The sequence below is a fragment of the Balaenoptera acutorostrata genome, chromosome 20 (genome assembly GCF_949987535.1).
Source record: "Balaenoptera acutorostrata chromosome 20, mBalAcu1.1, whole genome shotgun sequence".
Classification (NCBI taxonomy): domain Eukaryota; kingdom Metazoa; phylum Chordata; class Mammalia; order Artiodactyla; family Balaenopteridae; genus Balaenoptera; species Balaenoptera acutorostrata.
Window position 1 is genome coordinate 28,921,005 of NC_080083.1, and position 72,089 is coordinate 28,993,093.

General features: G+C 39.8%; 1 protein-coding gene across 1 annotated transcript; it reads right to left on the reverse strand.

Annotated features, from left to right (window-relative positions):
* Nucleotides 1–29,492: 29,492 nt before the first annotated feature.
* LOC103012678 (phosphatidylcholine transfer protein) lies at nt 29,493–56,859 on the reverse strand. The gene is given in 6 exon segments (XM_007176166.2): nt 29,493–30,733; nt 31,865–31,932; nt 32,801–32,972; nt 35,919–35,998; nt 43,679–43,796; nt 56,672–56,859. Coding segments are annotated over 6 exon segments (645 nt in total). The 5' UTR covers nt 56,813–56,859; the 3' UTR covers nt 29,493–30,667.
* Between the last annotated feature and the right edge of the window lie 15,230 nt (nt 56,860–72,089).

Genomic DNA, 72,089 nt, shown 5'->3' on the forward strand with positions numbered 1-72,089 from the left:
AATTATGGTTTTCTCAGGGTATATGTCCAGTAGTGGGATTGCTGGGTTGTACGGTTGTTCTATTTTTAGTTTTTTAAGGAACCTCCATACTGTTCTCCATAGTCGCTGTATCAATTTACATTCCCATCAACAGTGCAAGAGGGTTCCCTTTCCTCCACACCCTCTCCAGCATTTATTGTTTGTAGATTTTTTTGATGATGGCCATTCTGACTAGTGTGAGCGGATACCTCATTGTAGTTTTGTTTTGAATTTCTCTAATGATTAGTGATGTTGAGCATTCTTTCATGTGTTTGTTGGCAAACTGTATATCTTCTTTGGAGAAATGTCTTTTTAGGTCTTCTGCCCATTTTTGGATTGGGTTGTTTGTTTTTTTGATATTGAGCTGCATGAGCTGCTTGTAAATTTTGGAGATTAATCCTTTGTCAGTTGCTTCATTTGAAAATAATTTCTCCCATTCTGAGGGCTGTCTTTTCATCTTGTTTATGTTTTCCTTTGCTGTGCAAAAGCTTTTAAGTTTCATTAGGTCCCATTTTTTTATTTTGTTTTTATTTCCATTCCTCTAGGAGCTGGGTCAAAAAGGACGTTGCTGTGATTTATGCCATAGAGTGTTCTGCCTATGTTTTCCTCTAAGAGTTTTCTAATGTCTGGCCTTACATTTAGGTCTTTAATCCATTTTGAGTTTATTTTTGTGTATGGTGTTAGGGAGTGTTCTAATTTCATTCTTTTACATGTAGCTGTCCAGTTTTCCCAGAACAATTTATTGAAGAGGCTGTCTTTTCTCCATTGCATATTCTCGCCTCCTTTATCAAAGATAAGGTGACCATATGTGCTTGGATTTATCTCTGGGCTTTCTATCCTGTTCCATTGATCTATATTTCTGTTTTTGTGCCAGTACCATACTGTCTTGATTACTGTAGTTTTTTCATATAGTCTGAAGTCCAGGAGCCTGATTCCTCCAGCTCCGTTTTTCTTTCTCAAGATTGCTTTAGCTATTTGGGGTCTTTTGTGTTTCCATACAAATTGTGAAATTTTTTGTTCTAGTTCTGTGAAAAATGCCATTGGAATTTTGATAGGGATGGCATTGAATCTGTAGATTTCTTTGGGTAGTATAGTCATTTGAACAATGTTGATTCTTCCAATCCAAGAACATGGTATATCTCTACATCTGTTAATTTCTTTCACTAGTGTCTTATAGTTTTCTGCATACAGGTCTTTTATCTCGTTAGGTAGGTTTATTCCGAGGTATTTTATTCTTTTTGTTGTAATGGTAAATGGGAGTGTTCCCTTAATTTCTCTTTCAGAAATTTCATCATTAGTGTATAGGACTGCAAGAGATTTCTGTGCATTAATTTTGTATCCTGCTACTTTATCAAATTCATTGATTAGATCTAGTAGTTTTCTGGTAGCATCTGTAGGATTCCCTATGTATAATATCATGTCATCTGAAAACAGTGACAACTTTATTTCTTCTTTTCCGATTTGGATTCCTTTTCTTTCTTTTTCTTCTCTGACTACTGTGGCTAAAACTTCCAAAACTATGTTGAATAACAGTGGTGAGAGTGGGCAACCTTGTCTTTTTCCTGATCTTAGTGGAAATAGTTTCAGTTTTTCACCATTGAGGATGATGTTGGCTGTGGGTGTGTAATATATGGTCTTTATTATGTTGAGGTAAGTTCCCTCTATGCCTACTTTCTGGAGGGTTTTTATCATAAATGGGTGTTGAATTTTGTCGATAGTTTTTTCTGCATCTATTGAGATGAAAATATGGTTTTTTTCCTTCAATTTGTTAACATGGTATATCACATTGATTGATGTACATATGTTGAGGAATCCTTGCATTCCTGGGATAAACCCCACTTGATCATGGTGTATGATCCTTTTAATGTGCTGTTGAATTCTGTTTGCTAGTATTTTGTTGAGGATTTTTGCATCGATATTCATCAGTGATATTGGTCTGTAGTATTCTTTCTTTGTGATATCTTCGCCTGGTTTTGGTATCAGGGTGATGGTGGCCTCATAGAATGAGTTTGGGAGTGTTCCTCCCCCCGATATATTTTGGAAAGTTTGAGAAGGATAGGTGTTATCTCTTCTCTAAATGTTTGATAGAATTCTCATGTGAAGCCATCTGGTCCTGGGTTTTTGTTTGTTGGAAGATTATTAATCACAGTCTCAATTTCAGTGCTTGTGATTTGTCTGTTTATATTTTGTATTTCTTCCTGGTTCAGTCTTGGAACGTTGTGCTTTTCTAAGAATTTGTCCATTTCTTCAAGGTTGTCCATTTTATTGACATATAGCTGCTTGTAGTAATCCCTCATGATCCTTTGTATTTCTGCAGTGTCAGTTGTTACTTATCTTTTTTCATTTCTAATTCTATTGATTTGAGTCTTCTCCCTTTTTTTCTTGATTAGTCTGGCTAGTGGTTTATCAATTTTGTTTATCTTCTCAAAGAACTAGCTTTTAGTTTTATTGATCTTTGCTATTGTTTTCTTCATTTCTTTTTCATTTATTTCTGATCTGATCTTTATGTTTTCTTTCCTTCTGCTAACTTTGGGGGTCTTTTGTTCTTCTTTCTCTAAGTGCTTTAGGAGTAAGGTTAGGTTGTTTATTTGAGATGTTTCTGGTTTCTTGAGGTAGGACTGTATTACTCTAAACTTCCCTCTTAGAACTGCTTTTGTTGCATCCCATCAGTTTTTGGCTATCGTGTTTTCATTGTCATGTGTTTCTAGGTATTTTTTGATTTCCTCTTTGATTTCTTCAGTGATCTCTTGGTTATTTAGTGGCGTATTGTTTAGCCTCCATGTCTTTGTATTTTTTACAGATTTTTCCCATTATTTATATCTAGTCTCATAGTGTTGAGGTTGGAAAAAGATACTTGATATGATTTCAATTTTCTTAACTTTACCAAGGCTTGATTTGTGACCTAAGATATGATCTATCCTGGAGAATGTTCCATGAGCACTTGAGAAGAAAGTGTACTCTATGCTTTTGGATGGAATGTCCCATAAAGATGAATAGAGTCCTTCCTGTTAAATGTGTTATTTAAAGCTTGTGTTCCCTTATTTATTTTCATTTTGGATGATCTGTCCATTGGTGAAAGTGGGGTGTTAATGTCCCCTACTCTTATTGTGTTACTGTCGATTTCCCCTTTTATGGCTGTTAGCATTTTCCTTATATATTGAGGTGCTCCTATATTGGGTGCATAAATATTTACTGTTCTTATATCTTCTTCTTGGATTGATCCCTTCATCATTATGTAGGGTCTTTATTTGTCTCTTGTAATAGTCTTTATTTTAAAGTCTATTTTGTCTGATATGAGAATTGCTACTCCAGCTTTCTTCTGATTTCCATTTGCATGGAATATCTTTTTCCATCCCCTCACTGTCAGTATGTATGTCTCCCTAGGTCTGAAGTGGGTCTCTTGTAGACAGCATATATACAGGTTTTGTTTTTGTATCCATTCAGCAAGCCTGTGTCTTTTGGTTGGAGCATTTAATCCATTTACAATTAAGGTAGTTATTGACATGTATGTCCCTATTACCATTTTCTTAATTGTTTTGGGTTTGTTATTGTAGGTCTTTTCCTTCTCTGATGTTTCCTGCCTAGAAAAGTTCCTTTAGCATTTGTTGTAAAGCTGGTTTAGTGGTGCTGAATTCTCTTATCTTTGGTTTGCCTGTAAAGGTTTGAATTTCTCTGTCGAATCTGAATGAGATCCTTGCTGGGTAGGGTAATCTTGGTTGTAGGTTTTTCCCTTTCATCACTTTAAATATGTCCTGCCACTCCCTTCTGGCTTGCAGAGTTTCTGCTGAAAGATCAGCTTTTAACCTTATGGGGTTTCCCTTGTATGTTATTTGTTGTTTTTCCCTTGCTGCTTTTAATATTTTTTCTTTGTATTTAATTTTTGATAGTTTGATTAATATATGTCTTGGCATGTTTCTCCTTGGATTTATCTTGTATGGGAATCTGTGCTTCCTGGACTTGATTATTTTCTTTCTCATATTAGGGAAGTTTTCAACTATAATTTCTTCAAATATTTTGTCAGTCCCTTTCTTTTTATCTTCCTCTTCTGGGACCCCTATATTTCGAATGTTGGTGTGTTTAATGTTGTCCCAGTGGTCTCTGAGACTGTCCTCACATCTTTTCATTCTTTTTTCTTTATTCTGCTCTGTGGTAGTTATTTCCACTGTTTTTATCTTCTAGGTCACTTATCCGTTTTTCTGCCTCAGTTATTCTTCTTTTGATTCCTTCTACAGAATTTTTAATTTCATTTATTGTGTTGTTCATCATTGTTTGTTTCTCTTTAGTTCTTCTAGGTCCTTGTTAAATGTTTCTTATATTTTCTCCATTCTATTTCCAAGATTTTGGATCACGTTTACTATCATTACTCTGAATTGTTTTTCAGGTAGACTGCCTATTTCCTCTTCATTTGTTTGGTCTGGTGGGTTTTTACCTTGCTCCTTCAACTGCTGTGTGTTTCTCTGTCTTCTCATTTTGCTTAACTTACTGTGTTTGGGGTCTCCTTTTCGCAGCCTGCGCGTTCGTAGTTCGTGTTGTTTTTGGTGTCTGCCCCCAGTAGCTAAGGTTGGTTCAGTGGGTTGTGTAGGCTTCCTGGTGGAGGGAACTAGTGCCTGTATTCTGGAGGATGAGGCGGGATCTTGTCTTTCTGGTGGGCAGGACCACATCTGGTGCTGTGTTTTGGGGTTTCTGTGACCTTATTATGATTTTACGCAGCCTCTGTGCTAATGGGTGGGTTTGTGTTCCTTCTTGCTAGTTGTTTGGCATAGGATGTCCAGCACTCTAGCTTGCTGGTTGTTGAGTGGAGCTGGGTCTTAGCATTGAGATGGAGATCTCTGGGAGAGCTTTTGCCATTTGATATTACATGGAGCTGGGAGGTGTCTGGTAGACCAATGTCCTGAAGTCAGCTCTCCCACTTCAGAGGCACAGGTCTGACACCCGGCCAGAGCACCAAGAGCCTTTCAGCCACATGGAGCATACCCCAAGTCTACAGTTGCTCCCAAAGTCCATTGCCTCAATTTTGGGATGATTCGTTTCCTATTCCATTATTCCACAGATGCAGGGTACATCAAGTTGATTGTGGAGATTTAATCCACTGCTGCTGAGGCTGCTGGGAGAAATTTCCCTTTCTCTTCTTTGTTTGCACAGCTCCTAGGGTTCAGCTTTGGATTGACCACACCTCTGCATGTAGGTCACCTGAGGGCATCTGTTCCCACCCAGACAGGATGGGGTTAAAGGAGCAGCTGATTAGGGGGCTCTGGTTCACTCAAGCTAGGTGGAGGGAGGGGTGCGGAATGCTGGGCGAGCCTGTGGCGGCAGAGGTCGGTGTGACGTTGCAACAGCATGAGGCGCGCCATGTGTTCTCCCAGGGAAGTTGTCCCTGGATCACAGGACCCTGGCTCCCGGGAGGGGAGGTGTGGATGGTGACCTGTGCTTGCACACAGTCTTCTTGGTGGCTGCAGCAGCAGCCATAGCATTTCATGCCCGTCTCTGGTGTCTGCGCTGATAGCCGCAGCTCGCGCCCATCTCTGGAGCTCGTTTAGGCAGTGCTCTGAATCCCTTCTCCTCGTGCACCCCGAAACTATGGTCTCTTGCCTCAGGCAGTTCCAGACTTTTTCCTGGACTCCCTCCCGGCTAGTTTTGGCGCACTAGCCCCCTTCAGGCTGTGTTCATGCAGCCAACCTCAGTCGTCTCCCTGGGATCTGACCTCCGAAGCCAGAGCCTCAGCTCCCAGACACCACCCACCCCACCAGGTGAGCAGACAAGCCTCTCAGGCTGGTGAGTGCTGGTTGGCACCACTCTCTGTGCGGGAATCTCTCCACTTTGCCCTCTACACCCTTGTTGCTGCTCTCTCCTCCGTGGCTCTGAAACTTCACCCCCACCACCCCTTGTCTCCACCAGTGAAGGGGTTTCCTAGTGTGTGGAAACTTTTCCTCCTCCACAGCTCCCTCCCAGAGGCGCAGGTCCTGTCCCTATTCTTTTGTCTCTGTTTTTTCTTTTTTCTTTTGCCCCACCAGGGTACGTGGGAGTTTCTTGCCTTTTGGGAAGTCTGAGGTCTTCTGCCAGAGTTCAGTAGGTGTTCTGCAGGAGTTGTTCCGCATGTAGATGTATTTCTGATGTATTTGTGGGGAGGAAGGTGATCTCACATCTTACTCCTCTGCCATCTTGAAGGTCTGTCCCAAGTCTACATCTTATAAATCAAGATCTGAATTTCCTATGGGTCTGTCACTTCTGCCTGTTTTTATTTTTGTTTCTTAAGCATTGCATTTTATATCCTTATATATCTAGTAAATTTCTTGAAAGGCATCTTGTCAGAAAAAAGTATAGTTTAATATGAGTTTTCAGATGATATTCTTTTCCTACAGAGAGGATAAAATTTTACCTCTATCAGGCAACTATAGTAGAGGCAGGTCATGGTACAATTTTGGATTGATCTCTTTTAGAACTGGCCTTTGTAAAGGACGATCTAACTCCAGATTTTGTTTACTACTTGTAGATAACACTTCAAGTGTCCTCAAAGAGTCAGGATGTGGTGAGGCACGCAGGGTACAGGATTTAACAAGTGAGTTCTCCTAAAACTTTGTACCATACACACTTAATTTTCTTCACTCTAGTCCTGGCCCTGGTACCGTCTGAAAATCTGTGGTATTTACAAAGCATCTGTTCCTTGGAAGGTTCTGAATTCTATATTTTTCTTCACAGCCTCCATAAGACTGCCTGAACTCTGCTTAGCTCCTCAGCTTCTTTGCTTTGACTTATAAGTTAGCAAAAACCTCAAGAGGAAATGTAAAGCCTTAATATCAAGCTCATCTATTTGCACTTATCCCTGGATTTTTTAGCCCCTAAATCACCACTTTCTCTGTAGGTTTCCCATGTTTTCAACAAGACTGTAAAAAATTTAATCTACCTTTTCCAGTTATTCTCTGCAGGATAGTTCGTCTGAAACAAGATAGTCCTTCAGGGTCAAAAATAAAAATCCCTTTTGTTTCTCCATGTGTGTACTAATGAAAGGTTGAGAGACAATTACATATTTTTGTCAAGTTGTAAATACTATTTGTGGATGTTTTAAATCATCCACATGGATCTGCCTTGTCTTCTGTCCATTATTTAAATGTTGGTGTTCATCAGGATTTCTTGAGAGATAATATCCATGCAGTGCATGAAATGCTGCCCATATTCTGAAGAATCCCAAGATTCTATAAATAGAATGATATCTCTATTCCAGAACATTCATCTGGGCTTCAACCCCAGACTTCAAACACTTTACTGAGTACCTCTCTCTGGATATCCTCTGTGCACCTAGAAATTATTATGCCCAATAATGAAGTCATCACCTTCCTTTTCACCTCCTTACCACTCTCAACTTACTTTCCTGCTCGTATTTCCTTTCTAATTAATGATGGTTGCTTTACCCAGGATCCTGTCTTAAACTACAAACTTTATAAAGTTATCCTCTATCCTTTTATCTTAAAACTCACATGATTCATGAAGTCCTCTATATGCAAGAGTATATATATATATATATATATATATATATATATATATATACATATATATACATATATATACACATATATATGTGTGTATATATATATATAATGTTTATTAGCATGTTTAATATATTTAGTATATATATAGTATAAAATATTTAAATATGCTCCTGTCATCTCCCACTTACACACTGAGATTGCCATAAATTAGGATTTATGATTTCTCACCTAGACTTTCCCAACATCCTGCAAATGCTGGGATGGCAAATGCTTAGGTTATGCCTGCTGCCACTTTCTCTTCTTTTCCTTCTTACACTAATGAGAAGCATTACTTCTTTATTACTAGAGACTTTCCTGCTGAGTCTAGATGCAGTTCTGAAGTCCTTCTCAAAGCAGCATTCCATAGAGACACTAGTAGACTTGAGAAGCAAGTGGAATCCCATTTGTCACTTCCTCTCTATCCTTCTCCACCAGATGGTATGTAGATAGTATAGATTATGCCACCAGAGATATATCACTACAGGAAATCTGATTATGTCACTTCCATGTTTAAAAATCTATTAGTCTTATCTTGCTTACAGAACAAGGTAACAGCTCACTGGTTGAGTGTGTAAGGCCTTTTACAATCCAATTCTAATGGAAAAGTTCAGACTTGTCATTATTGACACAAGTACTCTAATCGCTCATGGCAACACATCCCATTTCTGCAATCTGAAGGTCTTTTATGTTTCTTTCGTTCATGCCATTACTTCCTCCTAAAATTCCCTTCCCCATTCACCACAAGCCTGTTTAACTCCTACAGACTCTTAATCTTTCCTAAACTTCTCTGAGCAGAATTAGTTGATCCTTCCTCTGGATCTCCAGAACACATTTTTAATCTTTAGTAGAGAATATAGCATTTTTCATTATTATGTTTTTAATTATTAACACATATGACTAGAATATCATTCCAAGTAACAACTGTGTCCTCATTCAATGCAAAATGCCTAGCAGGTGCTCAGTTAAGATGTATTAAAATAATACATTCAGTGGGCAACCCTCTTTTCCCTTTGTGAGCAGTGACAACAATGTTTGCTTATTTCTCTTTACTCATTTATTCAACAAATACATTTTTGAATACCTACTATGTGTTAGTCATAAGCAACATCCATGACAGAAATCTGCAGTTTCAGCCAAAGCATCACATTGTATCTAAAGCAGCAGAAACCATGTGAGAACAACTTTAAGTAGGTTTTGTGCAAACATTTCAATTTGTCGTGCTCCCTTCTATGGGTAAAGGAACTATAAAGGTAGTATTTAGAACTCAGAGAGTATGGCACAATTCTTGGCTCACTTTGATAAATATTGATCTTGTATAAATTACTCAGGAGAGGCAGTTGATGGTTCTCTGAGCAACACACACACACACACACAGCCCCCACTCCCTTTTATGCAAAGACATAAATCATTTATGAATAGAGCCCCACATGCTCTATGAATAAGTCCCTTGGATTCAAAGATGACTGATATTCAAGGAGTTTTCTCATTTGAGTGCAGACATAAATTTAAGCAAGCAGTTAGACTACATGAAATTACAATGTCCGTTTGTTCACTGTAAGGTGAAAGATGCATAATACGTTTCCAAGTGTAAACATCGCATGCTTCCAAGTAAACACCATTAAATGCAACTGCACGTTTGTGCCTTTAATAAAACTGAAGGCAAGGGAGTAGCTCTTTGGAAACATCACATGCCATGATCGTTCGATTTTAAGTTTCAGTTGCTGGTGGAAAGTGGAGTGTTAGTGTGTGTATGTTTGTGGAATTGTGCAGAATTCTTTTTCTTTGACTACAGTTGAATCAAGCTTTTGGTTTCATCTGGAAATTGTGAATAGCACAATGAGGGGTCTGTGTGTGGTGAGGAGTCATTAAGAAAATAGTTGGCTGGTGGGAAGCAGCAGCATAGCACAGGGAGATCAGCTCAGTGCTTTGTGATGACCTAGAGGGGTGGGATAGGGAAGATGGGAGGGCTGCTCAAGAGGGAGGGGATATGGGGACACGTGTATGCATATGGCTGATTCGCTTTGCTGTGCAACAGAAACTAACATGGTATTGTGAAGCGATTATACTCCAGTAAAGATCTATTAAAAAAAAAAAAAAAAACCAAAGGGCAGCAAACTTTGGTTCTCAGGGAGTCTAGTGGTAAGATTGCTAAAGAGAATGTTTAATCTCTAGGGAGTTCATCACTGAAAGGACAGGAGGAGGATAAAAAGAGACTGACAAATAGCTTGTGGTCACTTGGCAAGAGTTGGAATTTGTCATTCGAGCTCACACAAAGGGTCAAAATGCTGAAACTTCTTGGGAGAAATAAAGGATTGTGATTTATGCTTCTCAGTACCTTTGTTTATGTGACTTTCCCCACCTTGAATGTTTTTTGCCCTCCCATTTCCAACTTTTCACATTCTGTGTATTTTTGTCAGTTTTGTTCACAATTTAAAAGGCATATAACCCATGACACAAGAAATCCTATTTTTAGGAATTGATGGACAGAAAATCTTTAATGAAAGCTAGGAGATATATATACTAGAGAATTATTGTAGAAATATTTATAGAAGAGAAAACAAAAAGCCACTTAAATGCCTACAACAGGGGATTGGTTAAACAAATTATAGATCATTCCTAGAAAGAAATGAAACGCAGCAGTTAAAAGTACAGTAGGTAAGTATAAATATACCAGATGGAAGTTTGTCCAAGTGGTACTGAAGTTAAAAAGAAAGAGGCTGCAGAACAGTATTTATAGTGTGATTCCTTTTAAAACAAATAAAACAAAACCACCATATCATGTCTTTATACACAGATATGGTTTATGATGGCTATAGCTTGGAATGTAGTTAAAGCAAGAGTGAGGTGAACTTTGACTTTTGCATTAAATATGTCTGTATTAGTTGAATTTATTATAACACATAAGGGTTGTTTGATTATGTTTTTGTAATTGAAAATAATTCTTTTTAAAAAACTGATTCATCTTTCAGATTCAAGCTCAAATGTCATCTTATCTAGGAATGAATTCTCCCGTTTATGAAATGAAGTAAAATTTTGTAACACTTTCTTCATATTGTTGCAACATTATGTAGGGAGCACTTAATTGGCTATCAGAAGACTAGAGTTTAAATCCATTTCTGCCACTTTCTACCTGTAGAGTCATCTTGGGAAGTTATATAACTTCTAAGTCTAAATTTTCCTTTCTGTAAAAAGGGAAAAACAATGCTAACTCCACAGATTCCTTGGGAATTGTAAAGAAGAGGCATGAATATACTGGTTATTTGTGTGCTTATCTTGTGTATCCTATAACATTTCAATCCCCATGACAGCAGGGACTCCTACATTCATTAATTCATACAGTAGATACAGGAGCAACTACTATATGTCAGGCACTGTACTAAGCTTTAGGGATACAACAATAAACAAGAAAGATGGCATCTTCTTCCATATGAATCTTACAGGTAAGTGAAGAGAACACACAATAATCAGACAATTGCCAAACAGTGTAGTAAGCGTTATAATAGGAGAATCAGGAGACTCCTGTAGGAGGGGATATTTTCAACTGAGACTCAGAGGATGAATAAGCTTTAGCAGACAAAGAAGGTAGAGAGGATTTGAAGAGTGTGTGAAGTACAGGGAAAGTATTGAATGACAGTGTAGAGAATTGAGCATATTAAATACGTTCAGCATGGCTGGAACTTAAAGGGTGAGGAGTGAAGGGTGAAATATGAGGTTTTGCACTTTCCTGACATGCTTCCTCATCCTCCCTGAGTGTTGCTGATTCTCCCCAATAATTGGTGGAAGCTCACAATATTATAGGGTAGAATTTCAATGTCTTCCAAGCAACTGGACGCAGCCGCCGCTGGAGGATTAAAGCGTCTGAAAGTCTGAAAGCCAGCATCATCTTAACACTTATGCAGAGACCCAGCAGCCTCCAGGATACATGAATCCACTCAAACTTCTTCAGAGTCAAGACAGGAGGGGTGTTCTAAGCCAGGTAATCTGGGATATGGAAGTGAAAGAGATGAAGAGAAGAATTTTTGTTTGTTTAGAGTGGGGGATACATCAGGAATGATAGATACATCAATTCAGCCATATCCGTGGTGCAATTACAGGCAAAGAGTCAGAGAAAGGGGCTGTATAAGCATCCAAATCCCAGTTGCTTAAGAAATCAAGAAGCTTCTGACCATACAGAAAGCTCTGGCATTAAGATTAATACTTGGAATAATTTTTTAAAAAGTCTACTGCATTTGAGTAGCATAATACAACATCTAAGAATCATAGCATTTTAGTGCTCAAATACACTTTTTAAGGCACCTGGCTATCTCTCTCATTTCTTAGAGGATGAACTCTGATGCCCAAGGACAATGAACTCTAGTCATTTATCCACACAGCATTCATGAATTATCTCTAACAAGTGCCTACAGCCTGTTCCCAGTCCTGTACGCTGGGAATAGAAAGATAGAAGAGTGCTTTCCTCTGGCTGCATCGTGCTTACCATCTAGTAGTAAATGATGTAAAATATTTTGAGATATGACACAATACAGAGGAAATATCATGAGTAAAATCTGGAGGAAGGGATTCAGGAAGATGTTACTGGAGGACATAGCATTGAACTTGTTCTGAAGAAGTGCAAGGCTTCTGCAGTTTCGTAAAGAAAAGATAACACTGTAGACAGAGGAATTAGGACATGCAGACAATAGTATAAACATGCTAAATCAAGGCAGCCACTGGCAATAAAGCAATTTCAGACCCCTTGGTCTGGATATGAATGGCATTTCCTTAACATCAATCCCATACCTGAACAAAAAGTAATTTGATGGTGATGGATGAATTCACTTCTTCTGACACCATTATTTGCTAGACAAAAACATCTAATAATATGTTATGGATGTGACAGAATTTTATTCTTCAAAAGTTAAAGAAAGAAAAAAAGATGAACGGGTATTAATCACTTAATTCAGATTTTTAAGGAAGGAAATAATGGTTATGTGCAAGGTGGCTAAGTGAAGAAAGTAGTGGAAGAGGGGCAGATGCATTTTAAATATACTAAGTGATTATGTATATAATTTTATTTACTTTTCACAACAACTTAGGGTGTGAATATTATCCCATTTAAGGGATGAGAAAAATTGAGGCTCAGAGACATTAAGTGACTTGTCAGGAGGCACAGAGCCAGCAGGTGCTGGGCTTCGAGTTTGAGTCCTAGTCCTTCTTCACTGTGTGTATTCTTTCTATTATGTTACTGTTTCTCCCAGGAACCCTGTGCAATCAAGGCTGTGATATCTGGATGTTCATAAAAGCAAGTAAAGCTATCTATAGCTATATTTCTATAAAAGAAATATAGATTGTGAAGGATAGGCAAAATTTATCCCAAAACTTTATTATGAAATATTTCAAATATACGGACAAGTAGAAAGAAATATACAGTGAACACCCATCTATCCACCACCTAGATTCTACAGTTAACATTGTGCTGTTTTTCCTTTGTCAAGATTGGTACTTTAAAAAGAAATAAACTTCTGACTATATAAAAACTAGCAATTATAATATTAAGTCTACAAACAATTATACAACTGTGAATATTATACCATAAGTTCCATGAAGTCAAGAACCATGTTTGTTTCTCTCTGTGTAGCCAATGCCCAGTGTGACTCTTGGCACAGAGTTGGCCCTTGATAAATCTTTTTTGAATAAATGGATGACACAATCCCAGTGAGTAAAAATGGGATTCAGCTAAAGAAGATAATATAGTATGCTCTCTGAAAAGTTAATAAGAGAGGAAAAAATGTTCCATAGATGGAAGGAAACAATTCTCCAGGGATCAATATATCAGAGGATAGTCAATTTAGTAAAGTAAGAGTAAACTGAAGCTACTCTTTCTGCATAGCCTGACACACTTCAAGAGGGTGTGGAGAACTTAAAATTAACATGGTAAAACTCAGTAGAGACTAATGTGAAGTCTTTCATATTAGTTAGTGATCAATTACACAAGTAGAGGAGGGGCAGCTGTTGCTTGGCAGAGTTTATGTATTTAAAATGTGGAAGAGGAATGGAAAGGAAATGGATTATGAGGAGCCAGTAGTATAAATATGTGGTTAAAAAGATAAACCAGACTTAGCAGTAGAGAAAAAATATATGCATTACAAGAAGTAATAGTTCCATTGTACTCTGAGTATTCCTCTCACACTGGGATCCACATAGTGCTACTGAATGAATCTTACATGTCTACTGGAATAGAGAAAGGAGTTTATGGTGATAAAAAGTCAGAAAATTATTGGAGATTAGAATTAGAGAAACATGATACTTTTAGACTAAGGAGGAGAGAATAAGGGAGAGTGTGATAATGATCTTCAAATATTTGAAGGGCTGAAAGAAAGGAAGTAGAGATACTGGTTTCAAAATGGCAGCTAAGCTGACTACATATACATATACATATGTATACATACTAATATAAATACATCATATTTTATATTTTAAATATGTAAAATATATGAACCTAAGCACATACATAAGAATTAAAGCATAAGGATTTCCACATAAGAATTGTTATACTTTGTGGCCCAGAAACAGACAGCAAACAGATGAGATAAACTTCAGAGAAAGCTAGAGGTCAGGACTCCTGTGGAAGAACGCAGTTGTAAAGATGGGAAACAGTACAGATAATCCACGCTCAGAGGTTATCTATCTCTGGCATCTCTCATGAGAGGAGGAAAGTAGTCGGGCCAATTAGCCAACGTAGACCACACACACACATACACCAACGGTAGAGGAATCTGCATTGAGATTAGAAGAGTGACTGTGGGAGCTTCAGGAAGATACACAAGGCAGTTCCTAGGTCAGGTGATGCAGGAGACGGTCCCTGGAGGCCTGGCTAATGTCACCATGGCCCCACCCGCTCTCACTGGAAACCGGGAACAGTGAACCTCAGCAGTAGCTCCCACACCTCCTCTAAGGAAGCATAAAGTTGAATTGGAATCTCAACGGCAAAGGTGAACACCAAATGAGGAAACACCAAACATGCAAGAAAAGTCTACAGTGTAAAAAAGACAATAAATTCAACAAGCAGAACTTACATCCAAAGAAACAGAGTTAATGGAATGATTAGAACTGGGCTGGTGGAAACAGAATAGTTATGTTATTTATTAATTCTGAAAGCAAAGCTAAGGCCAATAGAGGAAAGTACCAGGAAGTTAGACTTCAGCAGAGTGTGAAATAAGAACTTTTCAAATAATTATGATCATCCTACGCTGGACTTCAATCAAGCATGTACAAGCTCTGGCCTTGACAAAATATTGGCATTTTAATTAAATACTCAGTTAAAGGCATAGAAAGGTGCATTATCAAAACAGAGCAATTTAATAACAATAACAAGAAAAAAATAATTAGCCAAGAGACTAAATTAATTGGCCAAGATACCAGGGAACAGCGATAAATAACCTACGTCACTGGACCTGGTATACAGTAGCCCTGCAATAAGTATTTTTCAAATAAACCTGAGCACCACCAGTGCAAATATATAATCATTTTTTTCACCAGCAAAATGACACACATGGTGTTCATTGAATATTCACTCTAGTAGGGAAGCCAGCTAATAAATAAATATATAATATAAATGTAAGTGGTGAAAATTTCCAGAATGAAAAATTCAGATGGGTAAGGGGAGAGAGGATAATGTGTGATCAGTTTTGTGGGATTGGTTGGTTTTGAAGGTGAGTTAGGAGACATTTGAGCAGAGACCTGAGTGAAGTGAGGTAGAGGATTAGTCAACTATCACTCCTGTACCAAATGTACCAACACTTATTATCTCTGGGTTTCAGTGTGTCTGGGCCCTAGGTGTGGCTGAGCTGGTCCCAGTGTGTGGCTCAGCGTCTCTCATGAGGCTGCAGTCAAGGTGACTTCTGGGACTGCAGTTCTTGCAAAGCCAGACAGGACAGGGAAGGATCCTCTGCAGTCTTACTCAAGAGGTTGTTGGCAGGACTTAATTCCTCCCAACCTGTTGGATGGAGGGTGTCAGCTCCTAACTGGCTGCTGGTCAAGCGACCACCCTCTGTTCTTTGTCACATCAGTCTCTGCAGAGAGCAGCTCACAAATGGCAACTCGCTTCATCAAGGCAAGTGAGAAGAGCCACAGAGAGAGAGTGAGTAAGAAGGACGTCAGAGTCCTTCATAACCTAATCTCTGGGTGACATCCCATTGCTTTTGCTCTTCTTTACAGCAGGTCTATTCTTGTCTGTTCTTTAGAAGCAAGTCACTAGGTCCAGCCCACACACAAAGGAGGGGATCACACAGACAAGAATCCCAGGAGGTAGGTCCCTGGGAGTCCAGTCAGAAGGCTGCCCAACACAGGAGGCCACTGTCCACAGATCTGGGGGAAGAGCACTGCAGATGTTGGGAACAGCAAATGCAAAGACCAGGGCTTGTTTGAGGGACAGAGAAAAGGCTGGAGAGGAATAAGAGGAGGAAGTGGAGCTTATAAAGTAGGCAGGGGTCAGATCCTAGATCACATGGCACTTTTTAGGTCTAGGTAATTTGGATTCGATTATGAGTGTGAAGAAAATTTCTTGGAGGGATTTGAGTCAAGGAAGTTGAATTAACCTTTCATTTATGAGATCATAGTGACAGCAAATGGTACATGCATTCTACTTGTTTATTTGTTTGTTATGATTTACTCTTAATGACCTTTCTAAGGGGAAGCTGGCAATTCCATACCTATATTCCCTATATTAAAAAATTATGTTATTTTATTGGTTCTTAACACCCTGAATCTGACAAGCCAGTGATCTATAGGGAGATGATTTGAAATCAGATTTTTTAGGATTTGATCTCCCCTATGTTTTGGGGGAAGAAGAATTAGTTGATTTATTATGAATAATTATTACTATTTCATTGCTGTTCTTTGCAATCAGTTGAGCTTGTCCCACATCAACCTCAGGCAAATTCAGGAAAACAAGAGGCTGGGATGAGAAGCAACATGGTGAACGTGATCCTGACTGGGCATGGGGAGCCATGAGGGAGGGTCTCCTAGCACCCATGGATAATCAGGGAGTGCAGGGTCTAATTCCTCCCGGAGAATAAACACACTTAATTGCTGATTCCTTCTCCCTAGTTATCTGGGTCAGTTAATGCCAGCACAGAGCTGCCAGCTGAGCTCTTCCCTGGCCAAGCTGCTCTGCTTTGAAATTCTGCCGCAGGCTACCTCGCCCAGTGACGTCAGAGGGGGGTGAATGCCCGCCAGCCCTCCCCTCTCACGAGATGCTGTGTGTGCTGTCTTTGCTCAGGAAACATCTGGTTGATCTGCTAGTCCTCCAGCGGGTCGCTGGGTGTTTCATAAGTTAGTGGAGCAGAATAGGATGGGAAGACATGGAGCTTCAGCGATTACTCAACCCCGCCAGCAAGTTACAAACTAAAATGAGATGTGAGGAAACGGACTCCCTGGCAGGCCCTCTCCAGGGACCTGGCACCTTGGCTGCACAGTCACATTTCCTCACTTGTGATGGAAAATGAATGCTGTTTACACGAGCTTGAAGTGGCTGGAAGGGGACAGGAGCCAAGCAGTGTAGTGCAAGGAGAGCTCCTACTTGGACACTTTCAGCAATCCAGCAATTATTCAACACCGGCCTGAAATAAGGCTCCTAATGAAGAGTATTATTGACTGTCCCTGGGAAAATGAAACTCCACATTATTTGGTAAACAGAATCCACGACCACTTAGAAACAGACCCAGCCCTTCCTAAGCTGTTTGACATAGAACAAAAGTTTCTGTGTGTCTTTCACTGAGCTCTAAGTACCCTTTTCGTCCTGCTTGGTTTCCATTGACTTTTTTCTCAGTTTATGAACCACTAGAGAGGAATCGAATAAAATAGATAAGAGAAAATGGGTTTGGGGTGCTACCCTCACCCCCACCAACCTCCATATCTGTCCCTGGGGGAATCAGGTTTTCTTAACTTCCAGGTTCTTGGCCTGCAAATGAAAAGCACTTCTCTTCTTATCCTGCTTTGCCCCCTGCCTCTCTCCCCTCCAGCAGCTACATCAATAATTCTTTCCTACTGTGTGGACTTCTAGACAGCCTGTATAAGTCCTCCAAAGGTGTTCAAACAGAATGGAGAAGCAAAAAACATTTTTTAAAATTTTTAAGCAATAAGATTAAGCAAAAATATAACTGAAAGACAAAACAATTCTAGCTGTTAAAAATTCTAAAAATTCATTTGTCCAAAAGCTCACTCTTTTGTTAAGAAATAGGTGGAACACAAGATAAAGCATAAATTTTTATATCCATCTTTTTGGCATAGGTTCAAATTGAGATCCTGGAGCTTTAGGATTGCTGCTCCACCATTGATTCATTCATTCCTTTAGCAGAGAGTTTGAATATTGTGTGTGTTCGCTATATTGAGTGTATAGTGTATAGCTGGGAACAAGACAAAGTTCCATTTCCTCTTGGAGTCTTTGTATGTATAGAAGTGTGAGGATGAATCAATCTAATGTGTGTGAAGTGCTCAGACTGTGCCTGGCATTTAGAAAGTGGTCAATAAATCTTTGCTATTATTAGCTATTACCTCCCTTGTGCTTTGACTCAAGCTGTTCCATTTACCTCCCCAAGTTTCAAAGGAAATCCTCCACCCGTTTTGTCAAATTTCTGTCCAAATTCAACATTTAGCACAAGGAATTGGCTCACATGATTATGTAGACTGAGAAGTCCCAAAAAGATTTTGGAAACTATTTTTAAGTAGACATAGCACTGAACATAACTGTTGTTGAAAACTTTATTTATATACTTTTATCTTATTTACATCTATGTAATTTCCTTTTTCATAACAATTATGTTTAGATCACTCATGAAAATTTCAAGAGCTATTAAACAGCTAACCATCAGCTTGCTATCTTTCTTGCTGACAAATTCTGTAATAGAAATAACATGAACTTATTTGACTTTTATCAAACACAGGATAAAAGTATTTAATGTTGAAAACTCTAAAGATATGCCTGTTTTAATTAAACTGACTAAATTAAAACTAGCTTTTCTTCTTTTGATAAGTGGGCACAAACCTTTACTGTGAATCTTGTTTTTCTTTTAGTGCTAGAGCACAATGCAGCACACCATGGCTTACACAAAGTCACACTCCTTTACATGTGTTTTTCAAAATGATCCTCCATTGAAAGGAGAATCGTAGGAATGCAGAAAATCTTGGAGTTTTCTTTGGCCCAACTCTCATGAGACCTTAGATGCAATGGCTGCATTGAATGACGTAGGATATCAGAGACTGTTGGTAGAGCTGCTTATCAAAAATGAAGACATTTTATTTCAAATTTTTAGTTTGAAGGTGTCGACTGAAAAACAATGCACAATGTGAGAGTTGTGAGTTAAATTTTCTTTGGGGCAAAATGAGGACTATAGCCCAGGAGAAGCCTCTCAGCTATCTCTGAGGAACTGCTCTAAAGAGGTGGAGGGAGGTCAGTATATATGTGATTTTAGTGAAGGGGGATACATGCAATCAAGTACACATTTTGGCAGAGGGTTGCTGCCAGTCACAAGAAGGTTGCTGCTAGTCATGAGGAGCAGATGTCTCCGTTAATGATTTTAGTGATTTTCTAGATATAAGAAGAAGCAAGAAATTGGGTTCATAAAATCTTCTCCTGAAAATATCTAACTATCTGAAGACCTGTTCTGCCAGATCTTTCCAGAGCACTGAGTACCTCATTCCTGATCTCCACCATAAACTCTTTTCAGGGTGTGTCAAAAGTCAGAGACTGGGGCTTCCCTGGTGGCGCAGTGGTTGAGAATCTGCCTGCCGATGCAGGGGACACGGGTTCGAGCCCTGGTCTGGGAAGATCCCACGTGCCGCGGAGCGACTAGGCCCGTGAGCCACAACTACTGAGCCTGCGCGTCTGGAGCCTGTGCTCTGCAACGAGAGAGGCCACGATAGTGAGAGGCCCGCGCACCGCGATGAAGAGTGGTCCCCGCTTGTCGCAACTAGAGAAAGCCCTCTCACAGAAACGAAGATCCAACACAGCCAAAAATAAATAAATTAATTAATTAATTTAAAAAAAAAAAAGTCAGTGACTGCATTGGCTAGTGATATCATACTTGTAGTGACAGATGGCAAGTGACAATTTTTAGTTGGCAGTGCCCTCTCATGGTCATAAATTCGACCATGGTTTGGGAGGCATTTCATGATCATTTTGTCCCAGGCAAAGATCTCATTGATAGGCCACTCAGTGTGCTATTACTTGACTAGGCCCTATTAACTATAGCCAAAAGTCTCTGGACCAATGACTTACTAGTCTGTTATGGTCCAAGAAATGATTCCCTCTTGATGCTTCTTTCCATATCTAAAGTTACACTATTACCATCATTGATCTTGTATAGAACTATATATCTGGTCAACAGCCTTAACTCACCTTCTTATTATTTTATCAGAGGCTCAGTCACATATTTGGTAAGGAAAGAAACAACAATCTTATAAAATAGGTAGAATACAAGTAATATAGTTAGTAGTATTTGTAAGGTTACAAGTAAGAATTTAAGCCAAGAACTTCCATTAGGTTCCACGCAGTATATCCCTGGGTCATCTGACTTAATCTGTTCTGTACCAATCCTTACGTTTAAAGGAAATGAGATACTGGCATTGTTCATAAGGCACCCAGACACATTTCCTTGTATTATTTAGCCTGGCTACCCTTAGTATGGTTTAATTGTTCCCAACATAAGGGGGGTCTTTTATATTTATGGCAATGGTCAAAGCAACTATGATTGATTGGCCAAGTGAGGGAGTCCCATCCAGTAATATCAATAGTGGCCCAAACAGAACTATAACTTCTTTCTTCTAGAATAATTTCCTAAGGGCCATCCAATTAGAGCCTTGGAGTGGAGAAATCCACCAAGGTAACCAGAAGTACTGGATATAAGTAATTGACCATAAACTCAACAATTCAATTAACTTTAACTCTGCTTAAGATTGTAAAATACATTTAGTTCATAAACAAGTATAAGCAATTATCAAAGTAACTGGTATACAGGCCGGGTTTGGCATCTTGGATAAGCTGTCTACTTTAGATGTCTTCTTCTTACCATCCTGGCCCGGTAGTTTCTCCTCTGTTTGACCATTGTTTTAAGGTGATTTTGAGGTCAGCAGTGCTCTGTATAGGCCCGTCTGTTTCAGGGGCCCTTTCTAAGTGGAAACATTAATCCAAGAGTCAATTCCCTTCAGGTTCACTGTACATGAGCTAGTGAAGAGGACCTGATAAGGGTCCTACCATCTAGGTTGGAGACAGTCCTTTAAATGATGTCTTTTCCAGTATGCATAATCCCCTGGTTGCAGGTCATGGGGCATATGATCTTCATCCAAAGATAGATTAATGAGAAAAACTTCAGAAACAAACTAGAGTGTCCTTTTAATGATTCAGCTAAAATGTACAAGAATATAACAATAAGGAGCTATTTGGGAAGTGACTCTTAGTAAATATAGACCTCAATTAACAAAACTTGAATTTACTCTCCACAGAAACATAATCTTTTTCTCTCTAAAATTACCCTCATTTCTACCAAATACAGCCAAATTAAGACTAATTTGTTTGCTAAATAATTCTGGCTTCAAAAAACTTGGCCTGATGATTTACAGAAGTGTAATTAATCATACAGGCTCTTTTGAAATTGGCTTTGCTGGAACCTTTTATTTGGCACCTCGGATTGAATTTTTAAAAGGCCTCTCAAGGCCAGGAAAGCCATGGCCAAGGCTTGTCAATGATTTCACCTGAGTTATCTACAGATTTGGGTGAATTCCTCCCTTTTCAAGGTCCCCAAAATACCTTGAGATTTCTGCACCTGCTAGGAGATGGCTTTCCTAATTTACCTGATTTTTAAAGTTGCTGGCAGCCTAAGAGTTTCCAGTCTCTGGAGGAATCAAGTAAAGAGAAAAGATAAATGTTTCAATTCTGCTTACAAACGTACAAGTTACAGCAACTCATAATTAGCTTGAGGGGAAGGGTTTCCTTATATCTGGAAAACACAGATTAAAAGCTAGTAATATTTTAGACAGAAACCATAAAAATTATAAACATATTCACCAGTTCACACAGTCCTATATAACTAATCCTTTTCATTAACAGTTTTATGAAGCCATCAGGTTTACCATTAGAATTCTTAATTTCTTACCCAGTTCAGCAGTATGATCTGAAAGTTGTCAGAAACCTATACTTGTCAAAAAGTCCTTGCTAAGAATCTTCTCGAAGAGGAAGCATTTTTGCAAAACATCAGAGTAAAACAATAACTGTCTATGAGTGATGAAAGACCACAGAAGGCATGGTTAAAGACCTGCTTACAGGGACTTCCCTGTTGGCGCAGTGGCTAAGACTCTGTGCTCCCAATGCAGGGGGCCTGGGTTCAATCCCTGGCCAGGGAACTAGATCCCACATGCATGCTGCAACTAAGACTTCACATGCCACATATAAGGAGCCCACGTGCCACAACTAAGGAGCCAGTGAGCCGCAACTAAAGGAGCCCTCGAGCTGCAACTAAAGGAGCCCACCTGCCACAACTAAGACCTGGTGCAACCAAAAAGAAAAAAAAAGACCTGCTTACAATGCAATTGACAAAGAAACTTGGTTACTGCTGTGACATACAATATTTTAAAATAATGACTAAAATTATGACTGATAACATTTTACCAGGACATACCAGATTTTTAGGCATTCCATATAATTTCTAGACTATTAATTAATGTTCTAGAATATTAATTATTAATAGATTAATAACATTGACTCATACACTATAACCTAAGAAGATTTATTACTTATTTGACAATGCTTCCCATGTAATTTAACATACCAAATAAACCTAATTAGTTTATAGCTCTCTTTGGGATGTTTCAAGGGTCCTTTGAAGCATCCCAAAGTTGGCTAGAGGTCAAAGGAACTACATTAAAATTTGATTTCAGAAATTTGTTATCAAAAATATCAAAAAGTTTCAAAACACTTGGTCAAATAGGATCATAGGACACTGTGAATCAATAGTTATTCACTTAACCAAAGTGATAACAAAAGATTTCAAAGGCAAAAACAGAAAGTTATAACAGATTACTGGTTAAAGGTAAAATAAACTTTACAATCTGATACCAAAAGCAGATCAATATGTTAAGAAAACTGACCTCTTAAAAGAGAAAAAAAAAAAACAAATTCTGGTTTTGCACCAGCTTACTTTTTAAAATTTACTCAGTTAAATTTATTCTAAACTTAGCCAATCCTGACCATGCACAAAACTCTTTTCTCAGGGTTCCTTTTCCATAAACTTTCCATAACTTTCTGTATCCATATTAGTATCCATATTAGTTTGTTCTTTTTTCCATCCAGAAACAACTATCTCTAAGACAAAATTACTTTCTTTTCCCTTAACAAAATGCAATTCCATTCCTCATACCTTCTTTTACTGAAAACACACATCCTACTTTGCTACTATATACTGAAATTTTTCCTTTATTATTTCTAGTAGCTTTAATTACATGTTTAAATTTAAATACTCAACTATTAAAAACCTTAATTTCTAGTGAAAACTAAAAAGTAAGCAATTATGAACTTTTACATTAGCATTCTGTAGATTGGCAAACATAAATAACAGTAATAATTTCTAAAAACATGTGCTTTCTTATAGAAAATATCTCAGTGTGGAACCAAACATATTTATTGATAGTCCTAAATCCCTTTAGTTTCTTTGTAAAAGGAAGCCAATGTTCAGTAATTAATGTTTCAGTATCTTGTTTTATTTGGGAATGACCTAACTATTCAATAAACTTTCATCTTTTAACTTAATTTACCACAAATCTAAACTTCAAGTTACCAGAATCTGGAGAGATTTTTAAAAATTTTTAATTGACATGTAGTTGATTTATAATGTGCTAGTTTCAGGTGTACAGCAAAGTGATTCAGTTATATATGTCTATATATAATATGTACAGATATGTATATATATAAAATATACGCACACATATATATACATATTATATATATATATATATATATATATATATATATATATATATTCTTTTTTTACCTTCTCTTCCATTATAGGTTATTACAAGATATTGAGTATAGTTCCTTGTGCTATATAGTAGGTCCTTGTGGTTGGAGAGATTATTTTTAAGTAGGTATTCCTAAAATATAATTATTCCTAAGGAGTTCACCCAAAAGCTCTTATCTCATTCACACTTAACTTACTTATAAAAATGTCATCATACCAAGTTATTTTTCTTGCTGAAAAATTTGCAACAGATATAATAAGCTCTTATTTGACTTTTATTAAACTTGTTTATACTAAAAGTATTAGTATACCAAATATTATCCTAGATCTCTTGAATTTGGAAAAACATATGGATTAGTCTATATTTCTGACAGTATACTTGGTTTATATAATGCTTGTTCATCTTTAAGCCAATTAACTAGAGCCTTTAAAAAGTAATTTTGGAAATACCATTCAGAGGTACAAAAAAATTACTCTCTATAGCAAACGTATACAGATATACAAAAACATAAAGATGTAAACAGAGATCTTCTAGCTTTCATTTAAAAATTTTAGCCATGAAACAGATATGATAATATGAAACGCAGTATTTTATAAAAGAACAGTTGGGTCCATTGTATTTCTGGCAGATGGAATAAATTAAGTCTACCTGCTCAGATAGCTTTTTACTAATATTTGTAAAAGAGACTTTTAAGATTTTTCATAGTTCTAATTTTAACAATAGTCTTTTTTTTTTCCTCCTTCTGATAAGAATTCCCTTGCTTCCTAGAGAAGACTATGTAGAATATTTATATCTCAAAGGCACAAAGAAAGAATAGAAGCTGCACCAAGGGCTTTTGTTCCTTAAGTCCAGAATGTTTACAATATCTGCAAACCTTCTGAGATCAAAAGGGTACCTTTGGGCATTGGTAGAAAGGAAAAGAGGGCTTTGAATTATTTCTATATCTTCACTTTTGTTCTTACAAAGGCTTGATTTGTAAGACAAGTACAGCTGTCTTTAATTCCTCAAAGAATTGGGGGGCAACCTGAATGATACGGAGGCCGTCCCACCCATCCAACTCTACTATCCTCAACTCCCTTCTTTACATCGGGGAAAAGATCTTCAACTAAGATGGAAATCAAAAGATCCTATGTTCTAGATTTAGAGCTGTGTGTCTGTGGAGTGTTTTAGTAAATCCTTCCACAAAGCCTTCAGAATATTTCTTTCCCTCTGGCTACATAGTTTCATTTTAGCTTAGAGGAGAAGGCCTAAAAAAAAGGTCCCATCAGGATCTGAATGTCAACTTCCAATTTGGCCAATTTTCTACCATAGAGCTACTAAAAAAAAAAAAAAAAAAAATTCCTTTTGAATATTTTATCAGGTTTCAGCTGGACAAACAGTACATATTCCTAGCAGTACTGAACAACCCCGTGAGGACAAGAGGCATTCCCAAAGAGTGCAAAAATTATTATCCTCCCAAGATCCAGAGACACTCCCAAAGATAACCAAAAGAAAGAAAACCTCAGACAATTCCCATGAAAGCAGACAACAGGGGTAGGACCCTGGCCGCACATGGAGTGCAACCCACATTTCTTCCCAGCCAAAATTTTTGGGGACCCCAACTTGGCTGTTGCCAAGCCAAGTTCTCAGGACAAAAGGTAGACAAACAAGAAGGCAATGGCTGTCCTTGGGAAAGAAGGGATCTACAACCAATGTGTACTCAAAAGCAAATTCACAATTTAAAGATTTAATTCTTATAAATGTTTTCTGCCTGCCAATCTGAATTAGGAAAGGAAGGGAGAAAGTGGAATTTTACCTTCCTCTGTTAACCAGGCACCACAGATGGAGATAGAGATGAGAGAGCTGACTTTGGTAAGAATTCTTACCTTTGCTGGCTTCTGCCAGTTCTCCTAGGATCCTGTCTGCAGTGAGTAGGGTGTCCCAGCAGCTCCCATCCTGGTCACCAAAAATTTTAGAGGAGGAAAAGTCATTTCCCCTCTATGCTTTATGATGAATACTTGGCTGAGACCGCTTTTTTTCTAGATCACAACATAAATGATAAGATTATCTAGGTTAAAAGTTCTTCACTGTGGTCACTGTGATTCAAGATTATCTTTGGTAAGGTGAGCCTACTTGTCCATCCCTAAAACAATATTTTATTCACCTGAGGCCTCAAGCAGACTCAGTACAACTTAAGTCAAACCCAGTCTGACTCTAGACTCAGTCCAGTTTCTAAGCTGGACCCAGTCAAATTGCAGACCCAGTCTGGTTTCTAAGTCAGACCCAATCTGATTTTGGTGAGTCTCTGGACCCAGTCAAGAAAAAAAAAATGCTCAAATAAAATCTGGAAACTCAAGGAAAAGCTACAGAGCTACAATCTGAGAGAGACTTTCTCACCCCCTCCAGAGGCAGCAGGAAAGCAGAGTTCAAGGGCTCAGCAGGTAACCAAGTCTGGTTGTTTTTGCTTCTTGGGGCCTTCGGGGGGAGTCTCCTTAAGTTCCCTCTTCTCACACTAGAGCCGTTAAAAGATAAACTGAGGCATATTAAAATTTTTAAGAGCTTGTTTAAGCAAAAGTCAATTCGATTGGACAGCATCCCTCCTTGGAGATAGAAAGGAGCTCCAAGGGAATGTATAAAATGAGAGAATTTTGTAGGCAGAAGGAAGCAGAAACAAGGAAGTTATATTAGGAAAAAAGAAGGTTGGTTATTGCAACATTACTTTCGTTTAGGGGAGGACAGGGGTCTATCAGGCAGATTAACTAGTGCTGATCAGGCAATTCCTGCTGGACTGGTTTGAGATTCCATTTTGGGGAGAGCCAAAACTGTAATTAAGTCTTGGTTTGGGATGTGGGGCTTAGCATAAGTGACTCCATTCGGGGCCTGTTGTCTTGTTTTTAAGAGCAGTTAGCCACAGACTCTGAAAATATTACATATTTTCCTTACATAAGGTGGTGATCTCATGCTCATAAACTGTGCACATATTCCATGTCCTCTGTAGTCTGCTAATTCCTAAGGGAAGAATTTGTTCACCTTTACGAACTCCACTGCCTAGCACTGAGCCTGGCACATCATGTAGAGAACTTGCAAAGCCACTCACATAACATGCTGCCTGGTTGTTGTTCCATTATCATACTTTATGAAATGGAGCAAATATTATATGTCTCCAAGCAGACACACACAAAAATACATACAAATAGATTAGCAATATAAATAATTTTTCTGAAGTCCTTCCATTATGCTGGTTCTAAACTCTGAGAACCTAAACAAATAAAGTGTTTCTATATTCTCAAGAAAAATATATATATATATTCTTCCTTTTAGTTGGGGAGCAGTATAGTAAAATAAACTTTGGGGAAGGCAGACCTGCTTACATTTTGTATGCCTTTTCTTTTTCTCTGACACTTCTGGCTCCTGTAGTGGCTCTGTTCTGATGGGCTGCATGGTGCAGTCACACAGGAGGGCATGTTGACAACAGTGCGGGCACGGAAAAAGGGGGCTGTGTCCATGGGTGCTCCCTGCACCTCTTTTACTCCCCTTAAACTTCAGAGGATGATGATCAACCTTAGAAGCTAGGTTTGGGTGTGGGCTACTCAGCGTGCAGCCTGACAGTGGGGATGATTCAGAGCCACGAGGCATACAGCACCTTGGAGAGCACCCCCATGATGGTGCTGGAGGGATACTGGAGATGGTGAAGAACCATGGGGGAATGAGCAGCTGTTAGGAATGAATATGTCTTATCTGGTCACTGCTTAGCCTAAAATCCTTCAAAGCTTACTGGTGTTCTAGGTATAAAGTCCAAAATCCTTGCCATAGCTCTCAGGATCTCCCATGACCTGATGGCCTCCTTCTTCAGCCACATGTGAGATGCCTTCTTCTACTTTCATTGCTCAGACCTACTGGACTTTGGTAGTTCCTCCAACATGACTGGCCTTCCTGCTTGAGGGATTTTATGGAAACGGTTCCTTCCATGTGGAATAGTTTTCTTCTCCAACCTTCATCCAGCCAACTCCAACATGTTCTCCCCTGACCCCTCAAAGTTGGTTAGTGCCCCCAGGTTTAGAGTCTAGCCGCCTCTACTTGCCCTTTCTCACAACTCATCACCTTTTCAACAGCTTGTCCATTGTGTCTTCTTCACTGGATAAGCTCCATGAGGGCGAACACCAAGTCTGTCTCACTCATCTCAGGAACTGTCATGCCTGTCCCTTTGCCAGATGGACACCAGACCATTGAGAAATAACTGTGAACACACATCTTAAAACTTTTAAAGATAATTCTCTGAGCCGAGTGGCTGGTGCTACCAGAAACATGAGAACCAAATGGGCTCTTCCTGCTTTCTCTCTCTTTCAAACCCAGCTGGGAAGCAGGAGGATTGAAGGGCAGGCAGTAGAGGTGGGGATTCTGGGTGAGGAATCTCAGCCAGGGAGCCAGGCCAGGACCCTCACTGTGAAATAGGAACGTTTTCAAGGAAGTGATCCTCTGCTGGAATCCCTCAGTTCCAAGGTTGTCATTAGCTTTGAACTGTTATGCAGCGTGAATAATTTGCCTGTGGAAAAAATTTAGCACTAACAGTAGTGCTACTTTCATCATGAAAATCCTGAAATCCTGACTAATCTCAGCTGGACTCAGTCCAGACTGTGCCATTTCTCTAACATTAAAATATAACCCATGCCACACCAGCAAAGCCACCCCTTAACAAACAAAGGACCTGAGTGCTTTCAAGGAAAACACAATGAGATCCTCAGGAATCAGGAACCCCTAAAATGATGACTTGGGGAAACAATTTGGCTAGAACTAAATTATTAAATATTAAAGTAGTATTTAATGTAATCAAATTAAACTTCTATATCTGGATAAGTTTTGCCTTCTGGGTGTGTGTCATTTGGTCAGTCTTCCCCAAATCATTAAATTCACTCATTTAGTTATCATTTAAGGGCCAGAAATCAAAGTGAAAGAAGGGTTGCTATCCAAAAAGATCTTATTGTCTATTCAGAGAGACAGACATGAGAAAATAAGTGAAACAAAGAGCTAGAGGAATGACAATACACTTATAACTTTCAAATTCCAAATGATATTTTCAGCCCTTGCACAGAGACAGACCTTGAAGAATCCAGTGCAGCTTCCAGAGCACCAGTTCTACATATTTTGGGCCCCTTGCATTTAATATTGGCTCAGGGGTTCTCAGTTTCCCACATAACCTATATCAATGCTGTATAGGACTGTCTTCTCTGAATAAGCAAGCATGAATGCCAAAGGGTCTTAACTCTACTAATTATAGCAAGCTTAGTGACTTTTCTTAAACTGCCTTACCTAGAAACTCAGTATTCTTAGTATACTCAGTGTTCTTAGCAGATTATCACACTGTAAATGATACGGTTTGCCTGACACCATTTCATGCAGATTCTCTGTTCAAAGACTATAATCCTAGTGCTTGTCTTTCAGTGACTTTATACATAAAATGTCAACTTGACCTCTATTACATGAGACATTTAGATTTACTTTACCAAAAATTAAATTCCAGCTACATTACTAATAGTGATATTTTAATGATACATTTATGAAGTAATTGCTAATTTGCATAATTCTATCCATATGACCACAGTGACTGGGGCAGGGATTGACACATTGTTTAGAGGGAATCATGGGATGGTTCAGGATCTACTGGAAAGAAATGTTGTCTTTTTTTGACTCAGCATGAACCTGAGAAGATGCAGGCTTACCATTTGCTATTAGCAGCAATCCTGCCACCAAACACAGCCCCAAATCAAAGAAACCTGAAAGAAGAACAGAGCTGATTCCTAAGGCCAGTTTGAGCACCCGTATCAACCCCTACTTGAGACCACTCTACACCTGGCCTTGCATGTAAGTGAGCCTAAAACTCCTTCAAGTCCATGAGTTAGGTTGGATGTGACTTGCAAACCAAAGAGACCTAACAGACTTATTCTCACAGAAGGAACAAGGCAGGAAGGAGACTGCAGACAGGACAAGTATAAGTCACTCTGTATTTATTTAGTATTCAATGCACTTCCCTTTCCAGAGAGAAATTACAGAGTCTGGATTATCCCATTTTAATAAATCCCCTGCTTCCGGCTTTGCATCCCAAATTTGTATGCCCCTTAATCAATGTTTGGTACCATCACATACAGTGGTTAAAATTTTTCCCTGAGATTGTAAGGCTGTGCCTTTGTCCACAGAATATCTTTCCCTCCAAAATTCAAGAGAAAAGTAGGAAACGGAAAGTCTTCTGGTAGTGGGAGAGGTGGATAACTTAGGTAGAATTCCTGAGAAAAAGGTGTAGAGTCAATGACACCACTAATTAATATTTCCCTGGCAGTGAACTCTTATCCTTTCAACATCTCCAAACCTTCTAGAAGGGAAACTGCATAAAAAGACACTTTATCTCAATGCTGTGTGCAAAGTAGGTTGGCTTCTGGTAACTGCCAGAGCAGTCTTGATGCCTCAGTGTCCAGTAAAATGCAGAGCTACTGAGGTATGGACGGCTTTCCCCAGGGGCATATGGGAAAGAGAGAAACCCAGACATGGGTGATGAGAAAAAATTGTTATCACACTATACATGTAGACCTGCAACATTTTTCAAAATGGTTTAAAATCAAAACAGCTCATGATCCTCCACAAGTAGGAATGGGGAGAGGCTTAGTGGATTATCATCTCAAATCAAGGCAGCAAAGCATAAGGCAAATGGACATGAATCTTCCAGTCTTGGTGCATGGAGCGTCAGTTCTGAAGAAAATGCAACTTCAGCAGGAAATCACCTCCCTGGGTTGCAAGAAATCACATGTGGGAAGGAGCCAGCTTGCCGGGATCAGTCACTCTTAGATGGTGTTGTCAGTCCTCCACCCAAGATCTCCCTAGAATGGCACAATGGATTGACTGTGTTCCTTACTGAGGACTCCCCTTTTTAAAAATAAACAAGCAAAAGTTTCCCTAATCTGACCCACATTCAACAGCGGAAGAAGGCAGTGGGTCCTGGGGAAGGGAGAGTGGGAAAGGAAGCCGGGCATCAGGCAAACACACTTGGGGACAACATGCTGGAGAGCATGCAAGCCTCTAAGGACAAAAAAGTGAAAGGCAGGCTGAGCGCTGGCAGTTGTGGCACTTCTGGAGACATCATTCCACGGACACAAGGCTCCCAATTCCTTCCCTTAGGTTTTCTTGTGATAGTTCTGACAGGCTTTCGTCATGTCTTTCAAGAAGTTAGGAACTCCATTCTGCAAAGGAAAGGAGACTGTCACTTCTATGTCCTCACAGGGATTATTCCTAATTCTTCGGGATGTGGCAAAGGTAAAGGAAGATGGCTTTGGGAGTAATAAATATGACAATAGGGCCCACGAGCAGATTTCCACAGAGCGTTGCAACAGATGATGACAAAAGGTAAGATGCAGGGCACAGGTAAGGCTGAACCGCCGGTGCCACTGTTATAAGACCTTGTTGTATATTTTAACTTTTGCTAATAAAAAGCTAAGATATTTCTAAGACACCATTTTTTCAAAAGAAAAAGAAAACCCACAAATGAGATTGGGTTAGGCTGTGGGATTCTTCCAAAGAAGTGAGAGAAAGGACTTGCTTTACAGAATTAGAAAATGGTAAGGATTGGGGGCAAGAGGCAGGATATGTCATTCTTTAGTTAGTGTTGAACATTGTTCAAGACTTTCTCCAAACATTGTTCTATTTACTCCTTCTCTACAGGGTGGGAATATCCAACTCCATTTTTAAGAGGGAAGAAATTGATGGCTTCCCTAGATTATACAGTCAGAAACAAGGCCAGGATTCAAAATATCATGTGTTTGACTCAAAACTTATGTGCTTTTTCACTCTCCCAGGGAATTGGTGAGCCTTCCAGCCAGTAAGTAGGGCCTTATAAACAGACTGAATGGTCGGCATGATTCCAGGTCCTAGGCAGTCTCTAGTGATCTGGGTACCACTGTGGTTCCCTCTCCTTACAGAAAAATGAAACAACCATAAAAAAACCTGAAGGCTTCCCCAGGCTTGGACATGGCTGGTGTCTCCTGGGCCAGGTTGGCCTGTCTAACTCCTCCATAAGCAGATACAGGGTCCACAGGCACCATTGTCCCTACAAGGAGCAGGCTATTGTGATCCTGGTGCGGGGTCTCAGAGCAAAGCAGGGAGGGCTGGCATTCCAGGTAAAGATTCTTCGTCTTTTGTCCCATCCTCTGTGCTGGGTGTTGGCAACCCCAGTCCTAACCATAGTCACTCAACAGAGCTGTCTCATAAAAGAGTATCATGAGGGCTGAGACAGTGCGTCTCTTCAGCCTGACAGCCCCATGGGCTAAGTCAACATTTGTCAAACACACTTCCCCTCCTGCCTCCTGGGATCTCACCTTGGCAGCCCAGTTAACGAGCCAGGACGGAATTTGGCCACCTGGGTTATCGAAGTAATACATGAAAACTAGAGAGGGAAAGAAAGGACAATTCAAGAGGAAGAAACATGTTAGAAAGATACAATAACAAACACTGCAAACATTCCACCTTCATCCAGGCCCAGAAAGTAAGGAGGAATTCAAGTGACTCGCCCCTCTGCCTTGCCTTATGGGAAACTTACATATAAACATTTTGGAAAACAGCCAAGGCACATTCTGCTGATATTTATTAAACGCCTGGCAAGTGCTAGACTTGGATATAGTCTCTCATATTATTATTTCTCTCATTAATCATCTCAATCCTAAGGAGTTGATAAAATTGAACCCCAGTTTATAAATAATAAAATGGAGACTCAGAAGAGTGGGGTGACATGCCCAAGGTGGCAGATCTAACACACGTCACAACTACAGTTCAGATTTTGCCACAGCCTCAAGGCCACACTGATTCCAGTCCAGCAGGTGGCCGCATGGACCCCTCCCAGCCTCTCTCCAGAGGCTGGAACTCAAGGCAGGCAGGTCCTGAGTCCCTGGGTTTTTGCTGAGCAGGAGCTGCCTCCTCAGAGATGGTCCCACCAGCCCTCCTGCCCACCCCTGGCCGGTGTGTGCATGGACAGGACCAGCCTGAAGTGAGTTTCTAAACATTTTGATTCCCTTGGATGTTCTGATTTCATCTGGACGACGCAAGAGTCAGTAAAGAATGAATTGATCAGATTTAAACACCCACGCTGCATTGTAGCCAAGCTTCTGTGGTGAATTGAGTCTCCCTTGTTTCTTTTGCACCCATGCCTAAGTCTCTGACCTCAGGGAATAAGCATCCTGCATTTTACGTGCCTTGCAGCCAGTGTGGCCTTACATCGGTGGCCCTGGCTAGCGCGCCAACACGTGCCCTCCTTTTACCTTTGCTCCCCCTCTTGCCATCGCTCTGGATCGCCAGGCTCTGCTTGTACTGCTTCACCCGAATCACGCCCGATTTCTCTGGAAACTGTGGCACGGGGGTGCTCTGGGCCAGGATCACATGGATCTTCTGTCCTTCATGGTCCAGCTCTCACCGCTGCCGCACATAGACGTACCACACCACCAGTCAAGGTACGATATCAAGGCCAGCACCTCAGATGAGCAGAAGGAAAGCCCTCAAGCCAGAAGCAAAGGGAGATGATTCTGTTCCTCCACTTGGTGTTTGCTCCCTTGCACTGTTACTTCATTTCCTGCCTTATCTGCCTACCTGCCCTGCAAAACCATAGCTCCTCCCAACTGCTGTTCTTATTTGAGAGCGTGTATTATCCACCCGTGAATGGTTCCCTGCTGCTTTTAGTTATGTGGGGAACCCACTTCTCGTTTCTCCAAGAAGGCAATGAGATCTCAGAGGACTGGTCACTTATCAGCTGTGTGATCCTGGTTTGGTTACTCAACTTTTCTGAGATTGGTTTCCCTCTGAAAGAAAAGAGGGTACCACTGCCCTGCAGGCAGACTTGGTGGGGGCTCTAGAGAGAGACTAGAGCAGAAGCAGCCCTCAGTCAACAATGGGGCCATTGTTCTTCGTCCTCTCCCTAAGCCCTAATCACTGACCTCTATGCACAGAGGATGGTCAGGAAGGGTTACTTACACCTGGAGATCATAGGAAGACACAAGAATACCTGAATATTTAGTAGGCAGATGCCCTTGCTGGTTCTGGTTCACCAAGAATCACGAAGTCATTTCAACTCAATAAACACTTACAGAATAACCACTATGTCTGTGGCACTATTATAGGGAAGATGATTTGATTTTAAGAAACAAAAAGAGTCACCACTTACTGAGCCCTTACCACGTACATGCATCATGTGCTTTACAATTAGCATCAATTGTGATCCTGAGAAAGTCCCTGTGAGTTCAGCATAAGTATCCGCGTCTTACAAATGACCAAATTGAGGCTCAGAGAAGTAAAGAAACTTGCTGAAGATCCCATAGCCCAGCTGAAGTGATGGAACCTGAATTTGAACCAAGATTAGGCTCCAAAACCTGGTGAGATTTTCATAGCTACAGAGGGCTCAGCTCTTTAATGTGTTCATTAGACTTTCCAATAGTAGGATTTTAGGTTTCACAGGAGAAGGAATTAAAGTCTAAAATAATCCAAACAATCACTGTAAGTACAACACAGTTACACTTACTGTAACAGCCGTGACCACAGCCCCAGGCCAGCTCAGAGGCTCTACAGCACCCACAGTGGTCTGCCCCTCCCCCAGGCACCCTGCAGGATGGTCTATTGCCCCCACTCTCTACACACTGATGAGTAAAGCTCTTAAATGTTTTAGGGAAGGAATGAAGTTGCTTTAGTTCTGGATTTCCTCTCTCCCAAGTCTTTTATTTTTTCCTCACAGCAAATATGGTCCCACACCTTGCTTAGCTCATGTGATAGACATCGCCTGACACTCCACTGAGGAAAAATTAACTTGATATATTGACTGCCATTTCACAGAGTTCTTTGAAGGGTTGGAAGGTCCAGCGTGGCACACAGTCTATGAGTGGAGAACCACTAGTTTACTGAGGCCCAGAGAAGTGAAGGGCATTTTCCAAGGTCACAGAGCAAACCAGGAAATGAGCGCACACTCAACCTGGGATCTTGCCCTCCAAAACTAATGTTCTTTTCCATTATACTGTTCTCTATTCTAAAAATAGAACAGCCCTTGTTGGAGAGACATATGTGTATATACAAAGACTAAGAATCTCATTATGGGATTGTGTGGCACTGGAAAGCCAATGAAACCAAACTTCAAGGAGCAGTCAGTGTCCACTCCTGAGAACAGCCCCCAGCAGTATCCATGTGAGGTCAGAAAGTGGTGTTGCCCTTGTCCAGATCACCTTCTCTGGTCACAGCTGGACCTGGGCCCAGGCCTGCCTCTAGTGGTGAGAAACTGATGAGAACCTGAGCAGGGTTCTGAACTTCCCTTTGCCTCAGTTTCCTTCCCTGACTGATGGGGATGATGGCTCCTACCCTGCACAGTTGTTGGCAGAAGAAGAGAAAACAACGTAAAATCTAAGGGATTAAGTAACCACAATTTCTTGAAATACCTACCACCTGTATTTAGCAGTCTGTGGGAATTGTGCCAGAAATAATCTCTTATGGAGTCTATAATCTAGCTGGGCCAGGGTATAATCTAGCTGGGCCAATACCCACAAACCACCCCGATGTCCCCTCTCTTTCTAAAGAACAATTATTTAGGGACATACAGACTCACAGAATGTTAGAGCTAGAAAAGATCCCAGCGATCATCCAGTTCAGGGGTTTCCAAGTTTTTGTTTTTTTTAATTCCACAGACCCTTTGTTAAAAGGATTATTTATGGAAATTCAGTGTGTAAAACACTCAGCTGCTATGATTGAAGAGAACAGTGGAGTCGAAATCTCACCTATCCCCACCTATATTCTACCCCATCTGCCCACCCAGCAAATGTCCATCAAACCCTCCCAGGCTGGCCCTAAGGGGCTTCATAGAGCCTTGGAGTGTCAGCTAAAACTCTCACATCCATTCAAATGCTTCATATCGTAATCGAGGAAACTGAGGGGAAGAAATATACACACAGTGTCCAGATCCAATATTCCAGGAGGAAGGGAGGTGGAGGGAGCTGGAAATGTGGGGCCTAAGTCCCAGCCCCCAGTCTGCTGCTAACCACCTGAGTATGGGCCTCTGTCACATTGCCTCTCTGGGTCCCTACCTCCTCTCCTATAGATTGAGAGAGTGTATTGAATACTCTTTATGAAAAGTTGTTTTCAGGTCCCCAATTCTCTGGCACAAGGATTTCCTAGAAAACTTTTCAGGAAAGTATGAGCTGCCCTCCCGTGACCACAATTACAGATGCTCCACATGGTCAGATCTGGAAATCTGAAAGCCACACAGGAAGCAACAGCTGTAGCAGACGTCTCTGCAAGAGTCAAAAACAACATTGTCCACATCTGCTGGACATACTACCATTGGGTAATGGCCACGGGGCACAGAAACACTTCAAAAGCTGAGTAATGGTGTGCTTTTGGAAAGGATACATCTCTGTTGGACATGGGAAAAGGGTACTTGACTTGCCAGTAGACCACTGCTTCTCCATTGCATTCTTTTTCATAGAGTTCTTAAAAAAAAAAAAAAAAGAAGTTATTTCATCTAGAAGCCTCTTTGGCTTCTATTAACAAGAAGCTTTGCCTCCCATCAGGAAACTTGCACAAGCCTCTTAGATAGCCTCATCCACCAGAGGTCAGACAGCAGAAGCAAGAAGAACTACAAACCTGCAGCCTGTGGAACAAAAACCACATTCACAGACAGATAGACAAGATGAAAAGGCAGAGGACTATGTACCAGATGAAGGAACAAGATAAAACCCCAGAAAAACAACTAAATGAAGTGGAGATAGGCAACCTTCCAGAAAAAAAAAATTCAGAATAATGATGGTGAAGATGATCCAGGACCTCGGAAAAAGAATGGAGGCAAAGATCTAGAAGATGCAAGAAATGTTTAACAAAGACCTAGAAGAATTAAAGAACAAACACCTAGAAGAATTAAAGAACAAACAAACAGAGATGAACAATACAATAACTGAAATGAAAAATACTCTAGAAGGAGTCAATAGCAGAATAACTGAGGCAGAAGAACGGATAAGTGACCCGGAAGACAGAATGGTGGGATTCACTGCTGTGGAACAGACTAAAGAAAAAAGAATGAAAAGAAATGAAGACAGCCTAAGAGACCTCTGGGACAACATTAAATGCAACAACATTCGCATTATAGGGGTCCCAGAAGGAGAATAGACAGAGAAAGGACCCAAGAAAATATATGAAGAGATTATAGTCAAAAATTCCCCTAACATGGGAAAGGAAATAGCCATGCAAGTCTAGGAAGCACAGAGAGTGCCAGGCAGGATAAGCCCAAGGAGAAACATGCCGAGACACACAGTAATCAGATAGACAAAAATTAAAGACAAAGAAAAATTATTGAAAGCAACAAGGGAAAAACAACAAATAACATACAAGGGAATACCCATAAGGTTAACAGCTGATTTCTCAGCAGAAACTCTACAAGCCAGAAGGGAGTGGCATGATATATTTAAAGTGATGGAAAGGAGGAACCTACAACCAAGATTACTCTACCCAGCAAGGATCTCATTCACATTCGACAGAGAAATCAAAAGCTTTACAGACAAGTGAAAACTAAGAATATTCAGCACCACCAAACCAGCTCTATAACAAATGCTAAAGGAACTTCTCTAAGTGGGAAACACAAGAGAAGAAAAGGACCTACAAAAACAAACCCATAACAATTAAGAAAATGGTCATAGGAACATACATATCGATAATTACCTTACACGTGAATGGATTAAATGCTCCAACCAGAAGACACAGGCTCGCTGAATGGATACAAAAACAAGATCCATATATATGTTGTCTACAAGAGACCCACTTCAGACCTTGGGACATATACAGACTGAAAGTGAGGGGATGGAAAAAGATATTCCATGCAAATGGAAATCAAAAGAAAGCTGGAGTAGCAATACTCATATGAGATAAAATAGACTTTAAAATAAAGAATGTTACAAGAGACAAGGAAGGACACTACATAATGATCAAGGGATCAATCCAAAAGAAGATATAACAATTATAAATATATATGCACCCAACATAGGAGCACTTCAATACATAAGGCAACTGCTAACAGCTATAAAAGAGGATATCGACAGTAACACAGTAATAGTGGGGGACTTTAACACCTCACTTACACCAATGGACAGGTCATCCAAAATGAAAATAAATAAGGAAACAGAAGCTTTAAATGACACAATAGACGCAGATAGATTTAATTGATATTTATAGGATATTCCATCCAAAAACAGCAGATTACACTTTCTTCTCAAGTGCACACGGAACATTTTCCAGGATAGATCACATCTTGGGTTACAAATCAAGCCTTGGTAAATTTAAGAAAACTGAAATCATATCAAGCAACTTTTCTGACCAAAACGCTATGAGATTAGAAATCAATTACCGGGAAAAAAACATAAAAAACACAAACACATGGAGTCTAAACAATGTATTACTAAATAACCAAGAGATCACTGAAGAAATCAAAGAGGAAATCAAAAAATACCTAGAAACAAATTACAACAAAAAAAAAGACGATCCAAAACCTATGGGATGCAGCAAAAGCAGTTCTAAGAGGGAAGCTTTTAGCAATACAAGCCTACCTCAGGAAACAAGAAAAATCTCAAATAAACAATCTAACCTTACACCTAAAGGAACTAGAGAAAGAAGAACAAAAAAAATCAAAGTTAGCCAAAGGAAAGAAATCATAAAGATCAGAGCAGAAATAAATGAAATTGAAACAAAGAAAACAATAGCAAAGATCAATAAAACTAAAAGCTGGTTCTTTGAGAAGATAAACAAAATTGATAAACCATTAGCCAGACTCATCAAGAAAAAGAGGGAGAGGACTCAAATCAATAAAATCAGAAATGAAAAAGGAGAAGTTACAACAGACACCGCAGAAATACAAAGCATCCTAAGAGACTACTACAAGCAGCTCTATGCCAATAAAATGGATAACCTGAAAGAAATGGACAAATTCTTAGAAAGGTATAACCTTCCAAGACTGAACCAGGAAAAAATAGAAAATATGAACAGACCAGTCACAAGTAATGAAATTGAAACTGTGATTAAAAATCTTCCAACAAACAAAAGTCCAGGACCAGATGGCTTCACAGGAGAATTCTATCAAATATTTAGAGAAGAGGTAAAACCTATCCTTCTCAAACTCCTCCAAAATATATCAGAGGGAGGAACACTCGCAAACTCATTCTACGAGGCCACCATCACCCTGATACCAAAACCAAACAAAGATACTGCAAAAAAAGAAAATTACACACCAATATCACTGATGAACATAGATGCAAACATCCTCAACAAAATACTAGCAAACAAAATCCAAAAATACATTCAAAGGATCACACACCACGATCAAGTGGGATTTATCCCAGGGATGCAAGGATTCTTCAGTATACACAAATCAATCAATGTGATACACCATATTAACAAGATGAAGAATAAAAACCATATGAACATCTCAATAGATGCAGAAAAAGCTTTTGACAAAATTCAATGCCCATTTATGGTAAAAACTCTCCAGAAAGTGGGCATAGAGGGAACCTACCTCAACATAATAAACGCCGTATACAACAAACCCACAGCAAACATCATTCTCAATGGTGAAAAACTGAAAGCATTTCCTCTAAGATCAGGAACAAGACCAAGGATGTCCACTCTCACCACTATGATTCAACATAGTTTTGGAAGCCCTAGCCACGGCAATCAGAGAAGAAATAGAAATAAAAGGAATCCAAATCAGAAAAGGGGAAGTAAAGCTGTCACTGTTTGCAGATGACATGATACTATTTGTAGAGAATCCTAAAGATGCCACCAGAAAACTACTAGAGCTAATCAATGAATTTGGTAAAGTTTCAGGATACAAAATTAATGCACAGAAGTCTCTTGCATTCCTATACACTATTGATGAAAAATCTGAAAAAGAAATTAAGGAAACACTCCCATTTACCACTGCAACAAACAGAATAAAATACCTAGGAATAAACCTACCTAGGGAGACAAAAGAACTGTATGCAGAAAACTACAAGACATTGATGAAAGAAATTAAAGATGATACCAACAGATGGAGAGATATACCATGTTCTTGGATTGGAAGAATCAACATTGTGAAAATGACTATGCTACCCAAAGCAATCTACAGATTCAGTGCAATCCCTATCAAATTACCAATGGCATTTTTTACAGAACTAGAACAAAAAATCTTAAAATTTGTATGGAGACACAAAAGACCCCAAATAGCCAAAGCAGTCTTGAGGGAAAAAAAAAATGGAGCTGGAGGAATCACACACCCTGACTTCAGACTATACTACAAAGCTACAGCATCAAGACAATATGGTAGTGGCACAAAAACAGAAATACAGATCAATGGAACAAGAGAGAAAGCCCAGAGGTAAACCCATGCATCTACAGTCAACTAATCTATGACAAAGGAGGCAAGGATATACAGTGGAGAAAAGACAGTCTCTTCAATAAGTGGTGCTGGGAAAACTGGACAGCTACATGTAAAAGAATGAAATTAGAACACTCCCTAACACCATACACAAAAACAAACTCAAAATGGATTAGAGACCTAAATGTAAGACCAGACGCTATAAAACTTAGAGGAAAACATAGGAAGAACACTCTTTGACATAAATCACAGCAAGGTCTTTTTTGATCCACCTCCTAGAGTAATAGAAATAAAAACACAAATAAACAAATGGGACCTAATGAAACTTAAAAGCTTTTGCAAAGCAAAGGAAACTACAAACAAGACGAAAAGACAACCCTCAGAATGGGAGAAAATATTTGCAAATGAATCAACGGACACAGGATTAATCTCCAAAATATATAAACAGCTCATGCAGCTAAATATTAGAAAAACAAACAACCCAATCAAAAAATGGGCAGAAGACCTAAATAGACACTTCTCCAAAGAAGATATACAGATGGCCAAGAAGCACATGAAAAGCTGCTCAACATCACTAATTATTAGAGAAATGCAAATCAAAACTACAATGAGGTATCACCTCACACCAGTTAGAATGGGCATCATCAGAAAATCTACAAACAACAAATGCTGGAGAGGGTGTGGAGAAAAGGGAACCCTCTTGCACTGTTGGTGGGATTGTAAATTGATACAGCCACTATGGAGAACAGTATGGAGGTTCCTTTAAAAACTAAAAATAGAATTACCATATGATCCAGCAATCCCACTACTGGGCATATACCCAGAGAAAACCATAATTCAAAAAGACACATGCACCTCAATATTCACTGCAGCACTATTTACAATAGCCAGGTCATGGAAGCAACCTAAATGCCCATCAACAGATGAATGGATAAAGAAGATGTGGTACATATATACAATGGAATATTACTCAGCCATAAAAAGGAACGAAATTGGGTCATTTGTAGAGACGTGGATGGACCTAGAGACTGTCCTACAGAGTGAAGTAAGTCAGAAAGAGAAAAACAAATATCGTATATTAATGCATATATGTGGAACCTAGAAAAATGGTACAGATGAACCGGTTTGCAGGGCAGAAATAGAGACATAGATGGAGAGAACAAATCTGTGGGCACCAAGGTGGGAAAGTGGAGGTGGGGGAGTGGTGGTGTGATGAATTGGGAGATTGGGATTGACATGTATACACTAATATGTATAAAATGGATAAGTAGTAAGAACCTGGTGTATAAAAAAATAAATAAAATAAAATTCAAAAATTAAAAAAAAACCCAAGAAGCTTTGATATGATGATCCTGTAGGGATGATAAACCACTCACTCATAAGGCACAGAATTCTAGAAAAAGTCAGATTTACTACCATGGAAAGCTTGTTGCCCAGGGACAGAGTCTAGTAGATATAAAAACAGAGTAAAAATAAAAGAGCCCAACAAAAATTGTTCATCATATAGCACAAACAACACTCTCAAAAAAATGCAGTGAAATAAAATTAGGCATTAAAAAATAAATTTTCAGGTTTAAAAATCAGGGAAACCACCAGATGTCACTAGAGTACCAAATATTTTACTGTTGTGTCCTTACGCCCCCCCCCCTTTAGATTTCTTGACATATTACAGGTGTCCTGGGACTGAGCCACCCAGTCTAGTGTGTTCAATTGGGAAACGAAGGTTCCAGAGAGGGCAGTGTCCTTCCTAAACAGCTAGAAATGTGCTTAACTGTGCTAACCGTAACTTTCTTTCCTCTCTCCTATGTTGCTTTATACCACAGCTACAGGGACCAAATCTCCTTAATATCCACCACGCTTATAATGCATATAGCATCAGCTCTCGTAGGGAGATAGCAAAGGAATGCTATGAAGTGCGCAGTCTCTGCCCCCAAGCTGTGCAGGAAGCTTCTAACTAACCATTTAGAGAAGGTGCTACACCAAGGCTGCTGAAGGAACCAAGAGAGTCCCTTGAGGAGATACTAACTGTGGCAATGTGCTAATTAATTTAGCTTTTGAAAAAGTGAAATCTATTAGAAGCAGACCATGGGGTAAAGAGCTTGCCAGCCCACTGGTACAGGAGGCTGAAGATGCCCTTGAAAGGAAGGGAAGGAGCAGACATCTGTTGCTTTGCCTGCTCAGCTTTGGCTCTCCCCTTCTTGGACCAGCATCTCATTCTCCTTTTTCTCCTTCACTATGTGGTTTAAGCAGAACTGACTCGGCATTAATTATAGGGGTGGGATATTGATCCAGACATGGCCAAGGTGATTAGTTTAGGGAAGGCATGTGTGGACAGAGTCTTGGCTTGCCACTCTAGCAAGTTTAGGACAAAAAGTGTTTTTTTTTAAAGGCTCTCATGCAGTCTACAGAAGATCTAGGAGGACCAGAGTTAGGTTAGAACCTCAGGATGGCTCCAGAGAAGCCAAAATACTGCTGTCTCTGGACTGTACTCCATAGTGTGGGCTGCTGATGCCAAGTACCACACATCAGAGGCTCTTCCAATGTCTACAGCACACGACTGAACAATGTCTGCTAGAGAGATGGACAGAGAACTTGTGGCTTCTCCCTTGAATAGGTGGCATCACAATTTCCCCTAGATAGGAAGGCTATTTGATAGCACTAAGTGACCCAAAACCATGATAAACGTCCCCAGGAAGTAAGTATATGATCCATATTGAGGCTATGAGAGCCAACCCTGGGACTCTGGCTGCATCAGTAGGAAAGTTCCTGTTCCTCTCGGGTTACGTACATGGTTAGAATGTAAGCCTGCACCCTCTGGTGGCAACTTTGCCATGACATAAGAATCTGACTGAGAATGAGGTCAACACAGAGGAAAACACAGTCAAGCTGGAGATATAAAGTATTGGATGTAGCTGACCTGGAAGCCAGACACCTATGCACTTTTCAATTCCATGAACAACAACAACAAAAAAATGTTTTCTCCTTTTCTTACACTGGCATTTGTTAGTGCTTGGTTACTTGCAACCAAGATTCCTGACCACAGCAAGGGTCTGTCAGGGTTTCTGTGTCCCTGGGCTAGCTGCTGCGTATCTATCCTGCTGTGACTGGGATGGCAGAGTCCACTCCCCACTCTAAGTGGCAAGAAGAGCCCCTATCTAATGCTTCTCATAACTCTCCCTCACTTCTAGTGAAAATCTAAGAAGTGTAGCCAGGTGGCCAGCCTAGGCCCCTGGGGCTCTGGACCCTCCTCCCACCCTAGTTCCAGATTCTGCTACCCCAGCAACTCAGCAGCACCCAACTGCTCACAGTTTTTTAATATTTCATGTTGTTTCATGCCTTCTTCACTTTACTCATGCTATTCCCTAGACCTCAGGTGCCCTTTAACCACTCACCCCCTCACCCTCTCACCTCTTCACATATAGGTATTCTTGCCATTTATAAAACTCTGATTCAACCTCTAAAACAAAGCTTGGGTACCACCTCCTCCAAGAAGCCTTCCATGACCACCTAGGTTTATGAGATGACAACAAACTTATAATAAGAACAAAGCAGCCCTCAGAGCAAACTGGAGAGTGACTCTAATAGTATGCAAGGAGCAAATCCTAAGATTAGCAAAGTCACATTTTAACCTAGAACTTTAAGACATATATGCCAAAATTAAAAATGAAACATAATATAGTAAAAATTAAACCTTTTGCTTACTGCTGGCTAGAATAAATAACATTAGATTCTACTTTCTAATTGGTTTTGTTAGATTGTAGGTGTCACTCACCTTTAACATATTGGTCCCACTGTTTTCTATAGTCTAAGTCCACATAGACATCTGCAAGTAGACCCGGTGAGCAATCCTCCAGAACGCCAAAGACCTTATACTCATACAATCCAGTCTGCTATAAAACAAGAACAGATAGAAACAACCTATTGATTCCCAGGTTGAGATTACACAACATATGAAAAACAGCTGTTCATGCAGCACCATTACTGAGCACCTCCTCTTGGTCTTAGCGAAACAATAGTGAAAAAGCAGATGAGGAGCCTGATCTCATGGGTCTTATATTTGGCCTTAGGCATTGGAGGTGGTGACAGCTATATATGCTATCCAGGTAATTTAAGTAGGATAAAAGAGGGTTATGTGATAAATGTTGTCTAGTTTTGGTGGGCTGGTGCTGCGTCCTATATCATCGGGTGTTGAGGAAATGTCTCTATGAGGGATTTATCAGAACGGTTTCTTCTAAATATTCTAAGGATCCAGCCATGGGAAGATGAGGAAAGCCCACTTCTGGTTGGGAGGGGGCCCGATGGTTTGCCTTACTCACAGAACACAAAGTCAGGGGGTCCAGAGAACTGTGATGGGGGAGAGTGGTAGGGGCTGAGGTCAGAGAGATAGTAGAGGCCATGCCCAGAGGGCGTTGTAAACCAGGGTAAAGGGGTAAAAAATTTTTTATAACTGCTATGGAAAACCAACAAATAATTTTAAATATGGGAATGACTTTAAATAGGGGATGACTTTTAAAAGATGATTCTTGCTGCTTGGTAGAAAAGAGATCATAAGGGAGCAAGGAGATGGGTTAGAACAGCGGTCCCCAACTTTTTTGGCACTAGGGACCGGTTTCGTGGAAGACAATTTTTCCACGGACCAGGGTGGAGGATGGTTTCGGGATGATTCAAGGGCATTACATTTATTGTGCACTTTATTTCTATTATTATTATATTGTAATATATAATGAAATAATTATACAACTCACCATAATGCAGAATGAGTGGGAGCCCTGAGCTTGTTTTCACTTGCCACTCACTGATAGAGTTTTGAAATGAGTCTGCAAGCAATTGATTTATTATGGTCTCTGTGTAGTCAAACCTCTCTGCTAATGATAATCTGTATTTGCAGCCACTCCCCAGCACTAGCATCACGGCCTCAGCTCCACCTCAGATCATCAGGCATTAGATTCTCATGAGAAGCACGCAACCTAGATCCCTCACGTGAGCAATGCACAGTAGGGTTTGCACTCCTATGAGATTCTAATGCCACTGCTGATCTGACAGAAGGTGGAGCTCAGGTGGTAATGCGAGCTATGGGGAGTGGCTGTAAATACAGATGAAGCTTCACTTGCTCACCTGCCACTCACCTCCTGCTGTGCAGTGCGGTTCCTAACAGGCCACGGACCAGTACCAGTCTGTGGCCCAGGGGTTGGGGACCCCTGAGTTAGAAGACCAGTGCAATGGTCCAGAAAAGAGAGGATGGTGATTAGACAGGAAGGTAACAACAGTGATGGGGAGAAGTCAGTGATTTAGGGACACATTTTGGAAGTAATGTCAACAGGAATTGCTGACAGACTGGCATGGGGACAGAGAAAACAGAGAGTTGAGGATAATTCTTATAATATTTGCTTAAACAACCAGGTATATGGGAGATCCATTTTCTAAGACAGAGAAAACTTGCAGAGGAGGTGATTTGTGGACTGCAGGGTAACCAAGAGTTCTACCTTGGGCAAGTTGAGTTTGAGATGCTTATTAAACATCCATGTAGGGGTATCATATAGGTAGCTAGCATTCAGGGTTCAGACTACTGTTTTAGATATCCATGGGGTGTAATGAAACCCAACACATTGTTTTACCAATTCCAAGACATAATTTTTCTATAAGTGACTTTTTTTTTTAAAGTCTTTATTGAATTTATTACAATATTGCTTCTGTTTTATGTTTTGGGGGTTTTGCCATGAGGCATGTGGGATCTTAGCTCCCCAACCAGGGATTGAACCCTCCCTCACCCACTGCATTGGAAGGCGAAGTCTTAACCACTGGACTGCCAGGGAAGTCCCTATAAAAGACTTGTGTATAAAAGAATGAAAAGGGGGCAACACACCAGCCTCAAATCATACTAGTCCCTTTTATTCAGTAAAAGACCATATCTAGATTCCTAAGTACAAGAGATTTTCCTTGTTTTCATGTTAAGCCATATTCTGTGAGGGTTCTGGGCTGGAGTTGGTGACACTACACGCTTCACTCTCCGTACAATGGCAGCTAACAATCCCTGAACCTCACCTTGTCTAAAGGCTCTATTGTTAAAATTAAATCAATGTCTCTTAATTTCAGTGCAAAAGCAAACAAACAAACAAAAATGAAGCTTTTATATGTATTCATATTTCCATGTGCTAACGCGATCTGATTGGCTAATCAAACATGAATGAACCCATCTTCTTAAACACCATTCCAGGGACTTATCTGAGGTCAAGGGGTAAACATGGGGAATCTTTCTAGAGATCCTGAGGCTTCAAGTGTCTCCTGACTCAGGTGGCATAACCCAGGGATAAGCATATCCCAATTTAGGAATCTCAGATATATATGAAAGTACCTGGCAGGATATGGAAGGTAAAATTGAAACTGAATTCATAAGGATGTTTCAGTTCCAAAAGTATGTGGCTTTATACCAAGGGTTCCCAACCAGCAAATGACAAACTGGTAGGTCTGACCTCCTTTTATGCTGCACCATGGATGCCCCATAGGAAAGGCAGGACTCAAGAGAAACATCTCCTTCCCCTCCTGTCCCCTCCCCTCAAGCTCACAGATGGAAAGATAGTGAGGGATTGTACACACCACACATCTACACCCACACACATTTTAATGTCTTAGGAGAGAGACAATTAGCTTCTGTTCAGTAGTACTGGGTCCCCATTTTCTACACATACTAAGCAAAAGGGATAATTATGTAGAGAGATAATGATCTCCTCAACTTCACATGAGTTAACTTTGGTTATCTGGATGAATTAAGACAGTTTTCTAGAATTGGTTCCCATCCCTCTGAATACAGTTTCAGCCCTAGTAACCTCAGTCTTGTACATATCATAGAAAAGAAAAACAGAAAGCTCTCTAGGAAGAGAAAAATAGAAAGATGTGATTAAACTGAATACCAAAGAATGAACTATTGTGACAACTTCCTTTAAACACTTTCTTCTTGGCAGAACTGAGAAATGCCAGAACTCCAGAGGACAAAATGCTTTGTGACACCTTTTCTAGTCTATCAATAAAATGTTCTTTTCAGGCTCTGAGCAACCCCACCCAAATTCTTGGATCAAAGCCCTTTTTCACCCCTTATTTCTTTCAAAAGAGGGTCTCAGCAAACATACTCACATTTTCATTATATCTTTTACAAAATAAAGTGAATTTTTTATAATTATAGAAATAATTCATATTCATTAAGGAAAATTAGAAAATGCCATAAATAATAAAGAAAATTAAAATGATGTGAAATTCCATAATCCTCAAGTATCCATTGGTAATATTTGACATTTTTTTGAGTAAATAAATACTTCTACGTGTTATAAAATGGGAGTAAGATGGTATAAACAGCTTGTATTCCTATTTTTAACTGTATTATTTTGAAACTATGGAGCAATAACAACTAATTTAATTATTCTTGTAAGTTATTTCTGTTTCCATATATTTTCACAATTATGAACATTGCTGGAAAAATGATTCTGTATGGACAAACTTGGTTCATAATTCTAACATTTTCACAAGGAAAGCAAATTCTTCCTTAGAGATAAATTTTAGGGTAAAGGACATTAACATTTTAATGCTCTTTTTACTTTTTCTAAACCTTTAAGAAAAATTTTTACCTATTTATACTCTCACCAGTAGCAAAGGAGCATCTTACCAGGATTAGGTACCATTGTTTGTACAAACAATTTAATAGAAAAAGAACATAAACAGTTTTATTTGGGCAATGTTTCTAGTATTGCCCACATAAAACTTCAGTATTTAGTCTCTTTCAAATTAGAGATATAATTCCTGTACAACATTTGTTGCAGATATGTTTCCAAACATACTAACATTTCAATAAATTACTCCAAACAAGTTTACTGAAGAGGTTCTTGGCTTTTCCTGAAGGTCCTCCAGAAAACCACTTCTAAAAATGGCTCAATTTTTTTTAGCTAAAGTAAAACACACTGCATGATTTTCTAATGCTCCATTTATAGGATATTTAATTTCCTATACTTGAGATGGTAAAGGAATTACTCAATGGTAGAGAATCAGTCAATATCATGTGTAGAATATAATTCCCAGAAGAAACAGAAGATTCGTTATAGCATATACTCTCTTTCTTATTAAGAGAACCCCTATGGCCGTGTGCACAGCTAAAAACTTTCCTGGTCTCCTATACAAGTAGAGGTAATAGCCATAAGACACCTCCCTCTTGTTTTGAATATGTATATGATTCTGGAGCTGCAGCAGCTATTTTGTGACCAAAAGACAACAAACATGAGAAAGCAGAGTGAAAATATTCAAAGAGTTTTATTAACGTCGTTGATCAGCTAAACCAATGCTAGCAACTGCTGACCTCTGAACTACTTGTTAGGTGAGAAAAATAAACCCCTCTTTGTTTAAGTCATTGTTAATCCAGTTTTCTGTACTTGCAGCTGAAAGCAATCCTAATTATTACAAGTAGTTCTTACTGAGAATTGTACTTGAGTTCTGTCATCCCAGAAAACAGTAGAGGTTAAGAAAACCTCCCACCCTTTGGGTTCCAGAAAACAGCTTATCACAAAAGAACCACCTTTCCCCTCATGACTTAGATGAGACTCACATACACACCCCTTGTTTACCTATCACAAGGCCAGACATAGAGCCTCTAAATTCCCTTTCACTGCCCTGTAAATGATTAGCTAAACTGCTTATTCCACTGATCAATTGGAACAAAATACTTGTTAACCAAGCTAGTTAAGCACCTCTCCTTCCTCCAGACCCTAAACTTTGGCCCAGCCTCAGCCTAAGTCAGCATCCAGCACCTCCTGAGAACGGACTGGCCTCAGGGTAAGATATTCTCTGTTCTATTCTCCAGTCAGGCCACCTTCATCTCACTTGCCCACACATGGCTTCTAGCCTTGCTGACTTCTCTCTATAAAAGAAAGACCTTTCTGCCTCACTTCTGAGATACTCGTGGATCTTATGGTCAAAGTATTCTCTCTACTACAATAACCCCCAACCCTAAGTCCAGGTTTGTTTTTTCTTTAACATTATTTTAAGTAGAAAAGTAGACTGACAAAACATTACAAGCAAACATGACTATGTGTAAAACATTAAAATAGTACAGAAATACATAAGCATTACTAAAATGAATTGTCAAGGAAGAGAAGAGATAATGGATACTATGAATGGACATTAAATTGAAGCATATTTAATTTTGCACAGATATCTGAAACTTCACACACACTATCATAGAAAGTTCCACCTCCTTCCACTATGTAACTCAGAAAAAATTTATGGACCCACTATGTTCTTGGCCCTGAGAAAACAATCAGGCATAGTCTTATACTTGGTTTTTCAGCTTGGAATGTATTTCCTTTGGTGATCTGTCAGCAGTCACTGCAACAATCATGTATTACGCATTTGAAGTCTTCCAATCACTTGGACCTGCTGTAAGTTCTTTCAATAACACTAGCATTTGTTTCTCTAAACACAGTGCAGTTTTCAGTTTTATATTCATTATGTCATATAATCTCAACATAGCCCTGTGGTATCAATAGGGGCATTGGTGTCATCTCCACCTTTACATGAGGAAATGAAGCTCAAAGGGGCTACATTAGTTGCCTGAGTCCTACAGTTAGCACTTGGGACAGCCAGAGAGAGGGTGACACCAGCCCCTTCTTCTGCCCACAAAGTCTTCTAATTTAGCTCTATTCTCTCTGCACATTTGCTCCAAGCCACTGTTCCAAATGACAAGCTAATAATTTCAGTAAAGACAACACAAGCTCTTAGAGCTGGAAGGGGCCTTAGACCCTTATGGAAAAGGTGACAGTGACTCGCCAAGAGTCAGCTGATGACTCTTGGTGGCAAAGCATGGATGGGAAACTGTTCCTTGCAGCCCCCAAGCCAGTGTTCCTGCACCAGACCACCCAGGATGGACCTCCCACTGAGATACTCCCATGAGTCCTTCAGCCTGGTGTGTTTGTCCAATAGGCCTCCAACAGCCAGAAGAGGTATTTTTTAGATGCTGCTTCTGGGGGATTGAAACAAGGAAAAAGGAAAAGGCAGGAATGGAGAAAGGATAAATATTATCACTTTCAATGAGCTAGAGCTGTGGTATTTTTCCATATATTATTTCAGAGTCATCTCAAAACTCCTGTGCCAGGAAATACAGTGTGGCATTTATAGAATGGGCTTGGAGTCACAACCCGGGTATGGTCTAAGCTCTTCCACCTACTAGCCTTGCTTTCCTCAGCTGCAAAGTGGGTCTAATAAGAGTTTCTACCTAGGGGAATGATTATGAGGATTAAATTAGATAATCCATCTAAAGCTCTTACTGTGGTATCCAGTACTAGTAATAAGTACTTAGTAAGTACTAATAAGGTAGGTGTAATAATGATCTCCTTTTTCCAGATTAAAGAACTGATAATTCAGAACTGTAATGTAATGCACATTTTACAGGAACTAACATCTATGCAGCACCTGCTCTAAACTGGGCACTGTACTTGGAGATTAATACTTATAATAACCCTATGAAATAAGCATCTCATTATCTCCACTTTATCAGTGAAGAAGCGGAAGGGGAGTGGAGGCATGCTTTAGCAATTTGCTACTGTCATCACTAATTTTTGAGATGTTCTGTTATTCTGGCTTACTAGTCTAAAAATCAAGCTGTTACATTTCTTACCAATTGTAATTCAAATGCATTTTTTTTTAAATTTCAATTTTTTTAATTGCATTCATAGAGTTAAAATAGGTTGAGAAACATTGCTGCCAATAGTTCACTTATTTGTCCTAAGCAGAATAAATTCTGTAGCGCTAATGTGTTTACATATGAGAAATACCAAAGTGTCATAATGTTTGTATTTAACATTTGCAATTCCCACACAGGAGTAATCCCACAGAGGAGTAATCCCCACTGTTTCTAAACCCTGACACTTCACCTGCAGAAAGGCATCACTCATTCTCTTCAATTATGGTGTTTATCCACATTTACATCACTAACTACAAGACAGCCTTGGTGAATCACATCTCTCTAATCCTATAAATGCACCCTCGAGTGTGCACTGAATTTTCTTTGCCTCTCATAGAAGAGCTCATTTCCATTCCTCAGGGCCCAGGACACCTCTCCAATCTACCACTGTGGAAGCTGCCCAACTCCAGCCCTCTGTGGCAAGTAACAGGCTCAGAAGGTGTGAAAAGTAAGCATTTTTCACCAACAAGAATCACTCCTAATCGCAGATGTCAAAGCTGTAGCTGCCACTGGGCAGTGTGTATGAAGAAGACTGTGTGAAGAAAGACGGCTGACTAAATCGGATTCAATATTTGAGGTCTCTCCAAGAACGCATGGCAGGTTTAATACTGAAGGACTGCAGATAGCTAGGTAAGATAACACTGATAGCTAATGCTTGTTGAGTACTTATTGAATACCAGGACCTGGGCTGAGTGCATTACAGGGGTCATCCCATTTAATCTACGCAATGAAAATATGAGGTGTGGACCATTGGTAAACTCATTTTACAGACAACAAAACTGAGGTTTAAAGAAGTTCTGAGAAATTCCTGGAAAAGTTAAGTCTGTAGAGACAGGAAGTAGCTTGGTGGTTGTCTGGGATTGGGAATGGGAACAGGGGATGACTGCAAATGGGCAGGAGGTTTCTTTGGGGGTAACACACATGTTCTAAAATTAGACTTGGGGAAGGCTGCATGACTCCATAAATTTACTAAAAATCAGTGAACTGTACACTTAAAATGAGTAAATTTTGTGGTACTTAAATGATACCTCAAAAAAGCTATCAAAATAAAAATAGAAGGTTATGAAACCCACCCAAGGTCACACAACTAATGAACTTGAAGTTCATTATTTGCAACAGAACCTGGACTTGAAGCCAGCGATGTGACCGCAGAGTTCAAAGGCTATGATCCTGCCTCAAATAGTCACTGACCTCTCCAAACATGTCATTAGATAAATTAATAAGCTCTCAGGGTGCATATAGCATCAGGGTGACCATATAATTTATCATTCCAACCAGAACACTTTTGAGTGAGAGAGGTGTTGTAAAATGTTTCACCAGGACAAGTGTAAACCAGGCCTGTGGTGGGTATATCGGGATATAGATCACCCTTGCTATATCTCACAACCAAACACCATTCAATTTACAAGGTGCTTCAAAATGTATCCTCTCAATGGATCCTTGTACAAATTTGGCAGGACAGGAATTATCTCCAGCTTGTAGATTGGGAAGCAGAGACTCAGCTAGGGTCTTAGGTTCATAAATCCTAAAGTGACAGGGCAATTAGGCATCAAAACTATACGTTAGACCAGAGTTGCTAAATCTGTCATGCTGGCTATTTTTCACAGTCCATAAGCTAAAAATGGTTTTTACATTTTTAAGTGGTTATATAAGTCAATACATAATTACCTCCATTTTGCCTCTTAGCCTGTAAAGCCTAAAATACTTTCTATTTGGCTCTTTACATAAAAAAATTCACAATCCCTGCTTTAGACCATTGCCACCACCACTTCTAAAACATACACCCCAGGAAAACTCTGAATTACTAGAGTTGTATTGCAATTCCACATGCAAGGGAGAAATCTTTGTCTCATAAGCCCCAAATATATTTTATTTTGAGTCACATGGTGGTTTACCATCTAAGCTCAGACCACCCTTCAAAGTAAATCTGCCAATCTTGAGCACACCATACAGGAGAAACGCCAAAAAATCTTAAATAAATCATATTCAAACTCAGAAAACCAAAGAGAAAAAGAAAATCTTGAAAGATGCTGTAGCAGGAGGGATGGGGGAGCACTTTACCTACAGAGGAATACAGATGAGAATTACAACAGACATCTCCTGAGAATCCACCCTGCAAAAAGAGGGTGGAGTGAAATATGTAATATTTTGAAAGAAATAAGTTACTGACTAGAATTCTATATCCAAACAAACTGTCCTTCAAGAGTGAAGAAGAAATAAAAACTTTTTCAGACAAATAAAAACTGAGGGAGTTCATCAGTAGCAGACCTCCTCTGGAAGGAATGTTAAAAGAAGCTTTTCAGGCAGAAGAAAAGTGGTATAGGTCAGGCGCTCAGATCTACGTAGCAAAAAAAAGTGCCTGTTTTATTGTCTTACAGCTTCTGGAAGGCATGAACTTTGTCTTATTCATCAGGCATCACCAGGGCTTAGCAAAATGCAGGCACACAATAGGTCCCGAAAGACTGCTTGAATGGGTCATGAACCAATATTTTGGAGGTTTCTTCTCACTAGGACACATTCAAACAGCCCAAAGGCAGCTGTGGAGCACAAAGTTCGACTTATACCTGCAGACGGAAGTGGGGGATCCTACTCATCCCTCCCCCTTCATTCCCCCAAATCTAAATCTTGGGACCAGCATCTTCATACTGCCTCATACCACACCCTCATCCTGAGAGACAAGTGAGGAGAGGGAGAACTGAGGCTCTGACATGTCCATCCATTTGTATGCTCAGGAAAGATGAAACAGGAGAGAGACAGAGACAGAGAAAGAGACAGACAGAGAGGCAGAGACAGAGAGAGAGGGAGAGACAGAGAGAGAGTTAGCCTCGATCAGTGTCAGGAAGTAGAAGGAGGCAACACATGGTGTTCAGCTTTAAGACATGGTGGCCCTACCCATGAGTAAATATGGCTCTGTAAGTGTCCTGGGTGCAACAATTGTTCCATCAATCACACTGGTACCTACTCCTCCCTTAAGAGAGAGGCAGAAGGGTGGGAGAAGGGAGCAGAAGAGTCCTATCATCCGGAAGTAAAGGAGCCCATGATGCAAATTGGATTATGATCCCACCTGGGGAATGGGAGTGGAAGCTTCTCATCCATCGAGGCAAATCTGTTCTCATGGCAGTTAAATCTCTGCTTTCCTCCAAAAGGCCAAACTTTCTCTCAGTCCAGCCTAGCTAACCACAGAGTTTTCCCAGTAAATCCAGGCTCTCAGTATTTTAGAAGGCCAACAATATAGGAAAGAACAGTCCCTAGGAAAGTACTGTCTGCTCCTCACCAAACTCATTGATTAGAAGACCTATGAGAGGACAAAGGCAGTCCCTTCTCACAGTGCCAGACACTTGGTTTAAAAACATAAGAAGTCAAGCGCTCAGCCAGATCTTTTCAGTCCAACACTTTCTTGGTCTAAATCAATGATGTGAGCCTCTGCACACCAGTTTCACACCATCTATTGGCAGTTCACAGTGTCTACTGGCATGGTAACCAGCCTAAAGCTCCAGCGAGATCTGACTGCAGATCCCTGGGAAAGTTTTTGTAAGTAACCCATGGCCTTTCTCTCCAGGGGAACTTCTCAACACTGTTCAGGGGACCACATTCACTCCCAAGTGACCACTAATTTAAAAATCAGGGAGAGTGAGTCTTAAAGTGGGCATTGCTTTTGTCTTAAGTTACTCTTTTTTTCTCACCCTTACCTTTCAGTTCCCACTGCTTCTCATCTCTAGGGCCCTCTCCTGCCTCTGAATGTCAGAACCCCCTTGAGCACCATGCAAGATGCTCCCCATATATCAGTGGTTTTCAAAGGATGGTCTGTGGACCAGGAGCTTCAGCATCACTTGGCAACTGGTTAAAAAGAAAGAAAGAAAGAGAGAGGAAAGAAAGAAAGAAGAAAGAAAGAGAGAAAGGAAGGAAGGAAGGAAGGAAGGAAAGAAAGAAAGAAAAAGAAAGAAAGAAAAGAAAGAAAGAAAGAAAGAAAGAAAGAAAGAAAGAAAGAAAGAAAGAAAGAAAGAAAGAAAAAGAAAAGGAAGAAAGAAAGAGGACGGGCTTATACCCAACACAACAGGGCATCTTGACATTTAATACAGATGGAGATCAAGGTGGCCCTGCATCCTAGCTATTGAGGCTCAAGGGCACATCTCTGGGAATTGTACAGCCTCCAACTTACGGAAGTTCCCTGGAAAGACTTGTAGCTTACGTCAATGTACCATGACTGCCCTCACACCCAGAACGGGTGGAAATAAGACTTACAGTTGGTAGGGATAGGAACTATTCTGAATACCACTCACATCCCCCCCCCCACAGGAGGGAGATGGGACCTGCTATATAACAATACACAATGGAGACAATACATAATACAATGTCAGTCACTCTGTCTCAGCTCAAGCAGTGGATGTTGTGCGATAAAAGGCACAACGTCAAAAGAGCACAAGCCCTTGGGGGGAGGTGAGGGGAGTAGCCAGGGTTGACTGGAGGACAGGAGGGGTATGGACAAGTCATGGGAGGTAAAGCTGGAAATGTGAGTTGGGACCAGCCTAGTACCACATGCATAGCCCACCTGGCAGCACTTGCCCTCTTTCAGAGTCAGTGTAGGAGCATATTTACAGCACAGGTCTGGAGCTAAGATAGCTGAGTTCCAATCCCAGTTTGAGTCTTGAGCAATCAACTTAACCTTTCCACATATCCATTACCAAACTGGTAAAAAGGTGATAGTCACAGTACCTTACATATACATACATAGTAACTTACAACATGGGGTTGATGTGAGGATGAAGTCAATGCCTGCAAAGTACTTAAACAGTGCCTGGAGCCTAAGAAAGCATGCAATGTGTTAGCTATTACTGTAGGTATTATCATTATTTTAATTCTGCAATCAACAGGGCCACTGGAAGGGGACTGATAAGATCACAACCTCTCCTTCAGGTGCTTGATTGGACTGTAGTGTGTAGGATGGAAGGGATCAGAGAGGTGGAAGGCCAAGAAGCTAGTTTGGAAGTCACTGCAATTCTAGGTAAGAGGTGCCACTCAGAGTAGCAAAGGTAAAGGAAAGAAAGGGAAGGGAAATGGACCAGACATCAGATACATCTGAGCAGTGAACTGACAACACTTGGCAAATGCCTGGGCGTGGCTGGTGCGGAAAATGAAATGGTCAGAAGATAAAAGGATGTTGTCTGAAAACATGTCCATGTTTGCACCAAGGTAACTGCTGAAATGACATTAAGAAATTAATTCTGCCTGCCCTAGACTGAACTTCCTGCTCATCCTGTTGTACCCAATGACCTAGTACTCACAGACATTCAGAGCTCCTCCCTTCTCGAACACTCTATAATCTTCTGATCCTCTGCCAGGAAAACTCAACTTCACTTACCTTGTCTAAAGGTAACTTTTATGCTATTTGCCATGCAGCTACTAGCACACAGAGCAACTGATGACTGGCCATCATTCCACCTGGCTCCAAAGGCCTCCAGGCAGGCCCCCAACTCCATTCCTCCTACCTTTTTAATCTTTCTCCCGGGAAGCTTCAGACAAGTTATTAAGTCCAATGTACAAGGAAGCGGGGAGCATCCAAACGAAGCAAGTCAGTAAAATGACTAGAGTGGACAGTAGGTCCCTTCTCAGCAACACTCCTCTCCCCACACATAGCACCCTGCACATCCACTCTCTGAAAAGTCCACTCTTTTTTCTACCTGTATTCAATCCTAAAATACTTCCAACCACACAGACACCACTGGCATCCACCCGGGAGCGGGGCTCCACGTCCCTTGCAGGCAAGTGCATGGAGCTAAGAATCAGCAGACCCACCTTTTAACTCTTTCAGTAAGTTGTAACAAACGACTTGCCCTGTCGGGCCTCAGACCTGAGACTAAATTCTGATGACCTCCCCACTCCCCGCGACCAGCAGGGGGCAAAGTCAGCGGGAGGCACCCCCAGAGCTAGCTCCTCTGGGCTCCAGAAGACCCGCGAGGTCCGCACTTCCGGCTGCAGCCCCGCACTCCCCGCGGTCAGGGGAACCCCGTATGCTGTCGCCCCGTGGTCCTCCAGCGGGCCGACAGCTACCTGGTCCAGCAGCCGGTAGATGCTGATACCGAAGGTCTCCACCAGCAGCTCCCAGTCGGCCCCGGAAAGTGCGGGCTGCTGAAGCTCAGCACAGGCTTCCCGGAACTGCTCCTCAGAGAAGCCGCCGACCCCAAGGTCCATCCTTCCGCAGCAGCTGCTTCTCAGCCTGCTGGGAAGGCCAAGGACAGGCTAGGTTCGTGTTCGGGGGCGGGGCAAGACGGTGACCCAGCGTGATTGGCAGGGAACCGAAAAGTGATTGGGAGAAGGCGGGACTTGGGAGGAGGAGGCAAAGGGGAGGCGGGGCCAGTGAGGGGCAGGCCTACAGAAGGTTTCGGCAGAGCGAAAGCTGCGGAAGGACGGGAAAGAAAGAAAACTAGAGAAACTTTCGACTTGATCTGGGGAAAGCTGGAGAGGCTAGGAAATGGGAAAGCTTCTAGACAGAAGGGAAAAGGAAGACACTAATGTCATCTCAGAAGCATCTCTTCCCCAACACCATACCCACCAAACCTGCTTGGCTGTCTCTCCTTTACCTTCTCTGAAGAAGGCTAGGGAAGGTCTCTGAGTGATTCGGTAGACATGGAAGTAAGATGGACAGAGCAGAAATGCTTGAAAATCTCAGGGGTCAGATGCTAGAACAATATTGCATTCGTTCTGTTATGCACTTTAAAACATTTTTCTGAGACGAGGTCCATGGGATTCCCCAGAAGGCCAAAGGGTCCATCTCACAAAAAAGATTAAGAAACCTAATCCATAATGGTATTTTGCCCCCTGGGTGGTGGAAGATGATCTAAAAAGGTATCATGGTGTCCATCCAAGATTTCTGCTGGTTGCATAATTTTGGTCTTTTGCAACTCAAAGACCTTTTTGTTCCCTCAAGTCCCTTCGATGTTACTATATTTCTTACCACCAGGCTGCATTTTGGTTTGGATAAAGTAGACAGCTTAAACATCAATCAGTGTAACAGTACATGGGTGCCAGTAAACTCTGGCAACCCATGTTTCCTAATCTGTAAAATGGGGTAAAATTGTGCAACCAGTTAGAATTGAAGAGGTGACTACATAAAATAAACATAGAACATGTTTGCGCAGTGCCTATCAAAGTAAATGTTCATTAAAATGCCCACTTGTTTTATATTTATATATTGAAATGTTTCTCCTTCTGTACTTGAAAGAAAGCCTTGAAGTTGATGGCAAACTCTGCATTTATGCCAGTTTGCAAGAAGAGAAAATGATTAGACTTGGCAGCGTAGATAAGTTACTGCTGTATTCAATTCAAGGCTGGTTCTGTTCTGTTTTATAAGGATGGGAGGAGGGATGGGGTAGTTCCCTACACTAAATGCACAAGAGGTTAGAGACTCTTAAGTTTAGTCCTCTTTATAAAAAAATATTAAACTAAAGTTTAATTGCTTAAAAAAAGGAATTTCTTCAAAAACCATTGACTGTGAAGTATTTTCATATATTGTCAAGGAATTCCATTTTAAAGGTGGGCTTTGATGAGGCTGCAGCTTTATCACTTTATAGCAATTGATTAATGAAGACAAGCATGAGAGTATAAATGGCATTATGAAAGATATAAGGTGGGAAGTTTAAATTGTGTTTATTACATGTGTTTAAAAGTGTGCTTATCTACTAAATTCATAAGGTAAATGTATATACATTTGGGTATGTTGAGATTCACAACGATGTTTATTTTATTAGAGCTAATGAAGGAAAGAATCATATTAGGAAATAATTTTTATTTTGTGGCAAAAAACTGGAAAAGGGTTGGAAGGGGGTCCAGAAAGACCTGTCCTCCTTTAGGACTTGTCTATTATAATAGGCCAGCCTCTTTCCTTTGTGAAAAACACTCTTTAGAGGAACTTCCAGCAACATGGCAGGTGAGGAATAATATATTTGGGGCTTCCTAAAATCCCAACAGACAAACGTTCTAAGGGCTGGGGTTGGGGTTCTAGTACCCACACGTGAACTAAAGATGTGGTGCTGGGCCATAGCTGGTGGGAAGCCGGACCAGAGACTTCTTCATGGAGCCTGGATCCCCTAAGAGCTGCCCCTTCCATTGCAATGAAACCAGAAAATCCCCAGCCTGTAGACCATGGAGCCCTCAAGGAAACTCGTGCATTTCCAGAAGCCTTAGGTAGAAAGAAACAAAAAGGCAACTGGAAGAAACCACACCCCAAGCCTATGCCAGAGATGGAATTTAAACTTACATTACCTGCAACCTGAACTGAGCCACAAGGAGATAAATTAACACAAAGGACCATTGAAACACCTGGGACCCTGCCAGAATCAAAACCAGTGACACTTTCACAGCTAGGACACGTGCAATTATCCAAGAGAAAACAACATTCACAAGAAGGTGCATGTACAAAAAGTGAGTTACAAAGGCCTGAGGGAACAACTCTCCATGTCAGAGAGTTAGCAGATGTGCAAACAGGACTGTCAAAACCAAAGAACCACAGATAACAGACCAATATGAGAGTAATTATTCAACATGTATTTGTGATAATATAAGAGGTAAAAGAAGGTCTAGAAAATAGAACACTAAGAAAAAGATAAATGAATGTGAAAAAGAACCAAAAGAAGCAAACCACCTTTTACAAATAAAAACTATTAACAGTCACTACAATCAGAAACGTAAAAGAGGAGGTAAAGTAGTTGTCCTACCACAGTTCAAGAGGGAAATAAGAAGGTGGCTATGAGGAAATTCTCCAGAAAGCAACACAGAGATATAAAGAAATGGAAAACATGAAAGATTAACTAAGAGACATGAAGGACACATTGAAAAGGTAAAACATTTATGACTGGAGTTCCACAAGAAGAGAACAGAGAGGTGAAGAGGTGAGGTGGATGGGTGGGGAGATAGATAGATAAATGGACATATGGAAACAAAGAGAAAGTAAAATTCTAAACAGCAAAAAACATAAACAGGGGAGGACAAAGTCAGAGTTTTCTTTAGAAGGTGGGTAAGAGATATTGATTAATTGTCTTCTGTGCATGTTAAAATTTAATGGAATAAATTCTCAAAAGGCAACAATAAGAAAGCAAGCAAATAAAAATGGGCAAAAGATTTAAACAGACATTTCACCAAGAATATATACTGATGGCAAATAAGAACATGAAAAGATAGGCAAATAAGAACATGAAAAGATACTCAACATCATTCATCATCAGGGTAATATAAATTAAAATCACATATGAGATATAAATATGCAGCTTTTAGATAGCTGAAATTAAAAAGATTGACCAAAGTAAGTGTTGGCAAGGATGTGGAAGAAATAGAACTCTCCTGCATTGCTGATGGGAATGGAAATGGGACAAACACTGTGGAAAACTGACAATTTCTTTAAAAGTTAAGTGTACATGGGATGGGGAAGGGTAAGCTGGGATGAAGTGAGAGAGTAGCATTGACATATATACACTACCAAATGTAAAATAGATAGCTAGTGGGAAGCAGCCGCATAGCACAGGGAGATCAGCTTGGTGCTTTGTGACCACCTAGAGGGGTGGAATAGGGAGGGTGGGAGGGAGACACAAGAGGGAGGGGCTATGGGGATATATGTATACATATAGCTGATTCACTTTGTTGTACAGCAAAAACTAACACAACATTGTAAAGCAATTATACTCCAATAAAGATGTTAAAAAAAAAAACAAAAACATACACCTACCATACAATCTAGCCATTCCATTCCTAGGTATTTATCCAAGAGAAAAAAATAGCATTGTTCATATAGACACAAATGTTCATAGCATCTTAATTTGTAATAGCCAAAAACTGGAAACAACTCAAATGTCCTTCAATGGGTGAATTGATAAAACAAATTGTGATATATCCACCAACCAAGTACTACTCAGCAATACACTTTTAAATGATTAACATATGTGTATATGAACTTGTGTGCATATGTATGTGATATATATATATATATATATATATATATATATATATATATATACAATGTAATTTATGCAATTTTGTATAAATCATTCAATTCAGGAGTGAAATAGCATGATACCTGCAATTTACATTAAAATTGGTCAGTTAAAAATTGTGTAATATATATAGAAATGCAAAAGTGACAAAATATAAACAACTGATAAATTTAGGTAAGGGTAGCAATATTTTCTATTCTATTCCTTCCAATTTTCTTCAAATTTGAAATTATTCAAAATAGAAATTTTGAGAAAACCCAGCTATATGTGTCTATATGAGACATAACTAAAATATAATTACACAGAAAATGTAGAGGTAAATGTAGGCAAAATATACACAAGTAAGCCTTAAACAAAAGAAAGCTGATGTGGCTGTAAAAATATCAGACAAAACAGACTTTAAGGCCAGAAAAAAATTAGTAGAAGTTCATGAGTTAAAGGACAAAGGACACAACTCTTCAGGAGTTCTGAATGCCTAAATTTATATTCATTTCACAACATAGTCTCAAATACATAAGGCAAAAGATGTTACCAGTGTAGTCTTCCCTCAGTATTTGGGGGGATTGATTCCAGGACCCCTGAGGATACCAAAATCTGCAGATACTCACATCCCTTATATGAATTGGTATAATATTTGTATATAACCTATACACATCCTCGCATATACTTTAAATCATCTCTAGATTACTTATAATACCTAATACAATGTAAATGCTACATAAAGAGTTGCCTGTGTGTAGCATTTTCAAGCTTTGCTTTTTGAAACTTTCTGGAATTTTTTTATGTTTTCAATTTGTGGTTGGTTAAATTGAGGAAACCCATGGATGTGAAGGGCTCACTGTACAAGGAAAAATCATCAAATTTACAATCATAGTGGACGATTTTAAGGCTCTTTTCTAGGAAATGGATTGATCAAGTAGACAAAAAAATTGGTAAAGATATGAAAGATTTGAGCATATAATTTATATGTCTGACATAAAGGGCATTTATAGAACCCAATTACAAACTCTCATAAAACATTTATTCAAATTGATGATTCCATAAGCCACAAAGGATGTTTTCAACCAACAGGAAAGAATCTATATCAGTCTCTGATGACAATGTAAAAGATAAAAGAAAGGAATAAAAAGGAAACAAAAATAGCCAATCCCTGCCCCCCCCCCCATATATTTGCAAACAAAACAAAACAAATACACACTTATTCTAGGAACTTAGCCAGCAATTAATTCCTTTCTGCTTGAAGTACCAGAAAAGAGTGTTCTTTTCTGCACTTACTTTTGACTGATTGTTGTCTACATTAAAAAGCAAGAACTCCTGTTCAGCTACATACTATAAATAAATTAAAATCCAACACATAGATTTGTAGAAGACACTTGTTACTCACAAAGCCAACCAAGGATCAATATTGATGATATACACAGAACTAGGAATCAGTGAGAAAAACCCAGATAACGAAATTGAAAATATGAACAGTGAGAAAACCCAAATAGCATAAGAACACATGAAAAGTTGCTTAACTTCCAGAGTAACTGGAGAAGTGCAAAATAAATTACATCATTTCATTTACGTTAAATTGGCAAAAACTTAAAAATTAGGTGTTGGTGAATATAGAGGGAAATGATAGCTCTGACAAAGTATTCTGGTTAAAATTTAAATGACAGTTTGAAAAACAACTTGAAAAGACCTATTAAATTTGAGGATACACGTACTGTCTGGCCCAGCAGTTCCACATCTATTAGTACACCTGAGACAACTGCTAATATTGCATAAGGATGCATATTGTTTTAGTGGCAAAAAATTTTTTTTGATAAAACATAATGATCTACCAACCAGAAAATAAATAAGTATCAATAAACTGTGGTTTATTCATTGTATAGCTTTTGAAATTAAAAAATAATCTACTTGTAAATTATGGATAAATCTTGAAAACACTGATGAATGAAGACAGCAAGTTGTAGAAGGACGTACAGAGTAAGATACTTTATAGTGTTTACGGACAATACATATGCCCTGAAAACTGTGAATGTGAATGGGAAGAATTCCCGTTAACTTCAACAGTAACTGTAACATTTTATTTCTTTAAAAAAGTATGAGGCAAATAAGGCACAATAGTAATGTATACACTGGGTGGTGGGTTCATGAATGTTATTCTCTACACTTTTCTGTATATTTGAAATTTGTGTAATTTAAAAAAAAATGAAGGAAATAATTCTAATAAAGGTGTAATACTGTAATTGCCATTAACAATAGCAGAAGAAAAACACCATTCTGAGATACTATGAAAAATGAATGAATAATGAATGTTCACAAATGCCTAACTTTGCACAGGGAACAAAGTTAGGCATTACCTATTGTGATTGATCAGTATTTTTGGTTTTGTTTTTAATTAGGGGATTAAAAGAATATCTGTTCTTATTCACTAGTAAAAGCTACTAGGCCCCAAGTAATTGAAAAGTGAATGGAATATATGGTATCATGGATAAAACATCTGTGTAAAGATCAGAACTTCTCACTTTCCCTAGAGATGTGTTTCACAGTACAGAACTAATTTGATTTGTGGATTCCCAAGATAGAATCATGGTCACAAAAACTAGCTTTGCAATAAAAAATCTGGGTTCTGGTCTTTAAGAACCTGGCAGATTACTTCAATTTTTTAAACCTGTTTACTTAACAGTGATATAAAAATAATAATACAAATGAAAGCTCTCTGTAAAGTGAAAGTAAAACCCTTATGAAATGTATTACCTCAGTAGTTAACTCTAAATTCTATAGCTGAGCTGATGTTAATCTGTTTCAAGGGTCATCCAAATCAATTTAGTTCTATTCTACTCAACTTGTACTGTTAAATGTCTGCCTCTATTAAAATGCTCAAGAGCTTTATCTTGCTAGGGCAATGGAGAAGCAAAAGAGGGTGATGAAGCTGTTACCAGGCTCCAAAACTCATAAAATAGTAACTTGTAAGTTGGTTCATAATAGATTAAGTCTCCTGAGTACTCTTTATAACAGAAACTATGCTAAGGGTTTTCATTTAATCTTTACAATACCAGTTTTGAAATCAGTTCTATTATACTCTCCAGATTTTACATGAAGAAACTGAAGTTTAGAGAAGTGAAGTAACTTGTCCACAGTCACATGGGTAGGTCAAAGGCAAAGCTGAGGTTTGGAGCTAGTTTTGTTGGATTCTAGAACCTATTTCTCATGTCTGGGTCACCCATTACTGATACAGGATCTATAGACATGAAGCAGTGAACATAACTTCTAACCCAATTAGATCTGTAAACAAGGTTTTCATTCCTAAAAGACTTTAATGAACCATTATAGCCATAAAACTATAAAATTTAATACTGAAAAAGGATTTAGATATCACCCTTAGTTTATTCTTTTATTAATTTATTTATGTACTCATTTGTTTGATAGGTATTTATTGAATATTGCTCAATATTTATCAAACAAGTGACTATATTAATAGGTAAAAGAATAAATTAAAGACAATATCTGAATTCTCCTTAAGTATGAAACTTTATGCTTCCATGGCTATAAGAGCTATTGTAGAAAAGATGCACAAGATACAAATTCTTATCTTTAGCTTGCAGTCCACATGAACACAATTAATTAGAGAAAGTATTTTATGTATGTCATGTATTATCTAGTCCACCACTTTTACAGCTGAGAGAATTGAGGTACAAAGAGGTAATACCTTGAATAATAACTTGGTTATCCAGTTAGTCAAATCATGTTGTCACAGACCCATGAAGACCAAGTGTCCCTAGTGTATTTTGCCTGTTAATGTAAATATAATAAGACATACAAATTAGGTGTTAGGAAAGATGAGTTTATAGTTTTGCCTGTTAAAACATGCTTTGTGTGAACTTTATTAAATGAAAATGATAATTCACAAAACTAGGTTTGTTTGACTCCTGGAAGGGATCAGAGAATAAAATCATCAACCACCTTCCTTCTAGTAAGGGGATTCCAGAGACTACCTGAAAGTATTGTATTACGAAGTCCCTTCTGTTGCCCTGACAAATCTCCACAGGGGATCCAAGTTCAGCACTAGGATGTTCCAGACCAAGTCTAGGGTTTCAGCTGGGTTGTGATCTCCAGACTGCAGGGCTGCACTTTCATATGAATCAGCATAAATATGGGTTCCTCTCTTAGAGTGGAGCACTCAAGTTTGGATCCAAAGCCTGACTGGGATTGTAGACTATGCTCTTCGTAACTTCAGGCAACTTAATTTAGGCCATTTCCACCTAGAAAATGTCTCATTCAGGTCCTCTCTATGCACTGTCTCACTAAGGTTGTGTGTCCATGAGGGTAGATCAGATTTGTTTGGAAGTTTAAAAACCTTACAATGATACTCCTCTCTTTCCTTCAAACGCCACATATGATTTGTCAACAGTTTTTGCTATTTCTACTTCCCACATAGCTTGGATTTTTCCACTGCTTTCCATCTGCACTACCCACCTAGCCAAAGCCACATGACTGTTCCCCTGATTGCTCAGTGACCTTCTAATGGTCTCCCTGATGGAGCCCACTCCCAACACAGAGACACACAGAGTGCTGTATTAAAATGCTGAGTCATCCTGTCACCCCACTCCTTACAACCATTCATTGGCTTAGAGGCACGTTAAATAACATTCAAACTTCTTCCCCTAGCCTACAGAGTCCTCCGCCATCTGATTGGCCCTTCCTGCATCTTCGTCCCCATTTTCTCCACCCTCCCCTCACTCACTAGGCTCCAGCCTGCTGTTCTTTAGTTTCTGGGTTGTGCCAAGTATTTCCTTACCTCAGAAACATGGTTCTCACTCTTTTCTCTGCCTCAGCAGCTTTCCCCACACCCTTCACTCTTTCTCATCCTTTGGATATCAGCCTGAATCTTCCTTCCATAGACTCTCCTCCTCAGCCTCTTTTATTTGCTATCTCAGCCATTTGCTTTTTTCCTGTATAAAATTTACTGCTACTTGTGACTGAACCTGCACCCCAGTGGGGGCAGTAGGAAAACTAAAAAGTAAACAAGTAAGTGCTCTTTGCTTTCCAACAATGATCTTGATCTGTAATTAGCTGAGCATCTGTCTTCTCCATTAGAGCATAAGCCCAACAGCAGAGACCTGTCCATCCCTCTCACCACTGTTATCCCCAGTTATGAGCACACACCGGCATGTAAATATCTGTTGAGTGAATTAATATAAGAATTCTGTTGATCCTTATATATATTCATATATATATGAATTATATACTAAGTTCTTTTGTCAATTCCATTAAATTTTAAGTTGTTCTCAGTTTTCTACATAGACAATCATATTGTCAGGAGTGGGGAAGATAATTGCATCATAGCTTATCCAATAGCTATACCAATACTTTTCCTTTCCCATGTTATTATATGGGCTGAAACATCTGAGGAGATATCTCTGGCTCCATTGTGGGAAATAGGGTAAACTAGCAGGTAGAGCTCCAGGCCCCCAGTCTTGCCTCAAAAATAAGAGCTAAGCTTTTGTTGGTTTTCTAATTGCTCTACAGAAGAGTTTATGAGGGGAAAAGGGTTCTACTCCCCAAAAGAAACTTGAGAATCACTGGACTAGAACTTCTGAAACAATGTAAACAGTGGTATCCCAGTCATCCTTGTCTTTTTAAAAATGATCCTTTATTGACTATTTAATATGAGCCAGGTAATATGCTAACTAGTTAAAATACATTTTCTCACTACAAACCCTATGAGTTGTATATCAATATTTCCATTTAACAAATAGTTTTTAAAAGACTAAGTGAAATGTCCATACATGCAAAGTAAGTAAATATTACAGTCAGGTTCCAAATCTTTCTAATTCTAGCCACTTCTCACAACTACTGAGGTAAATAAGGCCATATATGTGAAGATTTTAAAATACATTTTCCCCTTTAGTAATTTGAAAGTAGACAAATTGTACTTTCTAAAAAATAGCCACAACAATATCTCTTATCCCACATAACCTCCTATGATGTGACTGTGACACTCATACCACCAAAAGGTAGTGTCTGTGTCCCCTCATTTTGAATCAGGGTGAGCTTCTGCCCACACTCAGAAGTGATATTCTGTGACTTCCAAGACCAGGTCATAGACGATAATACTGCTTCCTATTTCTCTAGGAAGTCTACCTCAATTCCTAGACGCCATGAAATGAGGAAGACCAAGCAGCCTTGGAGGGGATCCAAGGCCCCTGGCTCACAGCCCTGGCTGAGTTTATAGCTGGCAGTTAGCACTAGCTTGCCAGCCATGTAAGCAAGTCATCTTGAAAGTAGATCCTGGGGGAGGAGCTTCAAGATGGCAGAAGAGTAAGACGTGGAGATCAACTTCCTCCCCACAAATACATCAGGAATACATCCTACATGTGGAACAGCTCCTACAGAACACCTACTGAATGCTGGCAGAAGAACTCAGACCTCCTGAAAGGCAAGAAACTCCCCACGTACCTGGGTAGGGCAAAAGAAAAAAGAAAAAACAGAGACAAAAGAATAGGGATGGGACCTGCACCAGTGGGAGGGAGCTGTGAAGGAGGAAAGGTTTTCACACACTAGGAAGCCCCTTCACAGGTGGAGACGGCGGGTGGCGGAGGGGGGAAGCTTCAGAGCCACGGAGGAGAGCGCAGCCCCAGGGGTGCGGAAGGCAAAGCGGAGAGGTTCCCGCACAGAGGCTCGGCGCCGAGCAGCACTCACCAGCCCGAGAGGCTTGTCTGCTCACCCGCCAGGGCGGGCGGGGGCTGGGAGCTGAGGCTCGGGCTTCGGAGGTCGGATCCCAGGAGAGAACTGGTGTTGCCTGCGTGAACACAGCCTGAAGGCGGCTAGTGAGCCACAGCTAGCCTGGAGGGAGGCCGGGAAAAAGTCTGGAGCTGCCGAAGATGCATGAGACGTTTTCTTGCCTCTTTGTTTCCTGGTGCGGGAGGAGAGGGGATTAAGAGCACCGCTTAAAGGAGCTCCGAGACAGGCGCGAGCCACGGCTCTCAGCGCGGAACACAGAGACGGGCATGAGATGCTAAGGCTGCTGCTGCCGCCACCAAGAAGCCTGTGTGCAAGCACAGGTCACTATCCACACCGCCCCTCCTGGGAGCCTGTGCAGCCCGCCACTGCCAGGGTCCCGTGATCCAGGGACAACTTCCCCGGGAGAACGCACGGTGCGCCTCAGGCTGGTGCAACGTCACGCAGGCCTCTGCCACTGCAGGCTCGCCCCATACTCTACACCCCACCCTTCCCCCGGCCTAAGGGAGCCAGAGCCCCCGAATCAGCTGCTGCTTTAACCCCATCCTGTCTGAGGGAAGAACAGACGCCCTCAGGTGACCTGCAGGCAGAGGCAGGACCAGATCCAAAGCTGAACCCCTGGAGCTGTGCAAACAAAGAAGAGAAAGGGAAATTTCTCCCAGCAGCCTCAGGAGCAGTGGATTAAATCTCAACAATCAACTTGATGTACCCTGCAAATGTGGAATACTTGAATAGACAACGAATCATCCCAAATTGAGGAGGTGGACTTTGGGAGCAATGATATATATTTTTTCCCCCCTTTTCTCTTTTTGTGAGTGTGTATATGTATGCTTCTGTGTGTGATTTTGTCTGTATAGCTTTGCTTTTACCATTTGTCCTAGGGTTCTGTCCATTTTTTGTTAGTTTGTTTTTTAGTATAGTTTTAAGGACATGTTATAATTGGTGGGTTTGTTTTTTGGTTTGGTTGCTCTCTTCTCTTGTTCTTTTTTTTCTATTACTTTTTTAAAGTTTTTTTAATAATTATTTTTTATTTTAATAACATTATTTTATTTTATCTTCTTGTTTCTTTCTTTCCTTTTTTTCTCCCTTTTATTCTGAGCCGTGTAGATGACAGGCTCTTGGTACTCCAGCCAGTTGTCAGGACTGTGGTTATGAGGTGGGAGAGCCAAGTTCAGAATATTGGTCCATAAGATACCTCCCAGCTCCATGTAATATCAAATGGCGAATATCTCACAGAGATCTCCATCTCAATGCCAAGACCAGCTCCACTCAATGACCACCAAGCTCCAGTGCTGGACACCCTATGCCAAACAACTAACAACACAGGAACACAACCCCACCCATTAACAGAGAGGCTGCCTAAAATCATAATAAGGCCACAGACACCCCAAAACACACCACCAGACGTGGACCTACCCACCAGAAAGACAATATCCAGCTTCATCCACGAGAACACAGGCACTATTCCCCTCCACCAGGAAGCCTACAAAACCCACTGAACCAACCTTAGCCACTGGGGGCAGACACCAAAAACAATGGGAACTACGAACCTGCAGCCTGTGAAAGGAGACCCCAAACACAGTAAGTTAAGCAAAATGAGAAGACAGAGAAACACACAGCAGATGGAGGAGCAAGGTAAACACCCACCACACCTAACAAATGAAGAGGAAATAGGCAGTCTACCTGAAAAAGAATTCAGAATAATGATAGTAATGATGATCCAAAATCTTGGAAATAGAATGGAGAAAATACAAGAGCAACTAAAGAGCAAACAAACAGTGATGAACAACACAATAAATGAAATTAAGAATTCTCTAGAAGGGATCAATAGCAGAATAAATGAGGCAGAAGAACGGATAAGTGACTGGGAAGATAAAATAGTGGAAATAACTACTGCAGAGCAAAATAAAGAAAAAAGAATGAAAAGAATTGAGGACAGTCTCAGAGACCTCTGGGACAACATTAAGTGCACCAACATTCGAATTATAAGGGTCCCAGAAGAAGAAGAGAAAAAGAAAGGGACTGAGAAAATATTTGAAGAGATTATAGTTGAAAACTTCTCTAATATGGGAAAGGAAGTAGTTAAGTCCAGGAAGCACAGAGAGTCCCATACAAGATAAATCCAAGGAGAAAGACGCCAAGAGACATATTAATAAAACTATCAAAAGTTAAATAAAAAGAAAAAATATTAAAAGCAGCAAGGGAAAAACAACAAATAACATACAAGGGAAACCCCATAAGGTTAACAGCTGATCTTTCAGCAGAAACTCTGCAAGCCAGAAGGGAGTGGCAGGACATATTTAAAGTGATGAAGGGGGAATGCCTACAACCAAGATTACTCTACCCAGCAAGGATCTCATTCAGATTTAATGGAGAAATTAAAACTTTTACAGACAAGTAAAAGCTAAGAGAATTCACCACCACCAAAGCAGCTTTACAACAAATGCTAAAGGAATTTCTCTAGGCAGGAAACACAAGAGAAGGAAAAGACCTACAATAACAAACCCAAAACAATTAAGAAAATGGTAATAGGAACATACATGTTGATAATTACCTTAAATGTAAATGGATTAAATGCTCCAACCAAAAGACATAGACTGGCTGAATGGGTACAAAAACAAGACCCATATATATGCTGTCTACAAGAGACCCATTTCAGACCTAGGGACACATACAGACTGAAAGTAAGAGGATGGAAAAAGATATTCCATGCAAATGGAAATCAAAAGAAAGCTGGAGTAGCAAGTCTTATATCAGACAAAATAGACTTTAAAACAAAGACAATTACAAGAGACAGAGAAGGACACTACATAATGATCAAGGGATCAATCCAAGAAGAAGAAATAAAAATTGTAAATATTTATGCACCCAACATAGGAGCACCTCAATATATAAGGCAAATACTAACAGCCATAAAATGGGGAAATTGACAGCAACACAATCATAGTGGGGACTTTAACACCCCACTTTCACCAATGGACAGATCATCCAAAATGAAAATAAATAAGGAAACACAAGCTTTAAATGATACATTAGACAAGATGGACTTAATTGATATTTATAGGACATTCCATCCAAAAACAACAGAATACACTTTCTTCTCAAGTGCTCATGGAGCATTCTCTAGGATAGATCATATCTTGGGTCACAAATCAAGCCTTGGTAAATTTAAGAAAATTGAAATCATATCAAGTATCTTTTCCGACCACAACACTATGGGATTAGATATCAATTACAGAAAAAAATCTGTAAAAAATACAAACACATGGAGGCTAAACAATACACTACTAAATAACCAAGAGATCACTGAAGAAATGAAAGAGGAAATCAAAAAATACCTAGAAACAAATGACAATGAAAACACGATGTCCCCAAACCTATGGGATGCAGCAAAAGCAGTTCTAAGAGGGAAGTTTATAGCAATACAATCCTACCTTAAGAAACAAGAAACACCTCAAATAAACAACCTAACCTTACACCTAAAGCAATTACAGAAAGAACAAAAAAAAACCCAAAGTTAGCAGAAGGAAAGAAATCATAAAGATCAGATCAGAAATAAATGAAATAGAGATGAAGGAAACGATAGCAAAGACCAATAAAACCAAAAGCTGGTTCTTTGAGAAGATAAACAAAATTGATAAATCATTAGCCAGACTCATCAAGAAAAAAAGGGCGAGGACTTAAATCAATAGAATTAGAAATGAAAAAGGAGAAGTAACAACTGACACTGCAGAAATACAAAGGATCATGAAAGATTACTACAAGCAACTATATGCCAATAAAATGGACAACCGGGAAGAAATGGACAAATTCTGAGAAATGCACAACCTTCTGAGACTGAACCAGGAAGAAATAGAAAATATAAACAGACCAATCACAAGCACTGAAATTGAAACTGTGATTAAAAATCTTCCAACAAACAAAAGCCCAGGATCAGATGGCTTCACAGGCGAATTCTATCAAACATTTAGAGAAGGGCTAACACCTATCCTTATCAAACTCTTCCAAAATATAGCAGAGGGAGGAACACTCCCAAACTCATTCTATGAGGCCACCATCACCCTGATACCAAAAACAGACTAAGATGACACAAAAAAAGAAAACTACAGACCAATATCACTGATGAACATAGATGCAAAAATCCTCTACAAAATACTAGCAAACAGGATCCAACAGCACATTAAAAGGATCATACACCATGATCAAGTGGGGTTTATCCCAGGAATGCAAGGATTCTTCACTATACGCAAATCAATCAATGTGATACACCATATTAACAAATTGAAGGAGAAAAACCATTTGATCATCTCAATAGATGCAGAGAAATCTTTCCACAAAATTCAACACCCATTTATGATAAGAACCCTCCAGAAAGAAGGCATAGAGTGAACTTACCTCACCATAATTAAGGCTATATACGACAAACCCACAGCTAACATGGTTCTCAATGGTGAAACACTGAAACCATTTCCTCTAAAATCAGGAAGAAGACAAGGATGTCCACTCTCACCACTATTATTCAACATAGTTTTGGAAGTTTTAGCCACATCAATCACAGAAGAAAAAATAAAAGGAATCTAAATTGGAAAAGAAGGAGTAAAACTATCACTGTTTGCAGATGATGTGATACTATATGCAGAGAATCCTAAATATGCTACCAGAAAACTACTAGAGCTAATCAATGAATTTCGTAAAGTAGCAGGATACAAAATTAATGCACAGAAATCTCTTGCATTCCTATACACTAATGACAAAAT